This window comes from Hippichthys cyanospilos, unplaced genomic scaffold, assembly GCF_059441005.1.
Source record: "Hippichthys cyanospilos isolate Australia breed blue-spotted pipefish unplaced genomic scaffold, RoL_Hcya_1.0 HiC_scaffold_23, whole genome shotgun sequence".
Taxonomy (NCBI): Eukaryota; Metazoa; Chordata; class Actinopteri; order Syngnathiformes; family Syngnathidae; genus Hippichthys; species Hippichthys cyanospilos.
In genome coordinates this window covers 146,364-218,452 of record NW_028283379.1, presented here as the reverse complement: position 1 = coordinate 218,452, position 72,089 = coordinate 146,364, and positions in this window count along the sequence as shown.

The following is a 72,089-nucleotide window of genomic DNA, read 5'->3' as shown; positions in this document are numbered from 1 at the left end:
CACTTTTCAGCTGAAATAATGAATGTAGTCCTCTTAATTCTTGCTTCTAAAGCATACGCAAGCAGAAATTTCAATGTACAATGATGTTTTTAAAAAAACAGTCAAAATGTGCTCCACTCGGGCTGAAAACGCTTGTTTGGGACATTACATTAATGTTGACTATAAATCATAAACTAAGCATTTTTCAGCTGAAATAATGAATGTAGTCGTCTTAATTCTTGCTTCTAAAGCATACGCAAACAGAAATTTCAATGTACAATGATGTTTTTAAAAAAACGGTCAAAATGTGCTCCACTCGGGCTGAAAACGCTTGTTTGGAACATTTCATTAATGTTGACTATAATTCATAAACTAAGCATTTTTCAGCTGAAATAATGAATGTAGTCCTCTTAATTCTTGCTTCTAAAGCATACGCAAGCAGAAATTTCAATGTACAATGATGTTTTTAAAAAAACGGTCAAAATGTGCTCCACTCGGGCTGAAAATGCTGTTGGGGACATTTCATTAATGTTGACTATAAATCATAAACTAAGCATTTTTCAGCTGAAATAATGAATGTAGTCCTCTTAATTCTTGCTTCTAAAGCATACGCAAGCAGAAATTTCAATGTACAATGATGTTTTTAAAAAAACAGTCAAAATGTGCTCCACTCGGGCTGAAAACGCTGTTGGGGACATTTCATTAATGTTGACTATAAATCATAAACTAAGCATTTTACAGCTGAAATAATGAATGTAGTCCTCTTAATTCTTGCTTCTAAAGCATACGCAGGCAGAAATTTCAATGTACAATGATGTTTTTAAAAAAACAGTCAAAATGTGCTCCACTCGGGCTGAAAACGCTGTTGGGGACATTTCATTAATGTTGACTATAAATCATAAACTAAGCATTTTTCAGCTGAAATAATGAATGTAGTCCTCTTAATTCTTGCTTCTAAAGCATACGCAAGCAGAAATTTCAATGTACAATGATGTTTTTAAAAAACAGTCAAAATGTGCTCCACTCGGGCTGAAAACGCTTGTTTGGGACATTACATTAATGTTGACTATAAATCATAAACTAAGCATTTTTCAGCTGAAATAATGAATGTAGTCCTCTTAATTCTTGCTTCTAAAGCATACGCAAGCAGAAATTTCAATGTACAATGATGTTTTTAAAAAAACAGTCAAAATGTGCTCCACTCGGGCTGAAAACGCTGTTGGGGACATTTCATTAATGTTGACTATAAATCATAAACTAAGCACTTTTCAGCTGAAATAATGAATGTAGTCCTCTTAATTCTTGCTTCTAAAGCATACGCAAGCAGAAATTTCAATGTACAATGATGTTTTTAAAAAAACGGTCAAAATGTGCTCCACTCGGGCTGAAAACGCTTGTTTGGGACATTACATTAATGTTGACTATAAATCATAAACTAAGCATTTTTCAGCTGAAATAATGAATGTAGTCGTCTTAATTCTTGCTTCTAAAGCATACGCAAACAGAAATTTCAATGTACAATGATGTTTTTAAAAAAACGGTCAAAATGTGCTCCACTCGGGCTGAAAACGCTTGTTTGGAACATTTCATTAATGTTGACTATAATTCATAAACTAAGCATTTTTCAGCTGAAATAATGAATGTAGTCCTCTTAATTCTTGCTTCTAAAGCATACGCAAGCAGAAATTTCAATGTACAATGATGTTTTTAAAAAAACGGTCAAAATGTGCTCCACTCGGGCTGAAAATGCTGTTGGGGACATTTCATTAATGTTGACTATAAATCATAAACTAAGCATTTTTCAGCTGAAATAATGAATGTAGTCCTCTTAATTCTTGCTTCTAAAGCATACGCAAGCAGAAATTTCAATGTACAATGATGTTTTTAAAAAAACAGTCAAAATGTGCTCCACTCGGGCTGAAAACGCTGTTGGGGACATTTCATTAATGTTGACTATAAATCATAAACTAAGCATTTTACAGCTGAAATAATGAATGTAGTCCTCTTAATTCTTGCTTCTAAAGCATACGCAGGCAGAAATTTCAATGTACAATGATGTTTTTAAAAAAACAGTCAAAATGTGCTCCACTCGGGCTGAAAACGCTGTTGGGGACATTTCATTAATGTTGACTATAAATCATAAACTAAGCATTTTTCAGCTGAAATAATGAATGTAGTCCTCTTAATTCTTGCTTCTAAAGCATACGCAAGCAGAAATTTCAATGTACAATGATGTTTTTAAAAAAAACAGTCAAAATGTGCCCCACTCGGGCTGAAAACGCTTGTTTGGAACATTTCATTAATGTTGACTATAAATCATAAACTAAGCATTTTTCAGCTGAAATAATGAATGTAGTCCTCTTAATTCTTGCTTCTAAAGCATATGCAAGCAGAAATTTCAATGTACAATGATGTTTAAAAAAAAAACAGTCAAAATGTGCTCCACTCGGGCTGAAAACGCTGTTGGGGACATTTCATTAATGTTGACTATAAATCATAAACTAAGCATTTTTCAGCTGAAATAATGAATGTAGTCCTCTTAATTCTTGCTTCTAAAGCATACGCAAGCAGAAATTTCAATGTACAATGATGTTTTTAAAAAAACAGTCAAAATGTGCTCCACTCGGGCTGAAAACGCTGTTGGGGACATTTCATTAATGTTGACTATAAATCATAAACTAAGCATTTTACAGCTGAAATAATGAATGTAGTCCTCTTAATTCTTGCTTCTAAAGCATACGCAGGCAGAAATTTCAATGTACAATGATGTTTTTAAAAAAACAGTCAAAATGTGCTCCACTCGGGCTGAAAACGCTGTTGGGGACATTTCATTAATGTTGACTATAAATCATAAACTAAGCATTTTTCAGCTGAAATAATGAATGTAGTCCTCTTAATTCTTGCTTCTAAAGCATACGCAAGCAGAAATTTCAATGTACAATGATGTTTTTAAAAAAAACAGTCAAAATGTGCCCCACTCGGGCTGAAAACGCTTGTTTGGAACATTTCATTAATGTTGACTATAAATCATAAACTAAGCATTTTTCAGCTGAAATAATGAATGTAGTCCTCTTAATTCTTGCTTCTAAAGCATACACAAACAGAAATTTCAATGTACAATGATGTTTTTAAAAAAACGGTCAAAATGTGCTCCACTCGGGCTGAAAACGCTTGTTTGGAACATTTCATTAATGTTGACTATAAATCATAAACTAAGCATTTTTCAGCTGAAATAATGAATGTAGTCCTCTTAATTCTTGCTTCTAAAGCATATGTAAGCAGAAATTTCAATGTACAATGATGTTTAAAAAAAAAAGTCAAAATGTGCTCCACTCGGGCTGAAAACGCTGTTGGGGACATTTCATTAATGTTGACTATAAATCATAAACTAAGCATTTTTCAGCTGAAATAATGAATGTTGTCCTCTTAATATTTGCTTCTAAAGCATACGCAAGCAGAAATTTCAATGTACAATGATGTTTTTAAAAAAACGGTCAAAATGTGCTCCACTCGGGCTGAAAACGCTTGTTTGGAACATTTCATTAATGTTGACTATAAATCATAAACTAAGCATTTTTCAGCTGAAATAATGAATGTAGTCCTCTTAATTCTTGCTTCTAAAGCATACGCAAACAGAAATTTCAATGTACAATGATGTTTTTAAAAAAACGGTCAAAATGTGCTCCACTCGGGCTGAAAACGCTTGTTTGGAACATTTCATTAATGTTGACTATAAATCATAAACTAAGCATTTTACAGCTGAAATAATGAATGTAGTCCTCTTAATTCTTGCTTCTAAAGCATACGCAGGCAGAAATTTCAATGTACAATGATGTTTTTAAAAAAACAGTCAAAATGTGCTCCACTCGGGCTGAAAACGCTGTTGGGGACATTTCATTAATGTTGACTATAAATCATAAACTAAGCATTTTTCAGCTGAAATAATGAATGTAGTCCTCTTAATTCTTGCTTCTAAAGCATACGCAAGCAGAAATTTCAATGTACAATGATGTTTTTAAAAAACAGTCAAAATGTGCTCCACTCGGGCTGAAAACGCTTGTTTGGGACATTACATTAATGTTGACTATAAATCATAAACTAAGCATTTTTCAGCTGAAATAATGAATGTAGTCCTCTTAATTCTTGCTTCTAAAGCATACGCAAGCAGAAATTTCAATGTACAATGATGTTTTTAAAAAAACAGTCAAAATGTGCTCCACTCGGGCTGAAAACGCTGTTGGGGACATTTCATTAATGTTGACTATAAATCATAAACTAAGCACTTTTCAGCTGAAATAATGAATGTAGTCCTCTTAATTCTTGCTTCTAAAGCATACGCAAGCAGAAATTTCAATGTACAATGATGTTTTTAAAAAAACGGTCAAAATGTGCTCCACTCGGGCTGAAAACGCTTGTTTGGGACATTACATTAATGTTGACTATAAATCATAAACTAAGCATTTTTCAGCTGAAATAATGAATGTAGTCGTCTTAATTCTTGCTTCTAAAGCATACGCAAACAGAAATTTCAATGTACAATGATGTTTTTAAAAAAACGGTCAAAATGTGCTCCACTCGGGCTGAAAACGCTTGTTTGGAACATTTCATTAATGTTGACTATAATTCATAAACTAAGCATTTTTCAGCTGAAATAATGAATGTAGTCCTCTTAATTCTTGCTTCTAAAGCATACGCAAGCAGAAATTTCAATGTACAATGATGTTTTTAAAAAAACGGTCAAAATGTGCTCCACTCGGGCTGAAAATGCTGTTGGGGACATTTCATTAATGTTGACTATAAATCATAAACTAAGCATTTTTCAGCTGAAATAATGAATGTAGTCCTCTTAATTCTTGCTTCTAAAGCATACGCAAGCAGAAATTTCAATGTACAATGATGTTTTTAAAAAAACAGTCAAAATGTGCTCCACTCGGGCTGAAAACGCTGTTGGGGACATTTCATTAATGTTGACTATAAATCATAAACTAAGCATTTTACAGCTGAAATAATGAATGTAGTCCTCTTAATTCTTGCTTCTAAAGCATACGCAGGCAGAAATTTCAATGTACAATGATGTTTTTAAAAAAACAGTCAAAATGTGCTCCACTCGGGCTGAAAACGCTGTTGGGGACATTTCATTAATGTTGACTATAAATCATAAACTAAGCATTTTTCAGCTGAAATAATGAATGTAGTCCTCTTAATTCTTGCTTCTAAAGCATACGCAAGCAGAAATTTCAATGTACAATGATGTTTTTAAAAAAAACAGTCAAAATGTGCCCCACTCGGGCTGGAAACGCTTGTTTGGAACATTTCATTAATGTTGACTATAAATCATAAACTAAGCATTTTTCAGCTGAAATAATGAATGTAGTCCTCTTAATTCTTGCTTCTAAAGCATATGCAAGCAGAAATTTCAATGTACAATGATGTTTAAAAAAAAAACAGTCAAAATGTGCTCCACTCGGGCTGAAAACGCTGTTGGGGACATTTCATTAATGTTGACTATAAATCATAAACTAAGCATTTTTCAGCTGAAATAATGAATGTAGTCCTCTTAATTCTTGCTTCTAAAGCATACGCAAGCAGAAATTTCAATGTACAATGATGTTTTTAAAAAAACAGTCAAAATGTGCTCCACTCGGGCTGAAAACGCTGTTGGGGACATTTCATTAATGTTGACTATAAATCATAAACTAAGCATTTTACAGCTGAAATAATGAATGTAGTCCTCTTAATTCTTGCTTCTAAAGCATACGCAGGCAGAAATTTCAATGTACCATGATGTTTTTAAAAAAACAGTCAAAATGTGCTCCACTCGGGCTGAAAACGCTGTTGGGGACATTTCATTAATGTTGACTATAAATCATAAACTAAGCATTTTTCAGCTGAAATAATGAATGTAGTCCTCTTAATTCTTGCTTCTAAAGCATACGCAAGCAGAAATTTCAATGTACAATGATGTTTTTAAAAAAAACAGTCAAAATGTGCCCCACTCGGGCTGAAAACGCTTGTTTGGAACATTTCATTAATGTTGACTATAAATCATAAACTAAGCATTTTTCAGCTGAAATAATGAATGTAGTCCTCTTAATTCTTGCTTCTAAAGCATACACAAACAGAAATTTCAATGTACAATGATGTTTTTAAAAAAACGGTCAAAATGTGCTCCACTCGGGCTGAAAACGCTTGTTTGGAACATTTCATTAATGTTGACTATAAATCATAAACTAAGCATTTTTCAGCTGAAATAATGAATGTAGTCCTCTTAATTCTTGCTTCTAAAGCATATGTAAGCAGAAATTTCAATGTACAATGATGTTTAAAAAAAAAAGTCAAAATGTGCTCCACTCGGGCTGAAAACGCTGTTGGGGACATTTCATTAATGTTGACTATAAATCATAAACTAAGCATTTTTCAGCTGAAATAATGAATGTTGTCCTCTTAATATTTGCTTCTAAAGCATACGCAAGCAGAAATTTCAATGTACAATGATGTTTTTAAAAAAACGGTCAAAATGTGCTCCACTCGGGCTGAAAACGCTTGTTTGGAACATTTCATTAATGTTGACTATAAATCATAAACTAAGCATTTTTCAGCTGAAATAATGAATGTAGTCCTCTTAATTCTTGCTTCTAAAGCATACGCAAACAGAAATTTCAATGTACAATGATGTTTTTAAAAAAACGGTCAAAATGTGCTCCACTCGGGCTGAAAACGCTTGTTTGGAACATTTCATTAATGTTGACTATAATTCATAAACTAAGCATTTTTCAGCTGAAATAATGAATGTAGTCCTCTTAATTCTTGCTTCTAAAGCATACGCAAGCAGAAATTTCAATGTACAATGATGTTTTTAAAAAAACGGTCAAAATGTGCTCCACTCGGGCTGAAAATGCTGTTGGGGACATTTCATTAATGTTGACTATAAATCATAAACTAAGCATTTTTCAGCTGAAATAATGAATGTAGTCCTCTTAATTCTTGCTTCTAAAGCATACGCAAGCAGAAATTTCAATGTACAATGATGTTTTTAAAAAAACAGTCAAAATGTGCTCCACTCGGGCTGAAAACGCTGTTGGGGACATTTCATTAATGTTGACTATAAATCATAAACTAAGCATTTTACAGCTGAAATAATGAATGTAGTCCTCTTAATTCTTGCTTCTAAAGCATACGCAGGCAGAAATTTCAATGTACAATGATGTTTTTAAAAAAACAGTCAAAATGTGCTCCACTCGGGCTGAAAACGCTGTTGGGGACATTTCATTAATGTTGACTATAAATCATAAACTAAGCATTTTTCAGCTGAAATAATGAATGTAGTCCTCTTAATTCTTGCTTCTAAAGCATACGCAAGCAGAAATTTCAATGTACAATGATGTTTTTAAAAAAAACAGTCAAAATGTGCCCCACTCGGGCTGAAAACGCTTGTTTGGAACATTTCATTAATGTTGACTATAAATCATAAACTAAGCATTTTTCAGCTGAAATAATGAATGTAGTCCTCTTAATTCTTGCTTCTAAAGCATATGCAAGCAGAAATTTCAATGTACAATGATGTTTAAAAAAAAAACAGTCAAAATGTGCTCCACTCGGGCTGAAAACGCTGTTGGGGACATTTCATTAATGTTGACTATAAATCATAAACTAAGCATTTTTCAGCTGAAATAATGAATGTAGTCCTCTTAATTCTTGCTTCTAAAGCATACGCAAGCAGAAATTTCAATGTACAATGATGTTTTTAAAAAAACAGTCAAAATGTGCTCCACTCGGGCTGAAAACGCTGTTGGGGACATTTCATTAATGTTGACTATAAATCATAAACTAAGCATTTTACAGCTGAAATAATGAATGTAGTCCTCTTAATTCTTGCTTCTAAAGCATACGCAGGCAGAAATTTCAATGTACAATGATGTTTTTAAAAAAACAGTCAAAATGTGCTCCACTCGGGCTGAAAACGCTGTTGGGGACATTTCATTAATGTTGACTATAAATCATAAACTAAGCATTTTTCAGCTGAAATAATGAATGTAGTCCTCTTAATTCTTGCTTCTAAAGCATACGCAAGCAGAAATTTCAATGTACAATGATGTTTTTAAAAAAACAGTCAAAATGTGCTCCACTCGGGCTGAAAACGCTGTTGGGGACATTTCATTAATGTTGACTATAAATCATAAACTAAGCATTTTTCAGCTGAAATAATGAATGTAGTCCTCTTAATTCTTGCTTCTAAAGCATACGCAAGCAGAAATTTCAATGTACAATGATGTTTTTAAAAAAACAGTCAAAATGTGCTCCACTCGGGCTGAAAACGCTGTTGGGGACATTTCATTAATGTTGACTATAAATCATAAACTAAGCATTTTTCAGCTGAAATAATGAATGTAGTCCTCTTAATTCTTGCTTCTAAAGCATACGCAAACGAAAATTTCAATGTACAATGATGTTTTTAAAAAAACGGTCAAAATGTGCTCCACTCGGGCTGAAAACGCTTGTTTGGAACATTTCATTAATGTTGACTATAATTCATAAACTAAGCATTTTTCAGCTGAAATAATGAATGTAGTCCTCTTAATTCTTGCTTCTAAAGCATATGCAAGCAGAAATTTCAATGTACAATGATGTTTTTAAAAAAACAGTCAAAATGTGCTCCACTCGGGCTGAAAACGCTGTTGGGGACATTTCATTAATGTTGACTATAAATCATAAACTAAGCATTTTTCAGCTGAAATAATGAATGTAGTCCTCTTAATTCTTGCTTCTAAAGCATACGCAAGCAGAAATTTCAATGTACAATGATGTTTTTAAAAAACAGTCAAAATGTGCTCCACTCGGGCTGAAAACGCTTGTTTGGGACATTACATTAATGTTGACTATAAATCATAAACTAAGCATTTTTCAGCTGAAATAATGAATGTAGTCCTCTTAATTCTTGCTTCTAAAGCATACGCAAGCAGAAATTTCAATGTACAATGATGTTTTTAAAAAAACAGTCAAAATGTGCTCCACTCGGGCTGAAAACGCTGTTGGGGACATTTCATTAATGTTGACTATAAATCATAAACTAAGCATTTTTCAGCTGAAATAATGAATGTAGTCCTCTTAATTCTTGCTTCTAAAGCATACGCAAGCAGAAATTTCAATGTACAATGATGTTTTTAAAAAAACGGTCAAAATGTGCTCCACTCGGGCTGAAAACGCTTGTTTGGGACATTACATTAATGTTGACTATAAATCATAAACTAAGCATTTTTCAGCTGAAATAATGAATGTAGTCGTCTTAATTCTTGCTTCTAAAGCATACGCAAACAGAAATTTCAATGTACAATGATGTTTTTAAAAAAACGGTCAAAATGTGCTCCACTCGGGCTGAAAACGCTTGTTTGGAACATTTCATTAATGTTGACTATAATTCATAAACTAAGCATTTTTCAGCTGAAATAATGAATGTAGTCCTCTTAATTCTTGCTTCTAAAGCATACGCAAGCAGAAATTTCAATGTACAATGATGTTTTTAAAAAAACGGTCAAAATGTGCTCCACTCGGGCTGAAAATGCTGTTGGGGACATTTCATTAATGTTGACTATAAATCATAAACTAAGCATTTTTCAGCTGAAATAATGAATGTAGTCCTCTTAATTCTTGCTTCTAAAGCATACGCAAGCAGAAATTTCAATGTACAATGATGTTTTTAAAAAAACAGTCAAAATGTGCTCCACTCGGGCTGAAAACGCTGTTGGGGACATTTCATTAATGTTGACTATAAATCAAAAACTAAGCATTTTACAGCTGAAATAATGAATATAGTCCTCTTAATTCTTGCTTCTAAAGCATACGCAGGCAGAAATTTCAATGTACAATGATGTTTTTAAAAAAACAGTCAAAATGTGCTCCACTCGGGCTGAAAACGCTGTTGGGGACATTTCATTAATGTTGACTATAAATCATAAACTAAGCATTTTTCAGCTGAAATAATGAATGTAGTCCTCTTAATTCTTGCTTCTAAAGCATACGCAAGCAGAAATTTCAATGTACAATGATGTTTTTAAAAAAAACAGTCAAAATGTGCCCCACTCGGGCTGAAAACGCTGTTGGGGACATTTCATTAATGTTGACTATAAATCATAAACTAAGCATTTTTCAGCTGAAATAATGAATGTAGTCCTCTTAATTCTTGCTTCTAAAGCATACGCAAGCAGAAATTTCAATGTACAATGATGTTTTTAAAAAAACAGTCAAAATGTGCTCCACTCGGGCTGAAAACGCTGTTGGGGACATTTCATTAATGTTGACTATAAATCATAAACTAAGCATTTTACAGCTGAAATAATGAATGTAGTCCTCTTAATTCTTGCTTCTAAAGCATACGCAGGCAGAAATTTCAATGTACAATGATGTTTTTAAAAAAACAGTCAAAATGTGCTCCACTCGGGCTGAAAACGCTGTTGGGGACATTTCATTAATGTTGACTATAAATCATAAACTAAGCATTTTTCAGCTGAAATAATGAATGTAGTCCTCTTAATTCTTGCTTCTAAAGCATACGCAAGCAGAAATTTCAATGTACAATGATGTTTTTAAAAAAAACAGTCAAAATGTGCTCCACTCGGGCTGAAAACGCTTGTTTGGAACATTTCATTAATGTTGACTATAATTCATAAACTAAGCATTTTTCAGCTGAAATAATGAATGTAGTCCTCTTAATTCTTGCTTCTAAAGCATACGCAAACAGAAATTTCAATGTACAATGATGTTTTTAAAAAAACAGTCAAAATGTGCTCCACTCGGGCTGAAAACGCTGTTGGGGACATTTCATTAATGTTGACTATAAATCAAAAACTAAGCATATTTCAGCTGAAATAATGAATGTAGTCCTCTTAATTCTTGCTTCTAAAGCATACGCAAACAGAAATTTCAATGTACAATGATGTTTTTAAAAAAAACAGTCAAAATGTGCTCCACTCGGGCTGAAAACGCTGTTGGGGACATTTCATTAATATTGACTATAAATCATAAACTAAGCATTTTTCAGCTGAAATAATGAATGTAGTCCTCTTAATTCTTGCTTCTAAAGCATACGCAAGCAGAAATTTCAATGTACAATGATGTTTTTAAAAAAACAGTCAAAATGTGCTCCACTCGGGCTGAAAACGCTGTTGGGGACATTTCATTAATGTTGACTATAAATCATAAACTAAGCATTTTTCAGCTGAAATAATGAATGTAGTCCTCTTAATTCTTGCTTCTAAAGCATACGCAAACGAAAATTTCAATGTACAATGATGTTTTTAAAAAAACGGTCAAAATGTGCTCCACTCGGGCTGAAAACGCTTGTTTGGAACATTTCATTAATGTTGACTATAATTCATAAACTAAGCATTTTTCAGCTGAAATAATGAATGTAGTCCTCTTAATTCTTGCTTCTAAAGCATATGCAAGCAGAAATTTCAATGTACAATGATGTTTTTAAAAAAACAGTCAAAATGTGCTCCACTCGGGCTGAAAACGCTGTTGGGGACATTTCATTAATGTTGACTATAAATCATAAACTAAGCATTTTTCAGCTGAAATAATGAATGTAGTCCTCTTAATTCTTGCTTCTAAAGCATACGCAAGCAGAAATTTCAATGTACAATGATGTTTTTAAAAAACAGTCAAAATGTGCTCCACTCGGGCTGAAAACGCTTGTTTGGGACATTACATTAATGTTGACTATAAATCATAAACTAAGCATTTTTCAGCTGAAATAATGAATGTAGTCCTCTTAATTCTTGCTTCTAAAGCATACGCAAGCAGAAATTTCAATGTACAATGATGTTTTTAAAAAAACAGTCAAAATGTGCTCCACTCGGGCTGAAAACGCTGTTGGGGACATTTCATTAATGTTGACTATAAATCATAAACTAAGCATTTTTCAGCTGAAATAATGAATGTAGTCCTCTTAATTCTTGCTTCTAAAGCATACGCAAGCAGAAATTTCAATGTACAATGATGTTTTTAAAAAAACGGTCAAAATGTGCTCCACTCGGGCTGAAAACGCTTGTTTGGGACATTACATTAATATTGACTATAAATCATAAACTAAGCATTTTTCAGCTGAAATAATGAATGTAGTCCTCTTAATTCTTGCTTCTAAAGCATACGCAAGCAGAAATTTCAATGTACAATGATGTTTTTAAAAAAACAGTCAAAATGTGCTCCACTCGGGCTGAAAACGCTGTTGGGGACATTTCATTAATGTTGACTATAAATCATAAACTAAGCATTTTTCAGCTGAAATAATGAATGTAGTCCTCTTAATTCTTGCTTCTAAAGCATACGCAAACGAAAATTTCAATGTACAATGATGTTTTTAAAAAAACGGTCAAAATGTGCTCCACTCGGGCTGAAAACGCTTGTTTGGAACATTTCATTAATGTTGACTATAATTCATAAACTAAGCATTTTTCAGCTGAAATAATGAATGTAGTCCTCTTAATTCTTGCTTCTAAAGCATATGCAAGCAGAAATTTCAATGTACAATGATGTTTTTAAAAAAACAGTCAAAATGTGCTCCACTCGGGCTGAAAACGCTGTTGGGGACATTTCATTAATGTTGACTATAAATCATAAACTAAGCATTTTTCAGCTGAAATAATGAATGTAGTCCTCTTAATTCTTGCTTCTAAAGCATACGCAAGCAGAAATTTCAATGTACAATGATGTTTTTAAAAAACAGTCAAAATGTGCTCCACTCGGGCTGAAAACGCTTGTTTGGGACATTACATTAATGTTGACTATAAATCATAAACTAAGCATTTTTCAGCTGAAATAATGAATGTAGTCCTCTTAATTCTTGCTTCTAAAGCATACGCAAGCAGAAATTTCAATGTACAATGATGTTTTTAAAAAAACAGTCAAAATGTGCTCCACTCGGGCTGAAAACGCTGTTGGGGACATTTCATTAATGTTGACTATAAATCATAAACTAAGCATTTTTCAGCTGAAATAATGAATGTAGTCCTCTTAATTCTTGCTTCTAAAGCATACGCAAGCAGAAATTTCAATGTACAATGATGTTTTTAAAAAAACGGTCAAAATGTGCTCCACTCGGGCTGAAAACGCTTGTTTGGGACATTACATTAATGTTGACTATAAATCATAAACTAAGCATTTTTCAGCTGAAATAATGAATGTAGTCGTCTTAATTCTTGCTTCTAAAGCATACGCAAACAGAAATTTCAATGTACAATGATGTTTTTAAAAAAACGGTCAAAATGTGCTCCACTCGGGCTGAAAACGCTTGTTTGGAACATTTCATTAATGTTGACTATAATTCATAAACTAAGCATTTTTCAGCTGAAATAATGAATGTAGTCCTCTTAATTCTTGCTTCTAAAGCATACGCAAGCAGAAATTTCAATGTACAATGATGTTTTTAAAAAAACGGTCAAAATGTGCTCCACTCGGGCTGAAAATGCTGTTGGGGACATTTCATTAATGTTGACTATAAATCATAAACTAAGCATTTTTCAGCTGAAATAATGAATGTAGTCCTCTTAATTCTTGCTTCTAAAGCATACGCAAGCAGAAATTTCAATGTACAATGATGTTTTTAAAAAAACAGTCAAAATGTGCTCCACTCGGGCTGAAAACGCTGTTGGGGACATTTCATTAATGTTGACTATAAATCATAAACTAAGCATTTTACAGCTGAAATAATGAATGTAGTCCTCTTAATTCTTGCTTCTAAAGCATACGCAGGCAGAAATTTCAATGTACAATGATGTTTTTAAAAAAACAGTCAAAATGTGCTCCACTCGGGCTGAAAACGCTGTTGGGGACATTTCATTAATGTTGACTATAAATCATAAACTAAGCATTTTTCAGCTGAAATAATGAATGTAGTCCTCTTAATTCTTGCTTCTAAAGCATACGCAAGCAGAAATTTCAATGTACAATGATGTTTTTAAAAAAAACAGTCAAAATGTGCCCCACTCGGGCTGAAAACGCTTGTTTGGAACATTTCATTAATGTTGACTATAAATCATAAACTAAGCATTTTTCAGCTGAAATAATGAATGTAGTCCTCTTAATTCTTGCTTCTAAAGCATATGCAAGCAGAAATTTCAATGTACAATGATGTTTAAAAAAAAAACAGTCAAAATGTGCTCCACTCGGGCTGAAAACGCTGTTGGGGACATTTCATTAATGTTGACTATAAATCATAAACTAAGCATTTTTCAGCTGAAATAATGAATGTAGTCCTCTTAATTCTTGCTTCTAAAGCATACGCAAGCAGAAATTTCAATGTACAATGATGTTTTTAAAAAAACAGTCAAAATGTGCTCCACTCGGGCTGAAAACGCTGTTGGGGACATTTCATTAATGTTGACTATAAATCATAAACTAAGCATTTTACAGCTGAAATAATGAATGTAGTCCTCTTAATTCTTGCTTCTAAAGCATACGCAGGCAGAAATTTCAATGTACAATGATGTTTTTAAAAAAACAGTCAAAATGTGCTCCACTCGGGCTGAAAACGCTGTTGGGGACATTTCATTAATGTTGACTATAAATCATAAACTAAGCATTTTTCAGCTGAAATAATGAATGTAGTCCTCTTAATTCTTGCTTCTAAAGCATACGCAAGCAGAAATTTCAATGTACAATGATGTTTTTAAAAAAAACAGTCAAAATGTGCTCCACTCGGGCTGAAAACGCTTGTTTGGAACATTTCATTAATGTTGACTATAATTCATAAACTAAGCATTTTTCAGCTGAAATAATGAATGTAGTCCTCTTAATTCTTGCTTCTAAAGCATACGCAAACAGAAATTTCAATGTACAATGATGTTTTTAAAAAAACAGTCAAAATGTGCTCCACTCGGGCTGAAAACGCTGTTGGGGACATTTCATTAATGTTGACTATAAATAAAAAACTAAGCATATTTCAGCTGAAATAATGAATGTAGTCCTCTTAATTCTTGCTTCTAAAGCATACGCAAACAGAAATTTCAATGTACAATGATGTTTTTAAAAAAAACAGTCAAAATGTGCTCCACTCGGGCTGAAAACGCTGTTGGGGACATTTCATTAATATTGACTATAAATCATAAACTAAGCATTTTTCAGCTGAAATAATGAATGTAGTCCTCTTAATTCTTGCTTCTAAAGCATACGCAAGCAGAAATTTCAATGTACAATGATGTTTTTAAAAAAACAGTCAAAATGTGCTCCACTCGGGCTGAAAACGCTGTTGGGGACATTTCATTAATGTTGACTATAAATCATAAACTAAGCATTTTTCAGCTGAAATAATGAATGTAGTCCTCTTAATTCTTGCTTCTAAAGCATACGCAAACGAAAATTTCAATGTACAATGATGTTTTTAAAAAAACGGTCAAAATGTGCTCCACTCGGGCTGAAAACGCTTGTTTGGAACATTTCATTAATGTTGACTATAATTCATAAACTAAGCATTTTTCAGCTGAAATAATGAATGTAGTCCTCTTAATTCTTGCTTCTAAAGCATATGCAAGCAGAAATTTCAATGTACAATGATGTTTTTAAAAAAACAGTCAAAATGTGCTCCACTCGGGCTGAAAACGCTGTTGGGGACATTTCATTAATGTTGACTATAAATCATAAACTAAGCATTTTTCAGCTGAAATAATGAATGTAGTCCTCTTAATTCTTGCTTCTAAAGCATACGCAAGCAGAAATTTCAATGTACAATGATGTTTTTAAAAAACAGTCAAAATGTGCTCCACTCGGGCTGAAAACGCTTGTTTGGGACATTACATTAATGTTGACTATAAATCATAAACTAAGCATTTTTCAGCTGAAATAATGAATGTAGTCCTCTTAATTCTTGCTTCTAAAGCATACGCAAGCAGAAATTTCAATGTACAATGATGTTTTTAAAAAAACAGTCAAAATGTGCTCCACTCGGGCTGAAAACGCTGTTGGGGACATTTCATTAATGTTGACTATAAATCATAAACTAAGCATTTTTCAGCTGAAATAATGAATGTAGTCCTCTTAATTCTTGCTTCTAAAGCATACGCAAGCAGAAATTTCAATGTACAATGATGTTTTTAAAAAAACGGTCAAAATGTGCTCCACTCGGGCTGAAAACGCTTGTTTGGGACATTACATTAATGTTGACTATAAATCATAAACTAAGCATTTTTCAGCTGAAATAATGAATGTAGTCGTCTTAATTCTTGCTTCTAAAGCATACGCAAACAGAAATTTCAATGTACAATGATGTTTTTAAAAAAACGGTCAAAATGTGCTCCACTCGGGCTGAAAACGCTTGTTTGGAACATTTCATTAATGTTGACTATAATTCATAAACTAAGCATTTTTCAGCTGAAATAATGAATGTAGTCCTCTTAATTCTTGCTTCTAAAGCATACGCAAGCAGAAATTTCAATGTACAATGATGTTTTTAAAAAAACGGTCAAAATGTGCTCCACTCGGGCTGAAAATGCTGTTGGGGACATTTCATTAATGTTGACTATAAATCATAAACTAAGCATTTTTCAGCTGAAATAATGAATGTAGTCCTCTTAATTCTTGCTTCTAAAGCATACGCAAGCAGAAATTTCAATGTACAATGATGTTTTTAAAAAAACAGTCAAAATGTGCTCCACTCGGGCTGAAAACGCTGTTGGGGACATTTCATTAATGTTGACTATAAATCATAAACTAAGCATTTTACAGCTGAAATAATGAATGTAGTCCTCTTAATTCTTGCTTCTAAAGCATACGCAGGCAGAAATTTCAATGTACAATGATGTTTTTAAAAAAACAGTCAAAATGTGCTCCACTCGGGCTGAAAACGCTGTTGGGGACATTTCATTAATGTTGACTATAAATCATAAACTAAGCATTTTACAGCTGAAATAATGAATGTAGTCCTCTTAATTCTTGCTTCTAAAGCATACGCAGGCAGAAATTTCAATGTACAATGATGTTTTTAAAAAAACAGTCAAAATGTGCTCCACTCGGGCTGAAAACGCTGTTGGGGACATTTCATTAATGTTGACTATAAATCATAAACTAAGCATTTTTCAGCTGAAATAATGAATGTAGTCCTCTTAATTCTTGCTTCTAAAGCATACGCAAGCAGAAATTTCAATGTACAATGATGTTTTTAAAAAAAACAGTCAAAATGTGCCCCACTCGGGCTGAAAACGCTTGTTTGGAACATTTCATTAATGTTGACTATAAATCATAAACTAAGCATTTTTCAGCTGAAATAATGAATGTAGTCCTCTTAATTCTTGCTTCTAAAGCATATGCAAGCAGAAATTTCAATGTACAATGATGTTTAAAAAAAAAACAGTCAAAATGTGCTCCACTCGGGCTGAAAACGCTGTTGGGGACATTTCATTAATGTTGACTATAAATCATAAACTAAGCATTTTTCAGCTGAAATAATGAATGTAGTCCTCTTAATTCTTGCTTCTAAAGCATACGCAAGCAGAAATTTCAATGTACAATGATGTTTTTAAAAAAACAGTCAAAATGTGCTCCACTCGGGCTGAAAACGCTGTTGGGGACATTTCATTAATGTTGACTATAAATCATAAACTAAGCATTTTACAGCTGAAATAATGAATGTAGTCCTCTTAATTCTTGCTTCTAAAGCATACGCAGGCAGAAATTTCAATGTACAATGATGTTTTTAAAAAAACAGTCAAAATGTGCTCCACTCGGGCTGAAAACGCTGTTGGGGACATTTCATTAATGTTGACTATAAATCATAAACTAAGCATTTTTCAGCTGAAATAATGAATGTAGTCCTCTTAATTCTTGCTTCTAAAGCATACGCAAGCAGAAATTTCAATGTACAATGATGTTTTTAAAAAAAACAGTCAAAATGTGCCCCACTCGGGCTGAAAACGCTTGTTTGGAACATTTCATTAATGTTGACTATAAATCATAAACTAAGCATTTTTCAGCTGAAATAATGAATGTAGTCCTCTTAATTCTTGCTTCTAAAGCATACGCAAACAGAAATTTCAATGTACAATGATGTTTTTAAAAAAACGGTCAAAATGTGCTCCACTCGGGCTGAAAACGCTTGTTTGGAACATTTCATTAATGTTGACTATAATTCATAAACTAAGCATTTTTCAGCTGAAATAATGAATGTAGTCCTCTTAATTCTTGCTTCTAAAGCATACGCAAGCAGAAATTTCAATGTACAATGATGTTTTTAAAAAAAACAGTCAAAATGTGCTCCTTTAGGGCTGAAAACGCTGTTGGGGACATTTCATTAATGTTGACTATAAATCAAAAACTAAGCATTTTTCAGCTGAAATAATGAATGTAGTCCTCTTAATTCTTGCTTCTAAAGCATACGCAAGCAGAAATTTCAATGTACAATGATGTTTTTAAAAAAACAGTCAAAATGTGCTCCACTCGGGCTGAAAACGCTGTTGGGGACATTTCATTAATGTTGACTATAAATCATAAACTAAGCATTTTTCAGCTGAAATAATGAATGTAGTCCTCTTAATTCTTGCTTCTAAAGCATACGCAAACAGAAATTTCAATGTACAATGATGTTTTTAAAAAAACGGTCAAAATGTGCTCCACTCGGGCTGAAAACGCTTGTTTGGGACATTTCATTAATGTTGACTATAAATCATAAACTAAGCATTTTTCAGCTGAAATAATGAATGTAGTCCTCTTAATTCTTGCTTCTAAACCATACGCAAACAGAAATTTCAATGTACAATGATGTTTTTAAAAAAACGGTCAAAATGTGCTCCACTCGGGCTGAAAACGCTTGTTTGGAACATTTCATTAATGTTGACTATAAATCATAAACTAAGCATTTTTCAGCTGAAATAATGAATGTAGTCCTCTTAATTCTTGCTTCTAAAGCATATGCAAGCAGAAATTTCAATGTACAATGATGTTTAAAAAAAAAACAGTCAAAATGTGCTCCACTCGGGCTGAAAACGCTGTTGGGGACATTTCATTAATGTTGACTATAAATCATAAAGTAAGCATTTTTCAGCTGAAATAATGAATGTAGTCCTCTTAATTCTTGCTTCTAAAGCATACGCAAGCAGAAATTTCAATGTACAATGATGTTTTTAAAAAAACGGTCAAAATGTGCTCCACTCGGGCTGAAAACGCTTGTTTGGAACTTTTCATTAATGTTGACTATAAATCATAAACTAAGCATTTTTCAGCTGAAATAATGAATGTAGTCCTCTTAATTCTTGCTTCTAAAGCATACGCAAACAGAAATTTCAATGTACAATGATGTTTTTAAAAAAACGGTCAAAATGTGCTCCACTCGGGCTGAAAACGCTTGTTTGGAACATTTCATTAATGTTGACTATAATTCATAAAACTAAGCATTTTTCAGCTGAAATAATGAATGTAGTCCTCTTAATTCTTGCTTCTAAAGCATACGCAAGCAGAAATTTCAATGTACAATGATGTTTTTAAAACAAACAGTCAAAATGTGCTCCACTCGGGCTGAAAACGCTGTTGGGGACATTTCATTAATGTTGACTATAAATCAAAAACTAAGCGTTTTTCAGCTGAAATAATGAATGTAGTCCTCTTAATTCTTGCTTCTAAAGCATACGCAAGCAGAAATTTCAATGTACAATGATGTTTTTTAAAAAACAGTCAAAATGTGCTCCACTCGGGCTGAAAACGCTGTTGGGGACATTTCATTAATGTTGACTATAAATCATAAACTAAGCATTTTTCAGCTGAAAAAATGAATGTAGTCCTCTTAATTCTTGCTTCTAAAGCATATGCAAGCAGAAATTTCAATGTACAATGATGTTTTTAAAAAAACAGTCAAAATGTGCTCCACTCGGGCTGAAAACGCTGTTGGGGACATTTCATTAATGTTGACTATAAATCATAAACTAAGCATTTTTCAGCTGAAATAATGAATGTAGTCCTCTTAATTCTTGCTTCTAAAGCATACGCAAGCAGAAATTTCAATGTACAATGATGTTTTTAAAAAACAGTCAAAATGTGCTCCACTCGGGCTGAAAACGCTTATTTGGGACATTACATTAATGTTGACTATAAATCATAAACTAAGCATTTTTCAGCTGAAATAATGAATGTAGTCCTCTTAATTCTTGCTTCTAAAGCATACGCAAGCAGAAATTTCAATGTACAATGATGTTTTTAAAAAAACAGTCAAAATGTGCTCCACTCGGGCTGAAAACGCTGTTGGGGACATTTCATTAATGTTGACTATAAATCATAAACTAAGCATTTTTCAGCTGAAATAATGAATGTAGTCCTCTTAATTCTTGCTTCTAAAGCATACGCAAGCAGAAATTTCAATGTACAATGATGTTTTTAAAAAAACGGTCAAAATGTGCTCCACTCGGGCTGAAAACGCTTGTTTGGGACATTACATTAATGTTGACTATAAATCATAAACTAAGCATTTTTCAGCTGAAATAATGAATGTAGTCGTCTTAATTCTTGCTTCTAAAGCATACGCAAACAGAAATTTCAATGTACAATGATGTTTTTAAAAAAACGGTCAAAATGTGCTCCACTCGGGCTGAAAACGCTTGTTTGGAACATTTCATTAAAGTTGACTATAATTCATAAACTAAGCATTTTTCAGCTGAAATAATGAATGTAGTCCTCTTAATTCTTGCTTCTAAAGCATACGCAAGCAGAAATTTCAATGTACAATGATGTTTTTAAAAAAACGGTCAAAATGTGCTCCACTCGGGCTGAAAATGCTGTTGGGGACATTTCATTAATGTTGACTATAAATCATAAACTAAGCATTTTTCAGCTGAAATAATGAATGTAGTCCTCTTAATTCTTGCTTCTAAAGCATACGCAAGCAGAAATTTCAATGTACAATGATGTTTTTAAAAAAACAGTCAAAATGTGCTCCACTCGGGCTGAAAACGCTGTTGTTGACATTTCATTAATGTTGACTATAAATCATAAACTAAGCATTTTACAGCTGAAATAATGAATGTAGTCCTCTTAATTCTTGCTTCTAAAGCATACGCAGGCAGAAATTTCAATGTACAATGATGTTTTTAAAAAAACAGTCAAAATGTGCTCCACTCGGGCTGAAAACGCTGTTGGGGACATTTCATTAATGTTGACTATAAATCATAAACTAAGCATTTTTCAGCTGAAATAATGAATGTAGTCCTCTTAATTCTTGCTTCTAAAGCATACGCAAGCAGAAATTTCAATGTACAATGATGTTTTTAAAAAAAACAGTCAAAATGTGCCCCACTCGGGCTGAAAACGCTTGTTTGGAACATTTCATTAATGTTGACTATAAATCATAAACTAAGCATTTTTCAGCTGAAATAATGAATGTAGTCCTCTTAATTCTTGCTTCTAAAGCATATGCAAGCAGAAATTTCAATGTACAATGATGTTTAAAAAAAAAACAGTCAAAATGTGCTCCACTCGGGCTGAAAACGCTGTTGGGGACATTTCATTAATGTTGACTATAAATCATAAACTAAGCATTTTTCAGCTGAAATAATGAATGTAGTCCTCTTAATTCTTGCTTCTAAAGCATACGCAAGCAGAAATTTCAATGTACAATGATGTTTTTAAAAAAACAGTCAAAATGTGCTCCACTCGGGCTGAAAACGCTGTTGGGGACATTTCATTAATGTTGACTATAAATCATAAACTAAGCATTTTACAGCTGAAATAATGAATGTAGTCCTCTTAATTCTTGCTTCTAAAGCATACGCAGGCAGAAATTTCAATGTACAATGATGTTTTTAAAAAAACAGTCAAAATGTGCTCCACTCGGGCTGAAAACGCTGTTGGGGACATTTCATTAATGTTGACTATAAATCATAAACTAAGCATTTTTCAGCTGAAATAATGAATGTAGTCCTCTTAATTCTTGCTTCTAAAGCATACGCAAGCAGAAATTTCAATGTACAATGATGTTTTTAAAAAAAACAGTCAAAATGTGCCCCACTCGGGCTGAAAACGCTTGTTTGGAACATTTCATTAATGTTGACTATAAATCATAAACTAAGCATTTTTCAGCTGAAATAATGAATGTAGTCCTCTTAATTCTTGCTTCTAAAGCATACGCAAACAGAAATTTCAATGTACAATGATGTTTTTAAAAAAACGGTCAAAATGTGCTCCACTCGGGCTGAAAACGCTTGTTTGGAACATTTCATTAATGTTGACTATAATTCATAAACTAAGCATTTTTCAGCTGAAATAATGAATGTAGTCCTCTTAATTCTTGCTTCTAAAGCATACGCAAGCAGAAATTTCAATGTACAATGATGTTTTTAAAAAAAACAGTCAAAATGTGCTCCTTTAGGGCTGAAAACGCTGTTGGGGACATTTCATTAATGTTGACTATAAATCAAAAACTAAGCATTTTTCAGCTGAAATAATGAATGTAGTCCTCTTAATTCTTGCTTCTAAAGCATACGCAAGCAGAAATTTCAATGTACAATGATGTTTTTAAAAAAACAGTCAAAATGTGCTCCACTCGGGCTGAAAACGCTGTTGGGGACATTTCATTAATGTTGACTATAAATCATAAACTAAGCATTTTTCAGCTGAAATAATGAATGTAGTCCTCTTAATTCTTGCTTCTAAAGCATACGCAAACAGAAATTTCAATGTACAATGATGTTTTTAAAAAAACGGTCAAAATGTGCTCCACTCGGGCTGAAAACGCTTGTTTGGGACATTTCATTAATGTTGACTATAAATCATAAACTAAGCATTTTTCAGCTGAAATAATGAATGTAGTCCTCTTAATTCTTGCTTCTAAACCATACGCAAACAGAAATTTCAATGTACAATGATGTTTTTAAAAAAACGGTCAAAATGTGCTCCACTCGGGCTGAAAACGCTTGTTTGGAACATTTCATTAATGTTGACTATAAATCATAAACTAAGCATTTTTCAGCTGAAATAATGAATGTAGTCCTCTTAATTCTTGCTTCTAAAGCATATGCAAGCAGAAATTTCAATGTACAATGATGTTTAAAAAAAAAACAGTCAAAATGTGCTCCACTCGGGCTGAAAACGCTGTTGGGGACATTTCATTAATGTTGACTATAAATCATAAAGTAAGCATTTTTCAGCTGAAATAATGAATGTAGTCCTCTTAATTCTTGCTTCTAAAGCATACGCAAGCAGAAATTTCAATGTACAATGATGTTTTTAAAAAAACGGTCAAAATGTGCTCCACTCGGGCTGAAAACGCTTGTTTGGAACTTTTCATTAATGTTGACTATAAATCATAAACTAAGCATTTTTCAGCTGAAATAATGAATGTAGTCCTCTTAATTCTTGCTTCTAAAGCATACGCAAACAGAAATTTCAATGTACAATGATGTTTTTAAAAAAACGGTCAAAATGTGCTCCACTCGGGCTGAAAACGCTTGTTTGGAACATTTCATTAATGTTGACTATAATTCATAAAACTAAGCATTTTTCAGCTGAAATAATGAATGTAGTCCTCTTAATTCTTGCTTCTAAAGCATACGCAAGCAGAAATTTCAATGTACAATGATGTTTTTAAAACAAACAGTCAAAATGTGCTCCACTCGGGCTGAAAACGCTGTTGGGGACATTTCATTAATGTTGACTATAAATCAAAAACTAAGCGTTTTTCAGCTGAAATAATGAATGTAGTCCTCTTAATTCTTGCTTCTAAAGCATACGCAAGCAGAAATTTCAATGTACAATGATGTTTTTTAAAAAACAGTCAAAATGTGCTCCACTCGGGCTGAAAACGCTGTTGGGGACATTTCATTAATGTTGACTATAAATCATAAACTAAGCATTTTTCAGCTGAAAAAATGAATGTAGTCCTCTTAATTCTTGCTTCTAAAGCATATGCAAGCAGAAATTTCAATGTACAATGATGTTTTTAAAAAAACAGTCAAAATGTGCTCCACTCGGGCTGAAAACGCTGTTGGGGACATTTCATTAATGTTGACTATAAATCATAAACTAAGCATTTTTCAGCTGAAATAATGAATGTAGTCCTCTTAATTCTTGCTTCTAAAGCATACGCAAGCAGAAATTTCAATGTACAATGATGTTTTTAAAAAACAGTCAAAATGTGCTCCACTCGGGCTGAAAACGCTTATTTGGGACATTACATTAATGTTGACTATAAATCATAAACTAAGCATTTTTCAGCTGAAATAATGAATGTAGTCCTCTTAATTCTTGCTTCTAAAGCATACGCAAGCAGAAATTTCAATGTACAATGATGTTTTTAAAAAAACAGTCAAAATGTGCTCCACTCGGGCTGAAAACGCTGTTGGGGACATTTCATTAATGTTGACTATAAATCATAAACTAAGCATTTTTCAGCTGAAATAATGAATGTAGTCCTCTTAATTCTTGCTTCTAAAGCATACGCAAGCAGAAATTTCAATGTACAATGATGTTTTTAAAAAAACGGTCAAAATGTGCTCCACTCGGGCTGAAAACGCTTGTTTGGGACATTACATTAATGTTGACTATAAATCATAAACTAAGCATTTTTCAGCTGAAATAATGAATGTAGTCGTCTTAATTCTTGCTTCTAAAGCATACGCAAACAGAAATTTCAATGTACAATGATGTTTTTAAAAAAACGGTCAAAATGTGCTCCACTCGGGCTGAAAACGCTTGTTTGGAACATTTCATTAAAGTTGACTATAATTCATAAACTAAGCATTTTTCAGCTGAAATAATGAATGTAGTCCTCTTAATTCTTGCTTCTAAAGCATACGCAAGCAGAAATTTCAATGTACAATGATGTTTTTAAAAAAACGGTCAAAATGTGCTCCACTCGGGCTGAAAATGCTGTTGGGGACATTTCATTAATGTTGACTATAAATCATAAACTAAGCATTTTTCAGCTGAAATAATGAATGTAGTCCTCTTAATTCTTGCTTCTAAAGCATACGCAAGCAGAAATTTCAATGTACAATGATGTTTTTAAAAAAACAGTCAAAATGTGCTCCACTCGGGCTGAAAACGCTGTTGTTGACATTTCATTAATGTTGACTATAAATCATAAACTAAGCATTTTTCAGCTGAAATAATGAATGTAGTCCTCTTAATTCTTGCTTCTAAAGCATACGCAGGCAGAAATTTCAATGTACAATGATGTTTTTAAAAAAACAGTCAAAATGTGCTCCACTCGGGCTGAAAACGCTGTTGGGGACATTTCATTAATGTTGACTATAAATCATAAACTAAGCATTTTTCAGCTGAAATAATGAATGTAGTCCTCTTAATTCTTGCTTCTAAAGCATACGCAAGCAGAAATTTCAATGTACAATGATGTTTTTAAAAAAAACAGTCAAAATGTGCCCCACTCGGGCTGAAAACGCTTGTTTGGAACATTTCATTAATGTTGACTATAAATCATAAACTAAGCATTTTTCAGCTGAAATAATGAATGTAGTCCTCTTAATTCTTGCTTCTAAAGCATATGCAAGCAGAAATTTCAATGTACAATGATGTTTAAAAAAAAAACAGTCAAAATGTGCTCCACTCGGGCTGAAAACGCTGTTGGGGACATTTCATTAATGTTGACTATAAATCATAAACTAAGCATTTTTCAGCTGAAATAATGAATGTAGTCCTCTTAATTCTTGCTTCTAAAGCATACGCAAGCAGAAATTTCAATGTACAATGATGTTTTTAAAAAAACAGTCAAAATGTGCTCCACTCGGGCTGAAAACGCTGTTGGGGACATTTCATTAATGTTGACTATAAATCATAAACTAAGCATTTTACAGCTGAAATAATGAATGTAGTCCTCTTAATTCTTGCTTCTAAAGCATACGCAGGCAGAAATTTCAATGTACAATGATGTTTTTAAAAAAACAGTCAAAATGTGCTCCACTCGGGCTGAAAACGCTGTTGGGGACATTTCATTAATGTTGACTATAAATCATAAACTAAGCATTTTTCAGCTGAAATAATGAATGTAGTCGTCTTAATTCTTGCTTCTAAAGCATACGCAAACAGAAATTTCAATGTACAATGATGTTTTTAAAAAAACGGTCAAAATGTGCTCCACTCGGGCTGAAAACGCTTGTTTGGAACATTTCATTAAAGTTGACTATAATTCATAAACTAAGCATTTTTCAGCTGAAATAATGAATGTAGTCCTCTTAATTCTTGCTTCTAAAGCATACGCAAGCAGAAATTTCAATGTACAATGATGTTTTTAAAAAAACGGTCAAAATGTGCTCCACTCGGGCTGAAAATGCTGTTTGGAACATTTCATTAATGTTGACTATAAATCATAAACTAAGCATTTTTCAGCTGAAATAATGAATGTAGTCCTCTTAATTCTTGCTTCTAAAGCATACGCAAGCAGAAATTTCAATGTACAATGATGTTTTTAAAAAAAACAGTCAAAATGTGCTCCACTCGGGCTGAAAACGCTGTTGGGGACATTTCATTAATGTTGACTATAAATCATAAACTAAGCATTTTTCGGCTGAAATAATGAATGTAGTCCTCTTAATTCTTGCTTCTAAAGCATACGCAAGCAGAAATTTCAATGTACAATGATGTTTTTAAAAAAACAGTCAAAATGTGCTCCACTCGGGCTGAAAACGCTTGTTTGGGACATTACATTAATGTTGACTATAAATCATAAACTAAGCATTTTTCAGCTGAAATAATGAATGTAGTCGTCTTAATTCTTGCTTCTAAAGCATACGCAAACAGAAATTTCAATGTACAATGATGTTTTTAAAAAAACGGTCAAAATGTGCTCCACTCGGGCTGAAAACGCTTGTTTGGAACATTTCATTAATGTTGACTATAATTCATAAACTAAGCATTTTTCAGCTGAAATAATGAATGTAGTCCTCTTAATTCTTGCTTCTAAAGCATACGCAAGCAGAAATTTCAATGTACAATGATGTTTTTAAAAAAACGGTCAAAATGTGCTCCACTCGGGCTGAAAATGCTGTTGGGGACATTTCATTAATGTTGACTATAAATCATAAACTAAGCATTTTTCAGCTGAAATAATGAATGTAGTCCTCTTAATTCTTGCTTCTAAAGCATACGCAAGCAGAAATTTCAATGTACAATGATGTTTTTAAAAAAACAGTCAAAATGTGCTCCACTCGGGCTGAAAACGCTGTTGGGGACATTTCATTAATGTTGACTATAAATCATAAACTAAGCATTTTACAGCTGAAATAATGAATGTAGTCCTCTTAATTCTTGCTTCTAAAGCATACGCAGGCAGAAATTTCAATGTACAATGATGTTTTTAAAAAAACAGTCAAAATGTGCTCCACTCGGGCTGAAAACGCTGTTGGGGACATTTCATTAATGTTGACTATAAATCATAAACTAAGCATTTTACAGCTGAAATAATGAATGTAGTCCTCTTAATTCTTGCTTCTAAAGCATACGCAGGCAGAAATTTCAATGTACAATGATGTTTTTAAAAAAACAGTCAAAATGTGCTCCACTCGGGCTGAAAACGCTGTTGGGGACATTTCATTAATGTTGACTATAAATCATAAACTAAGCATTTTTCAGCTGAAATAATGAATGTAGTCCTCTTAATTCTTGCTTCTAAAGCATACGCAAGCAGAAATTTCAATGTACAATGATGTTTTTAAAAAAAACAGTCAAAATGTGCCCCACTCGGGCTGAAAACGCTTGTTTGGAACATTTCATTAATGTTGACTATAAATCATAAACTAAGCATTTTTCAGCTGAAATAATGAATGTAGTCCTCTTAATTCTTGCTTCTAAAGCATATGCAAGCAGAAATTTCAATGTACAATGATGTTTAAAAAAAAAACAGTCAAAATGTGCTCCACTCGGGCTGAAAACGCTGTTGGGGACATTTCATTAATGTTGACTATAAATCATAAACTAAGCATTTTTCAGCTGAAATAATGAATGTAGTCCTCTTAATTCTTGCTTCTAAAGCATACGCAAGCAGAAATTTCAATGTACAATGATGTTTTTAAAAAAACAGTCAAAATGTGCTCCACTCGGGCTGAAAACGCTGTTGGGGACATTTCATTAATGTTGACTATAAATCATAAACTAAGCATTTTACAGCTGAAATAATGAATGTAGTCCTCTTAATTCTTGCTTCTAAAGCATACGCAGGCAGAAATTTCAATGTACAATGATGTTTTTAAAAAAACAGTCAAAATGTGCTCCACTCGGGCTGAAAACGCTGTTGGGGACATTTCATTAATGTTGACTATAAATCATAAACTAAGCATTTTTCAGCTGAAATAATGAATGTAGTCCTCTTAATTCTTGCTTCTAAAGCATACGCAAGCAGAAATTTCAATGTACAATGATGTTTTTAAAAAAAACAGTCAAAATGTGCCCCACTCGGGCTGAAAACGCTTGTTTGGAACATTTCATTAATGTTGACTATAAATCATAAACTAAGCATTTTTCAGCTGAAATAATGAATGTAGTCCTCTTAATTCTTGCTTCTAAAGCATACGCAAACAGAAATTTCAATGTACAATGATGTTTTTAAAAAAACGGTCAAAATGTGCTCCACTCGGGCTGAAAACGCTTGTTTGGAACATTTCATTAATGTTGACTATAATTCATAAACTAAGCATTTTTCAGCTGAAATAATGAATGTAGTCCTCTTAATTCTTGCTTCTAAAGCATACGCAAGCAGAAATTTCAATGTACAATGATGTTTTTAAAAAAAACAGTCAAAATGTGCTCCTTTAGGGCTGAAAACGCTGTTGGGGACATTTCATTAATGTTGACTATAAATCAAAAACTAAGCATTTTTCAGCTGAAATAATGAATGTAGTCCTCTTAATTCTTGCTTCTAAAGCATACGCAAGCAGAAATTTCAATGTACAATGATGTTTTTAAAAAAACAGTCAAAATGTGCTCCACTCGGGCTGAAAACGCTGTTGGGGACATTTCATTAATGTTGACTATAAATCATAAACTAAGCATTTTTCAGCTGAAATAATGAATGTAGTCCTCTTAATTCTTGCTTCTAAAGCATACGCAAACAGAAATTTCAATGTACAATGATGTTTTTAAAAAAACGGTCAAAATGTGCTCCACTCGGGCTGAAAACGCTTGTTTGGGACATTTCATTAATGTTGACTATAAATCATAAACTAAGCATTTTTCAGCTGAAATAATGAATGTAGTCCTCTTAATTCTTGCTTCTAAACCATACGCAAACAGAAATTTCAATGTACAATGATGTTTTTAAAAAAACGGTCAAAATGTGCTCCACTCGGGCTGAAAACGCTTGTTTGGAACATTTCATTAATGTTGACTATAAATCATAAACTAAGCATTTTTCAGCTGAAATAATGAATGTAGTCCTCTTAATTCTTGCTTCTAAAGCATATGCAAGCAGAAATTTCAATGTACAATGATGTTTAAAAAAAAAACAGTCAAAATGTGCTCCACTCGGGCTGAAAACGCTGTTGGGGACATTTCATTAATGTTGACTATAAATCATAAAGTAAGCATTTTTCAGCTGAAATAATGAATGTAGTCCTCTTAATTCTTGCTTCTAAAGCATACGCAAGCAGAAATTTCAATGTACAATGATGTTTTTAAAAAAACGGTCAAAATGTGCTCCACTCGGGCTGAAAACGCTTGTTTGGAACTTTTCATTAATGTTGACTATAAATCATAAACTAAGCATTTTTCAGCTGAAATAATGAATGTAGTCCTCTTAATTCTTGCTTCTAAAGCATACGCAAACAGAAATTTCAATGTACAATGATGTTTTTAAAAAAACGGTCAAAATGTGCTCCACTCGGGCTGAAAACGCTTGTTTGGAACATTTCATTAATGTTGACTATAATTCATAAAACTAAGCATTTTTCAGCTGAAATAATGAATGTAGTCCTCTTAATTCTTGCTTCTAAAGCATACGCAAGCAGAAATTTCAATGTACAATGATGTTTTTAAAACAAACAGTCAAAATGTGCTCCACTCGGGCTGAAAACGCTGTTGGGGACATTTCATTAATGTTGACTATAAATCAAAAACTAAGCGTTTTTCAGCTGAAATAATGAATGTAGTCCTCTTAATTCTTGCTTCTAAAGCATACGCAAGCAGAAATTTCAATGTACAATGATGTTTTTTAAAAAACAGTCAAAATGTGCTCCACTCGGGCTGAAAACGCTGTTGGGGACATTTCATTAATGTTGACTATAAATCATAAACTAAGCATTTTTCAGCTGAAAAAATGAATGTAGTCCTCTTAATTCTTGCTTCTAAAGCATATGCAAGCAGAAATTTCAATGTACAATGATGTTTTTAAAAAAACAGTCAAAATGTGCTCCACTCGGGCTGAAAACGCTGTTGGGGACATTTCATTAATGTTGACTATAAATCATAAACTAAGCATTTTTCAGCTGAAATAATGAATGTAGTCCTCTTAATTCTTGCTTCTAAAGCATACGCAAGCAGAAATTTCAATGTACAATGATGTTTTTAAAAAACAGTCAAAATGTGCTCCACTCGGGCTGAAAACGCTTATTTGGGACATTACATTAATGTTGACTATAAATCATAAACTAAGCATTTTTCAGCTGAAATAATGAATGTAGTCCTCTTAATTCTTGCTTCTAAAGCATACGCAAGCAGAAATTTCAATGTACAATGATGTTTTTAAAAAAACAGTCAAAATGTGCTCCACTCGGGCTGAAAACGCTGTTGGGGACATTTCATTAATGTTGACTATAAATCATAAACTAAGCATTTTTCAGCTGAAATAATGAATGTAGTCCTCTTAATTCTTGCTTCTAAAGCATACGCAAGCAGAAATTTCAATGTACAATGATGTTTTTAAAAAAACGGTCAAAATGTGCTCCACTCGGGCTGAAAACGCTTGTTTGGGACATTACATTAATGTTGACTATAAATCATAAACTAAGCATTTTTCAGCTGAAATAATGAATGTAGTCGTCTTAATTCTTGCTTCTAAAGCATACGCAAACAGAAATTTCAATGTACAATGATGTTTTTAAAAAAACGGTCAAAATGTGCTCCACTCGGGCTGAAAACGCTTGTTTGGAACATTTCATTAAAGTTGACTATAATTCATAAACTAAGCATTTTTCAGCTGAAATAATGAATGTAGTCCTCTTAATTCTTGCTTCTAAAGCATACGCAAGCAGAAATTTCAATGTACAATGATGTTTTTAAAAAAACGGTCAAAATGTGCTCCACTCGGGCTGAAAATGCTGTTGGGGACATTTCATTAATGTTGACTATAAATCATAAACTAAGCATTTTTCAGCTGAAATAATGAATGTAGTCCTCTTAATTCTTGCTTCTAAAGCATACGCAAGCAGAAATTTCAATGTACAATGATGTTTTTAAAAAAACAGTCAAAATGTGCTCCACTCGGGCTGAAAACGCTGTTGTTGACATTTCATTAATGTTGACTATAAATCATAAACTAAGCATTTTACAGCTGAAATAATGAATGTAGTCCTCTTAATTCCTGCTTCTAAAGCATACGCAGGCAGAAATTTCAATGTACAATGATGTTTTTAAAAAAACAGTCAAAATGTGCTCCACTCGGGCTGAAAACGCTGTTGGGGACATTTCATTAATGTTGACTATAAATCATAAACTAAGCATTTTTCAGCTGAAATAATGAATGTAGTCCTCTTAATTCTTGCTTCTAAAGCATACGCAAGCAGAAATTTCAATGTACAATGATGTTTTTAAAAAAAACAGTCAAAATGTGCCCCACTCGGGCTGAAAACGCTTGTTTGGAACATTTCATTAATGTTGACTATAAATCATAAACTAAGCATTTTTCAGCTGAAATAATGAATGTAGTCCTCTTAATTCTTGCTTCTAAAGCATATGCAAGCAGAAATTTCAATGTACAATGATGTTTAAAAAAAAAACAGTCAAAATGTGCTCCACTCGGGCTGAAAACGCTGTTGGGGACATTTCATTAATGTTGACTATAAATCATAAACTAAGCATTTTTCAGCTGAAATAATGAATGTAGTCCTCTTAATTCTTGCTTCTAAAGCATACGCAAGCAGAAATTTCAATGTACAATGATGTTTTTAAAAAAACAGTCAAAATGTGCTCCACTCGGGCTGAAAACGCTGTTGGGGACATTTCATTAATGTTGACTATAAATCATAAACTAAGCATTTTACAGCTGAAATAATGAATGTAGTCCTCTTAATTCTTGCTTCTAAAGCATACGCAGGCAGAAATTTCAATGTACAATGATGTTTTTAAAAAAACAGTCAAAATGTGCTCCACTCGGGCTGAAAACGCTGTTGGGGACATTTCATTAATGTTGACTATAAATCATAAACTAAGCATTTTTCAGCTGAAATAATGAATGTAGTCCTCTTAATTCTTGCTTCTAAAGCATACGCAAGCAGAAATTTCAATGTACAATGATGTTTTTAAAAAAAACAGTCAAAATGTGCCCCACTCGGGCTGAAAACGCTTGTTTGGAACATTTCATTAATGTTGACTATAAATCATAAACTAAGCATTTTTCAGCTGAAATAATGAATGTAGTCCTCTTAATTCTTGCTTCTAAAGCATACGCAAACAGAAATTTCAATGTACAATGATGTTTTTAAAAAAACGGTCAAAATGTGCTCCACTCGGGCTGAAAACGCTTGTTTGGAACATTTCATTAATGTTGACTATAATTCATAAACTAAGCATTTTTCAGCTGAAATAATGAATGTAGTCCTCTTAATTCTTGCTTCTAAAGCATACGCAAGCAGAAATTTCAATGTACAATGATGTTTTTAAAAAAAACAGTCAAAATGTGCTCCTTTAGGGCTGAAAACGCTGTTGGGGACATTTCATTAATGTTGACTATAAATCAAAAACTAAGCATTTTTCAGCTGAAATAATGAATGTAGTCCTCTTAATTCTTGCTTCTAAAGCATACGCAAGCAGAAATTTCAATGTACAATGATGTTTTTAAAAAAACAGTCAAAATGTGCTCCACTCGGGCTGAAAACGCTGTTGGGGACATTTCATTAATGTTGACTACAAATCAAAAACTAAGCATTTTTCAGCTGAAATAATGAATGTAGTCCTCTTAATTCTTGCTTCTAAAGCATACGCAAGCAGAAATTTCAATGTACAATGATGTTTTTAAAAAAACAGTCAAAATGTGCTCCACTCGGGCTGAAAACGCTTGTTTGGGACATGACATTAATGTTGACTATAAATCATAAACTAAGCATTTTTCAGCTGAAATAATGAATGTAGTCCTCTTAATTCTTGCTTCTAAAGCATACGCAAGCAGAAATTTCAATGTACAATGATGTTTTTAAAAAAACAGTCAAAATGTGCTCCACTCGGGCTGAAAACGCTTGTTTGGGACATTACATTAATGTTGACTATAAATCATAAACTAAGCATTTTTCAGCTGAAATAATGAATGTAGTCGTCTTAATTCTTGCTTCTAAAGCATACGCAAACAGAAATTTCAATGTACAATGATGTTTTTAAAAAAACGGTCAAAATGTGCTCCACTCGGGCTGAAAACGCTTGTTTGGAACATTTCATTAAAGTTGACTATAATTCATAAACTAAGCATTTTTCAGCTGAAATAATGAATGTAGTCCTCTTAATTCTTGCTTCTAAAGCATACGCAAGCAGAAATTTCAATGTACAATGATGTTTTTAAAAAAACGGTCAAAATGTGCTCCACTCGGGCTGAAAATGCTGTTGGGGACATTTCATTAATGTTGACTATAAATCATAAACTAAGCATTTTTCAGCTGAAATAATGAATGTAGTCCTCTTAATTCTTGCTTCTAAAGCATACGCAAGCAGAAATTTCAATGTACAATGATGTTTTTAAAAAAACAGTCAAAATGTGCTCCACTCGGGCTGAAAACGCTGTTGTTGACATTTCATTAATGTTGACTATAAATCATAAACTAAGCATTTTTCAGCTGAAATAATGAATGTAGTCCTCTTAATTCTTGCTTCTAAAGCATACGCAGGCAGAAATTTCAATGTACAATGATGTTTTTAAAAAAACAGTCAAAATGTGCTCCACTCGGGCTGAAAACGCTGTTGGGGACATTTCATTAATGTTGACTATAAATCATAAACTAAGCATTTTTCAGCTGAAATAATGAATGTAGTCCTCTTAATTCTTGCTTCTAAAGCATACGCAAGCAGAAATTTCAATGTACAATGATGTTTTTAAAAAAAACAGTCAAAATGTGCCCCACTCGGGCTGAAAACGCTTGTTTGGAACATTTCATTAATGTTGACTATAAATCATAAACTAAGCATTTTTCAGCTGAAATAATGAATGTAGTCCTCTTAATTCTTGCTTCTAAAGCATATGCAAGCAGAAATTTCAATGTACAATGATGTTTAAAAAAAAAACAGTCAAAATGTGCTCCACTCGGGCTGAAAACGCTGTTGGGGACATTTCATTAATGTTGACTATAAATCATAAACTAAGCATTTTTCAGCTGAAATAATGAATGTAGTCCTCTTAATTCTTGCTTCTAAAGCATACGCAAGCAGAAATTTCAATGTACAATGATGTTTTTAAAAAAACAGTCAAAATGTGCTCCACTCGGGCTGAAAACGCTGTTGGGGACATTTCATTAATGTTGACTATAAATCATAAACTAAGCATTTTACAGCTGAAATAATGAATGTAGTCCTCTTAATTCTTGCTTCTAAAGCATACGCAGGCAGAAATTTCAATGTACAATGATGTTTTTAAAAAAACAGTCAAAATGTGCTCCACTCGGGCTGAAAACGCTGTTGGGGACATTTCATTAATGTTGACTATAAATCATAAACTAAGCATTTTTCAGCTGAAATAATGAATGTAGTCCTCTTAATTCTTGCTTCTAAAGCATACGCAAGCAGAAATTTCAATGTACAATGATGTTTTTAAAAAAAACAGTCAAAATGTGCCCCACTCGGGCTGAAAACGCTTGTTTGGAACATTTCATTAATGTTGACTATAAATCATAAACTAAGCATTTTTCAGCTGAAATAATGAATGTAGTCCTCTTAATTCTTGCTTCTAAAGCATACACAAACAGAAATTTCAATGTACAATGATGTTTTTAAAAAAACGGTCAAAATGTGCTCCACTCGGGCTGAAAACGCTTGTTTGGAACATTTCATTAATGTTGACTATAAATCATAAACTAAGCATTTTTCAGCTGAAATAATGAATGTAGTCCTCTTAATTCTTGCTTCTAAAGCATATGTAAGCAGAAATTTCAATGTACAATGATGTTTAAAAAAAAAAGTCAAAATGTGCTCCACTCGGGCTGAAAACGCTGTTGGGGACATTTCATTAATGTTGACTATAAATCATAAACTAAGCATTTTTCAGCTGAAATAATGAATGTAGTCCTCTTAATTCTTGCTTCTAAAGCATACGCAAGCAGAAATTTCAATGTACAATGATGTTTTTAAAAAAACGGTCAAAATGTGCTCCACTCGGGCTGAAAACGCTTGTTTGGAACATTTCATTAATGTTGACTATAAATCATAAACTAAGCATTTTTCAGCTGAAATAATGAATGTAGTCCTCTTAATTCTTGCTTCTAAAGCATACGCAAACAGAAATTTCAATGTACAATGATGTTTTTAAAAAAACGGTCAAAATGTGCTCCACTCGGGCTGAAAACGCTTGTTTGGAACATTTCATTAATGTTGACTATAATTCATAAACTAAGCATTTTTCAGCTGAAATAATGAATGTAGTCCTCTTAATTCTTGCTTCTAAAGCATACGCAAGCAGAAATTTCAATGTACAATGATGTTTTTAAAAAAACAGTCAAAATGTGCTCCACTCGGGCTGAAAACGCTTGTTTGGGACATTACATTAATGTTGACTATAAATCATAAACTAAGCATTTTTCAGCTGAAATAATGAATGTAGTCCTCTTAATTCTTGCTTCTAAAGCATACGCAAACAGAAATTTCAATGTACAATGATGTTTTTAAAAAAACGGTCAAAATGTGCTCCACTCGGGCTGAAAATGCTTGTTTGGAACATTTCATTAATGTTGACTATAAATCATAAACTAAGCATTTTTCAGCTGAAATAATGAATGTAGTCCTCTTAATTCTTGCTTCTAAAGCATACGCAAGCAGAAATTTCAATGTACAATGATGTTTTTAAAAAAAACAGTCAAAATGTGCTCCACTCGGGCTGAAAACGCTGTTGGGGACATTTCATTAATGTTGACTATAAATCATAAACTAAGCATTTTTCGGCTGAAATAATGAATGTAGTCCTCTTAATTCTTGCTTCTAAAGCATACGCAAGCAGAAATTTCAATGTACAATGATGTTTTTAAAAAAACAGTCAAAATGTGCTCCACTCGGGCTGAAAACGCTTGTTTGGGACATTACATTAATGTTGACTATAAATCATAAACTAAGCATTTTTCAGCTGAAATAATGAATGTAGTCGTCTTAATTCTTGCTTCTAAAGCATACGCAAACAGAAATTTCAATGTACAATGATGTTTTTAAAAAAACGGTCAAAATGTGCTCCACTCGGGCTGAAAACGCTTGTTTGGAACATTTCATTAATGTTGACTATAATTCATAAACTAAGCATTTTTCAGCTGAAATAATGAATGTAGTCCTCTTAATTCTTGCTTCTAAAGCATACGCAAGCAGAAATTTCAATGTACAATGATGTTTTTAAAAAAACGGTCAAAATGTGCTCCACTCGGGCTGAAAATGCTGTTGGGGACATTTCATTAATGTTGACTATAAATCATAAACTAAGCATTTTTCAGCTGAAATAATGAATGTAGTCCTCTTAATTCTTGCTTCTAAAGCATACGCAAGCAGAAATTTCAATGTACAATGATGTTTTTAAAAAAACAGTCAAAATGTGCTCCACTCGGGCTGAAAACGCTGTTGGGGACATTTCATTAATGTTGACTATAAATCATAAACTAAGCATTTTACAGCTGAAATAATGAATGTAGTCCTCTTAATTCTTGCTTCTAAAGCATACGCAGGCAGAAATTTCAATGTACAATGATGTTTTTAAAAAAACAGTCAAAATGTGCTCCACTCGGGCTGAAAACGCTGTTGGGGACATTTCATTAATGTTGACTATAAATCATAAACTAAGCATTTTACAGCTGAAATAATGAATGTAGTCCTCTTAATTCTTGCTTCTAAAGCATACGCAGGCAGAAATTTCAATGTACAATGATGTTTTTAAAAAAACAGTCAAAATGTGCTCCACTCGGGCTGAAAACGCTGTTGGGGACATTTCATTAATGTTGACTATAAATCATAAACTAAGCATTTTTCAGCTGAAATAATGAATGTAGTCCTCTTAATTCTTGCTTCTAAAGCATACGCAAGCAGAAATTTCAATGTACAATGATGTTTTTAAAAAAAACAGTCAAAATGTGCCCCACTCGGGCTGAAAACGCTTGTTTGGAACATTTCATTAATGTTGACTATAAATCATAAACTAAGCATTTTTCAGCTGAAATAATGAATGTAGTCCTCTTAATTCTTGCTTCTAAAGCATATGCAAGCAGAAATTTCAATGTACAATGATGTTTAAAAAAAAAACAGTCAAAATGTGCTCCACTCGGGCTGAAAACGCTGTTGGGGACATTTCATTAATGTTGACTATAAATCATAAACTAAGCATTTTTCAGCTGAAATAATGAATGTAGTCCTCTTAATTCTTGCTTCTAAAGCATACGCAAGCAGAAATTTCAATGTACAATGATGTTTTTAAAAAAACAGTCAAAATGTGCTCCACTCGGGCTGAAAACGCTGTTGGGGACATTTCATTAATGTTGACTATAAATCATAAACTAAGCATTTTACAGCTGAAATAATGAATGTAGTCCTCTTAATTCTTGCTTCTAAAGCATACGCAGGCAGAAATTTCAATGTACAATGATGTTTTTAAAAAAACAGTCAAAATGTGCTCCACTCGGGCTGAAAACGCTGTTGGGGACATTTCATTAATGTTGACTATAAATCATAAACTAAGCATTTTTCAGCTGAAATAATGAATGTAGTCGTCTTAATTCTTGCTTCTAAAGCATACGCAAGCAGAAATTTCAATGTACAATGATGTTTTTAAAAAAACAGTCAAAATGTGCTCCACTCGGGCTGAAAACGCTGTTGGGGACATTTCATTAATGTTGACTATAAATCATAAACTAAGCATTTTTCAGCTGAAATAATGAATGTAGTCCTCTTAATTCTTGCTTCTAAAGCATACGCAAGCAGAAATTTCAATGTACAATGATGTTTTTAAAAAAAACAGTCAAAATGTGCCCCACTCGGGCTGAAAACGCTTGTTTGGAACATTTCATTAATGTTGACTATAAATCATAAACTAAGCATTTTTCAGCTGAAATAATGAATGTAGTCCTCTTAATTCTTGCTTCTAAAGCATACGCAAACAGAAATTTCAATGTACAATGATGTTTTTAAAAAAACGGTCAAAATGTGCTCCACTCGGGCTGAAAACGCTTGTTTGGAACATTTCATTAATGTTGACTATAATTCATAAACTAAGCATTTTTCAGCTGAAATAATGAATGTAGTCCTCTTAATTCTTGCTTCTAAAGCATACGCAAGCAGAAATTTCAATGTACAATGATGTTTTTAAAAAAAACAGTCAAAATGTGCTCCTTTAGGGCTGAAAACGCTGTTGGGGACATTTCATTAATGTTGACTATAAATCAAAAACTAAGCATTTTTCAGCTGAAATAATGAATGTAGTCCTCTTAATTCTTGCTTCTAAAGCATACGCAAGCAGAAATTTCAATGTACAATGATGTTTTTAAAAAAACAGTCAAAATGTGCTCCACTCGGGCTGAAAACGCTGTTGGGGACATTTCATTAATGTTGACTATAAATCATAAACTAAGCATTTTTCAGCTGAAATAATGAATGTAGTCCTCTTAATTCTTGCTTCTAAAGCATACGCAAACAGAAATTTCAATGTACAATGATGTTTTTAAAAAAACGGTCAAAATGTGCTCCACTCGGGCTGAAAACGCTTGTTTGGGACATTTCATTAATGTTGACTATAAATCATAAACTAAGCATTTTTCAGCTGAAATAATGAATGTAGTCCTCTTAATTCTTGCTTCTAAAGCATACGCAAACAGAAATTTCAATGTACAATGATGTTTTTAAAGAAACGGTCAAAATGTGCTCCACTCGGGCTGAAAACGCTTGTTTGGAACATTTCATTAATGTTGACTATAAATCATAAACTAAGCATTTTTCAGCTGAAATAATGAATGTAGTCCTCTTAATTCTTGCTTCTAAAGCATATGCAAGCAGAAATTTCAATGTACAATGATGTTTAAAAAAAAAACAGTCAAAATGTGCTCCACTCGGGCTGAAAACGCTGTTGGGGACATTTCATTAATGTTGACTATAAATCATAAAGTAAGCATTTTTCAGCTGAAATAATGAATGTAGTCCTCTTAATTCTTGCTTCTAAAGCATACGCAAGCAGAAATTTCAATGTACAATGATGTTTTTAAAAAAACGGTCAAAATGTGCTCCACTCGGGCTGAAAACGCTTGTTTGGAACTTTTCATTAATGTTGACTATAAATCATAAACTAAGCATTTTTCAGCTGAAATAATGAATGTAGTCCTCTTAATTCTTGCTTCTAAAGCATACGCAAACAGAAATTTCAATGTACAATGATGTTTTTAAAAAAACGGTCAAAATGTGCTCCACTCGGGCTGAAAACGCTTGTTTGGAACATTTCATTAATGTTGACTATAATTCATAAAACTAAGCATTTTTCAGCTGAAATAATGAATGTAGTCCTCTTAATTCTTGCTTCTAAAGCATACGCAAGCAGAAATTTCAATGTACAATGATGTTTTTAAAACAAACAGTCAAAATGTGCTCCACTCGGGCTGAAAACGCTGTTGGGGACATTTCATTAATGTTGACTATAAATCATAAACTAAGCATTTTTCAGCTGAAAAAATGAATGTAGTCCTCTTAATTCTTGCTTCTAAAGCATATGCAAGCAGAAATTTCAATGTACAATGATGTTTTTAAAAAAACAGTCAAAATGTGCTCCACTCGGGCTGAAAACGCTGTTGGGGACATTTCATTAATGTTGACTATAAATCATAAACTAAGCATTTTACAGCTGAAATAATGAATGTAGTCCTCTTAATTCTTGCTTCTAAAGCATACGCAGGCAGAAATTTCAATGTACAATGATGTTTTTAAAAAAACAGTCAAAATGTGCTCCACTCGGGCTGAAAACGCTGTTGGGGACATTTCATTAATGTTGACTATAAATCATAAACTAAGCATTTTTCAGCTGAAATAATGAATGTAGTCCTCTTAATTCTTGCTTCTAAAGCATACGCAAGCAGAAATTTCAATGTACAATGATGTTTTTAAAAAAAACAGGCAAAATGTGCCCCACTCGGGCTGAAAACGCTTGTTTGGAACATTTCATTAATGTTGACTATAAATCATAAACTAAGCATTTTTCAGCTGAAATAATGAATGTAGTCCTCTTAATTCTTGCTTCTAAAGCATACACAAACAGAAATTTCAATGTACAATGATGTTTTTAAAAAAACGGTCAAAATGTGCTCCACTCGGGCTGAAAACGCTTGTTTGGAACATTTCATTAATGTTGACTATAAATCATAAACTAAGCATTTTTCAGCTGAAATAATGAATGTAGTCCTCTTAATTCTTGCTTCTAAAGCATATGTAAGCAGAAATTTCAATGTACAATGATGTTTAAAAAAAAAAGTCAAAATGTGCTCCACTCGGGCTGAAAACGCTGTTGGGGACATTTCATTAATGTTGACTATAAATCATAAACTAAGCATTTTACAGCTGAAATAATGAATGTAGTCCTCTTAATTCTTGCTTCTAAAGCATACGCAAGCAGAAATTTCAATGTACAATGATGTTTTTAAAAAAACGGTCAAAATGTGCTCCACTCGGGCTGAAAACGCTTGTTTGGAACATTTCATTAATGTTGACTATAAATCATAAACTAAGCATTTTTCAGCTGAAATAATGAATGTAGTCCTCTTAATTCTTGCTTCTAAAGCATACGCAAACAGAAATTTCAATGTACAATGATGTTTTTAAAAAAACGGTCAAAATGTGCTCCACTCGGGCTGAAAACGCTTGTTTGGAACATTTCATTAATGTTGACTATAATTCATAAACTAAGCATTTTTCAGCTGAAATAATGAATGTAGTCCTCTTAATTCTTGCTTCTAAAGCATACGCAAGCAGAAATTTCAATGTACAATGATGTTTTTAAAAAAACAGTCAAAATGTGCTCCACTCGGGCTGAAAACGCTTGTTTGGGACATTACATTAATGTTGACTATAAATCATAAACTAAGCATTTTTCAGCTGAAATAATGAATGTAGTCCTCTTAATTCTTGCTTCTAAAGCATACGCAAACGAAAATTTCAATGTACAATGATGTTTTTAAAAAAACGGTCAAAATGTGCTCCACTCGGGCTGAAAACGCTTGTTTGGAACATTTCATTAATGTTGACTATAATTCATAAACTAAGCATTTTTCAGCTGAAATAATGAATGTAGTCCTCTTAATTCTTGCTTCTAAAGCATACGCAAACAGAAATTTCAATGTACAATGATGTTTTTAAAAAAAACAGTCAAAATGTGCTCCACTCGGGCTGAAAACGCTGTTGGGGACATTTCATTAATGTTGACTATAAATCATAAACTAAGCATTTTTCAGCTGAAATAATGAATGTAGTCCTCTTAATTCTTGCTTCTAAAGCATACGCAAGCAGAAATTTCAATGTACAATGATGTTTTTAAAAAAACAGTCAAAATGTGCTCCACTCGGGCTGAAAACGCTGTTGGGGACATTTCATTAATGTTGACTATAAATCATAAACTAAGCATTTTTCAGCTGAAATAATGAATGTAGTCCTCTTAATTCTTGCTTCTAAAGCATACGCAAACGAAAATTTCAATGTACAATGATGTTTTTAAAAAAACGGTCAAAATGTGCTCCACTCGGGCTGAAAACGCTTGTTTGGAACATTTCATTAATGTTGACTATAATTCATAAACTAAGCATTTTTCAGCTGAAATAATGAATGTAGTCCTCTTAATTCTTGCTTCTAAAGCATATGCAAGCAGAAATTTCAATGTACAATGATGTTTTTAAAAAAACAGTCAAAATGTGCTCCACTCGGGCTGAAAACGCTGTTGGGGACATTTCATTAATGTTGACTATAAATCATAAACTAAGCATTTTTCAGCTGAAATAATGAATGTAGTCCTCTTAATTCTTGCTTCTAAAGCATACGCAAGCAGAAATTTCAATGTACAATGATGTTTTTAAAAAAAACAGTCAAAATGTGCTCCACTCGGGCTGAAAACGCTGTTGGGGACATTTCATTAATGTTGACTATAAATCATAAACTAAGCATTTTTCAGCTGAAATAATGAATGTAGTCCTCTTAATTCTTGCTTCTAAAGCATACGCAAACGAAAATTTCAATTTACAATGATGTTTTTAAAAAAACGGTCAAAATGTGCTCCACTCGGGCTGAAAACGCTTGTTTGGAACATTTCATTAATGTTGACTATAATTCATAAACTAAGCATTTTTCAGCTGAAATAATGAATGTAGTCCTCTTAATTCTTGCTTCTAAAGCATATGCAAGCAGAAATTTCAATGTACAATGATGTTTTTAAAAAAACAGTCAAAATGTGCTCCACTCGGGCTGAAAACGCTGTTGGGGACATTTCATTAATGTTGACTATAAATCATAAACTAAGCATTTTTCAGCTGAAATAATGAATGTAGTCCTCTTAATTCTTGCTTCTAAAGCATACGCAAGCAGAAATTTCAATGTACAATGATGTTTTTAAAAAACAGTCAAAATGTGCTCCACTCGGGCTGAAAACGCTTGTTTGGGACATTACATTAATGTTGACTATAAATCATAAACTAAGCATTTTTCAGCTGAAATAATGAATGTAGTCCTCTTAATTCTTGCTTCTAAAGCATACGCAAGCAGAAATTTCAATGTACAATGATGTTTTTAAAAAAACAGTCAAAATGTGCTCCACTCGGGCTGAAAACGCTGTTGGGGACATTTCATTAATGTTGACTATAAATCATAAACTAAGCATTTTTCAGCTGAAATAATGAATGTAGTCCTCTTAATTCTTGCTTCTAAAGCATACGCAAGCAGAAATTTCAATGTACAATGATGTTTTTAAAAAAACGGTCAAAATGTGCTCCACTCGGGCTGAAAACGCTTGTTTGGGACATTACATTAATGTTGACTATAAATCATAAACTAAGCATTTTTCAGCTGAAATAATGAATGTAGTCGTCTTAATTCTTGCTTCTAAAGCATACGCAAACAGAAATTTCAATGTACAATGATGTTTTTAAAAAAACGGTCAAAATGTGCTCCACTCGGGCTGAAAACGCTTGTTTGGAACATTTCATTAATGTTGACTATAATTCATAAACTAAGCATTTTTCAGCTGAAATAATGAATGTAGTCCTCTTAATTCTTGCTTCTAAAGCATACGCAAGCAGAAATTTCAATGTACAATGATGTTTTTAAAAAAACGGTCAAAATGTGCTCCACTCGGGCTGAAAACGCTTGTTTGGGACATTTCATTAATGTTGACTATAAATCATAAACTAAGCATTTTTCAGCTGAAATAATGAATGTAGTCGTCTTAATTCTTGCTTCTAAAGCATACGCAAACAGAAATTTCAATGTACAATGATGTTTTTAAAAAAACGGTCAAAATGTGCTCCACTCGGGCTGAAAACGCTTGTTTGGAACATTTCATTAATGTTGACTATAAATCATAAACTAAGCGTTTTTCAGCTGAAATAATGAATGTAGTCCTCTTAATTCTTGCTTCTAAAGCATATGCAAGCAGAAATTTCAATGTACAATGATGTTTAAAAAAAAAACAGTCAAAATGTGCTCCACTCGGGCTGAAAACGCTGTTGGGGACATTTCATTAATGTTGACTATAAATCATAAAGTAAGCATTTTTCAGCTGAAATAATGAATGTAGTCCTCTTAATTCTTGCTTCTAAAGCATACGCAAGCAGAAATTTCAATGTACAATGATGTTTTTAAAAAAACGGTCAAAATGTGCTCCACTCGGGCTGAAAACGCTTGTTTGGAACTTTTCATTAATGTTGACTATAAATCATAAACTAAGCATTTTTCAGCTGAAATAATGAATGTAGTCCTCTTAATTCTTGCTTCTAAAGCATACGCAAACAGAAATTTCAATGTACAATGATGTTTTTAAAAAAACGGTCAAAATGTGCTCCACTCGGGCTGAAAACGCTTGTTTGGAACATTTCATTAATGTTGACTATAATTCATAAAATTAAGCATTTTTCAGCTGAAATAATGAATGTAGTCCTCTTAATTCTTGCTTCTAAAGCATACGCAAGCAGAAATTTCAATGTACAATGATGTTTTTAAAACAAACAGTCAAAATGTGCTCCACTCGGGCTGAAAACGCTGTTGGGGACATTTCATTAATGTTGACTATAAATCAAAAACTAAGCGTTTTTCAGCTGAAATAATGAATGTAGTCCTCTTAATTCTTGCTTCTAAAGCATACGCAAGCAGAAATTTCAATGTACAATGATGTTTTTTAAAAAACAGTCAAAATGTGCTCCACTCGGGCTGAAAACGCTGTTGGGGACATTTCATTAATGTTGACTATAAATCATCAACTAAGCATTTTTCAGCTGAAAAAATGAATGTAGTCCTCTTAATTCTTGCTTCTAAAGCATATGCAAGCAGAAATTTCAATGTACAATGATGTTTTTAAAAAAACAGTCAAAATGTGCTCCACTCGGGCTGAAAACGCTGTTGGGGACATTTCATTAATGTTGACTATAAATCATAAACTAAGCATTTTTCAGCTGAAATAATGAATGTAGTCCTCTTAATTCTTGCTTCTAAAGCATACGCAAGCAGAAATTTCAATGTACAATGATGTTTTTAAAAAACAGTCAAAATGTGCTCCACTCGGGCTGAAAACGCTTGTTTGGGACATTACATTAATGTTGACTATAAATCATAAACTAAGCATTTTTCAGCTGAAATAATGAATGTAGTCCTCTTAATTCTTGCTTCTAAAGCATACGCAAGCAGAAATTTCAATGTACAATGATGTTTTTAAAAAAACAGTCAAAATGTGCTCCACTCGGGCTGAAAACGCTGTTGGGGACATTTCATTAATGTTGACTATAAATCATAAACTAAGCATTTTTCAGCTGAAATAATGAATGTAGTCCTCTTAATTCTTGCTTCTAAAGCATACGCAAGCAGAAATTTCAATGTACAATGATGTTTTTAAAAAAACGGTCAAAATGTGCTCCACTCGGGCTGAAAACGCTTGTTTGGGACATTACATTAATGTTGACTATAAATCATAAACTAAGCATTTTTCAGCTGAAATAATGAATGTAGTCGTCTTAATTCTTGCTTCTAAAGCATACGCAAACAGAAATTTCAATGTACAATGATGTTTTTAAAAAAACGGTCAAAATGTGCTCCACTCGGGCTGAAAACGCTTGTTTGGAACATTTCATTAATGTTGACTATAATTCATAAACTAAGCATTTTTCAGCTGAAATAATGAATGTAGTCCTCTTAATTCTTGCTTCTAAAGCATACGCAAGCAGAAATTTCAATGTACAATGATGTTTTTAAAAAAACAGTCAAAATGTGCTCCTTTAGGGCTGAAAACGCTGTTGGGGACATTTCATTAATGTTGACTATAAATCAAAAACTAAGCATTTTTCAGCTGAAATAATGAATGTAGTCCTCTTAATTCTTGCTTCTAAAGCATACGCAAGCAGAAATTTCAATGTACAATGATGTTTTTAAAAAAACAGTCAAAATGTGCTCCACTCGGGCTGAAAACGCTGTTGGGGACATTTCATTAATGTTGACTATAAATCATAAACTAAGCATTTTACAGCTGAAATAATGAATGTAGTCGTCTTAATTCTTGCTTCTAAAGCATACGCAAACAGAAATTTCAATGTACAATGATGTTTTTAAAAAAACGGTCAAAATGTGCTCCACTCGGGCTGAAAACGCTTGTTTGGAACATTTCATTAATGTTGACTATAATTCATAAACTAAGCATTTTTCAGCTGAAATAATGAATGTAGTCCTCTTAATTCTTGCTTCTAAAGCATACGCAAGCAGAAATTTCAATGTACAATGATGTTTTTAAAAAAACAGTCAAAATGTGCTCCACTCGGGCTGAAAACGCTTGTTTGGGACATGACATTAATGTTGACTATAAATCATAAACTAAGCATTTTTCAGCTGAAATAATGAATGTAGTCCTCTTAATTCTTGCTTCTAAAGCATACGCAAGCAGAAATTTCAATGTACAATGATGTTTTTAAAAAAACAGTCAAAATGTGCTCCACTCGGGCTGAAAACGCTGTTGGGGACATTTCATTAATGTTGACTATAAATCATAAACTAAGCATTTTACAGCTGAAATAATGAATGTAGTCCTCTTAATTCTTGCTTCTAAAGCATACGCAGGCAGAAATTTCAATGTACAATGATGTTTTTAAAAAAACAGTCAAAATGTGCTCCACTCGGGCTGAAAACGCTGTTGGGGACATTTCATTAATGTTGACTATAAATCATAAACTAAGCATTTTTCAGCTGAAATAATGAATGTAGTCCTCTTAATTCTTGCTTCTAAAGCATACGCAAGCAGAAATTTCAATGTACAATGATGTTTTTAAAAAAAACAGGCAAAATGTGCCCCACTCGGGCTGAAAACGCTTGTTTGGAACATTTCATTAATGTTGACTATAAATCATAAACTAAGCATTTTTCAGCTGAAATAATGAATGTAGTCCTCTTAATTCTTGCTTCTAAAGCATACACAAACAGAAATTTCAATGTACAATGATGTTTTTAAAAAAACGGTCAAAATGTGCTCCACTCGGGCTGAAAACGCTTGTTTGGAACATTTCATTAATGTTGACTATAAATCATAAACTAAGCATTTTTCAGCTGAAATAATGAATGTAGTCCTCTTAATTCTTGCTTCTAAAGCATATGTAAGCAGAAATTTCAATGTACAATGATGTTTAAAAAAAAAAGTCAAAATGTGCTCCACTCGGGCTGAAAACGCTGTTGGGGACATTTCATTAATGTTGACTATAAATCATAAACTAAGCATTTTTCAGCTGAAATAATGAATGTAGTCCTCTTAATTCTTGCTTCTAAAGCATACGCAAGCAGAAATTTCAATGTACAATGATGTTTTTAAAAAAACGGTCAAAATGTGCTCCACTCGGGCTGAAAACGCTTGTTTGGAACATTTCATTAATGTTGACTATAAATCATAAACTAAGCATTTTTCAGCTGAAATAATGAATGTAGTCCTCTTAATTCTTGCTTCTAAAGCATACGCAAACAGAAATTTCAATGTACAATGATGTTTTTAAAAAAACGGTCAAAATGTGCTCCACTCGGGCTGAAAACGCTTGTTTGGAACATTTCATTAATGTTGACTATAATTCATAAACTAAGCATTTTTCAGCTGAAATAATGAATGTAGTCCTCTTAATTCTTGCTTCTAAAGCATACGCAAGCAGAAATTTCAATGTACAATGATGTTTTTAAAAAAACAGTCAAAATGTGCTCCACTCGGGCTGAAAACGCTTGTTTGGGACATTACATTAATGTTGACTATAAATCATAAACTAAGCATTTTTCAGCTGAAATAATGAATGTAGTCCTCTTAATTCTTGCTTCTAAAGCATACGCAAACAGAAATTTCAATGTACAATGATGTTTTTAAAAAAACGGTCAAAATGTGCTCCACTCGGGCTGAAAATGCTTGTTTGGAACATTTCATTAATGTTGACTATAAATCATAAACTAAGCATTTTTCAGCTGAAATAATGAATGTAGTCCTCTTAATTCTTGCTTCTAAAGCATACGCAAGCAGAAATTTCAATGTACAATGATGTTTTTAAAAAAAACAGTCAAAATGTGCTCCACTCGGGCTGAAAACGCTGTTGGGGACATTTCATTAATGTTGACTATAAATCATAAACTAAGCATTTTTTGGCTGAAATAATGAATGTAGTCCTCTTAATTCTTGCTTCTAAAGCATACGCAAGCAGAAATTTCAATGTACAATGATGTTTTTAAAAAAACAGTCAAAATGTGCTCCACTCGGGCTGAAAACGCTTGTTTGGGACATTACATTAATGTTGACTATAAATCATAAACTAAGCATTTTTCAGCTGAAATAATGAATGTAGTCCTCTTAATTCTTGCTTCTAAAGCATACGCAAACGAAAATTTCAATGTACAATGATGTTTTTAAAAAAACGGTCAAAATGTGCTCCACTCGGGCTGAAAACGCTTGTTTGGAACATTTCATTAATGTTGACTATAATTCATAAACTAAGCATTTTTCAGCTGAAATAATGAATGTAGTCCTCTTAATTCTTGCTTCTAAAGCATACGCAAACAGAAATTTCAATGTACAATGATGTTTTTAAAAAAAACAGTCAAAATGTGCTCCACTCGGGCTGAAAACGCTGTTGGGGACATTTCATTAATGTTGACTATAAATCATAAACTAAGCATTTTTCAGCTGAAATAATGAATGTAGTCCTCTTAATTCTTGCTTCTAAAGCATACGCAAGCAGAAATTTCAATGTACAATGATGTTTTTAAAAAAACAGTCAAAATGTGCTCCACTCGGGCTGAAAACGCTGTTGGGGACATTTCATTAATGTTGACTATAAATCATAAACTAAGCATTTTACAGCTGAAATAATGAATGTAGTCCTCTTAATTCTTGCTTCTAAAGCATACGCAGGCAGAAATTTCAATGTACAATGATGTTTTTAAAAAAACAGTCAAAATGTGCTCCACTCGGGCTGAAAACGCTGTTGGGGACATTTCATTAATGTTGACTATAAATCATAAACTAAGCATTTTTCAGCTGAAATAATGAATGTAGTCCTCTTAATTCTTGCTTCTAAAGCATACGCAAGCAGAAATTTCAATGTACAATGATGTTTTTAAAAAAAACAGGCAAAATGTGCCCCACTCGGGCTGAAAACGCTTGTTTGGAACATTTCATTAATGTTGACTATAAATCATAAACTAAGCATTTTTCAGCTGAAATAATGAATGTAGTCCTCTTAATTCTTGCTTCTAAAGCATACACAAACAGAAATTTCAATGTACAATGATGTTTTTAAAAAAACGGTCAAAATGTGCTCCACTCGGGCTGAAAACGCTTGTTTGGAACATTTCATTAATGTTGACTATAAATCATAAACTAAGCATTTTTCAGCTGAAATAATGAATGTAGTCCTCTTAATTCTTGCTTCTAAAGCATATGTAAGCAGAAATTTCAATGTACAATGATGTTTAAAAAAAAAAGTCAAAATGTGCTCCACTCGGGCTGAAAACGCTGTTGGGGACATTTCATTAATGTTGACTATAAATCATAAACTAAGCATTTTTCAGCTGAAATAATGAATGTAGTCCTCTTAATTCTTGCTTCTAAAGCATACGCAAGCAGAAATTTCAATGTACAATGATGTTTTTAAAAAAACAGTCAAAATGTGCTCCACTCGGGCTGAAAACGCTGTTGGGGACATTTCATTAATGTTGACTATAAATCATAAACTAAGCATTTTTCAGCTGAAATAATGAATGTAGTCCTCTTAATTCTTGCTTCTAAAGCATACGCAAACGAAAATTTCAATGTACAATGATGTTTTTAAAAAAACGGTCAAAATGTGCTCCACTCGGGCTGAAAACGCTTGTTTGGAACATTTCATTAATGTTGACTATAATTCATAAACTAAGCATTTTTCAGCTGAAATAATGAATGTAGTCCTCTTAATTCTTGCTTCTAAAGCATATGCAAGCAGAAATTTCAATGTACAATGATGTTTTTAAAAAAACAGTCAAAATGTGCTCCACTCGGGCTGAAAACGCTGTTGGGGACATTTCATTAATGTTGACTATAAATCATAAACTAAGCATTTTTCAGCTGAAATAATGAATGTAGTCCTCTTAATTCTTGCTTCTAAAGCATACGCAAGCAGAAATTTCAATGTACAATGATGTTTTTAAAAAAAACAGTCAAAATGTGCTCCACTCGGGCTGAAAACGCTGTTGGGGACATTTCATTAATGTTGACTATAAATCATAAACTAAGCATTTTTCAGCTGAAATAATGAATGTAGTCCTCTTAATTCTTGCTTCTAAAGCATACGCAAACGAAAATTTCAATTTACAATGATGTTTTTAAAAAAACGGTCAAAATGTGCTCCACTCGGGCTGAAAACGCTTGTTTGGAACATTTCATTAATGTTGACTATAATTCATAAACTAAGCATTTTTCAGCTGAAATAATGAATGTAGTCCTCTTAATTCTTGCTTCTAAAGCATATGCAAGCAGAAATTTCAATGTACAATGATGTTTTTAAAAAAACAGTCAAAATGTGCTCCACTCGGGCTGAAAACGCTGTTGGGGACATTTCATTAATGTTGACTATAAATCATAAACTAAGCATTTTTCAGCTGAAATAATGAATGTAGTCCTCTTAATTCTTGCTTCTAAAGCATACGCAAGCAGAAATTTCAATGTACAATGATGTTTTTAAAAAACAGTCAAAATGTGCTCCACTCGGGCTGAAAACGCTTGTTTGGGACATTACATTAATGTTGACTATAAATCATAAACTAAGCATTTTTCAGCTGAAATAATGAATGTAGTCCTCTTAATTCTTGCTTCTAAAGCATACGCAAGCAGAAATTTCAATGTACAATGATGTTTTTAAAAAAACAGTCAAAATGTGCTCCACTCGGGCTGAAAACGCTGTTGGGGACATTTCATTAATGTTGACTATAAATCATAAACTAAGCATTTTTCAGCTGAAATAATGAATGTAGTCCTCTTAATTCTTGCTTCTAAAGCATACGCAAGCAGAAATTTCAATGTACAATGATGTTTTTAAAAAAACGGTCAAAATGTGCTCCACTCGGGCTGAAAACGCTTGTTTGGGACATTACATTAATGTTGACTATAAATCATAAACTAAGCATTTTTCAGCTGAAATAATGAATGTAGTCGTCTTAATTCTTGCTTCTAAAGCATACGCAAACAGAAATTTCAATGTACAATGATGTTTTTAAAAAAACGGTCAAAATGTGCTCCACTCGGGCTGAAAACGCTTGTTTGGAACATTTCATTAATGTTGACTATAATTCATAAACTAAGCATTTTTCAGCTGAAATAATGAATGTAGTCCTCTTAATTCTTGCTTCTAAAGCATACGCAAGCAGAAATTTCAATGTACAATGATGTTTTTAAAAAAACGGTCAAAATGTGCTCCACTCGGACTGAAAACGCTTGTTTGGGACATTTCATTAATGTTGACTATAAATCATAAACTAAGCATTTTTCAGCTGAAATAATGAATGTAGTCGTCTTAATTCTTGCTTCTAAAGCATACGCAAACAGAAATTTCAATGTACAATGATGTTTTTAAAAAAACGGTCAAAATGTGCTCCACTCGGGCTGAAAACGCTTGTTTGGAACATTTCATTAATGTTGACTATAAATCATAAACTAAGCATTTTTCAGCTGAAATAATGAATGTAGTCCTCTTAATTCTTGCTTCTAAAGCATATGCAAGCAGAAATTTCAATGTACAATGATGTTTAAAAAAAAAACAGTCAAAATGTGCTCCACTCGGGCTGAAAACGCTGTTGGGGACATTTCATTAATGTTGACTATAAATCATAAAGTAAGCATTTTTCAGCTGAAATAATGAATGTAGTCCTCTTAATTCTTGCTTCTAAAGCATACGCAAGCAGAAATTTCAATGTACAATGATGTTTTTAAAAAAACGGTCAAAATGTGCTCCACTCGGGCTGAAAACGCTTGTTTGGAACTTTTCATTAATGTTGACTATAAATCATAAACTAAGCATTTTTCAGCTGAAATAATGAATGTAGTCCTCTTAATTCTTGCTTCTAAAGCATACGCAAACAGAAATTTCAATGTACAATGATGTTTTTAAAAAAACGGTCAAAATGTGCTCCACTCGGGCTGAAAACGCTTGTTTGGAACATTTCATTAATGTTGACTATAATTCATAAAATTAAGCATTTTTCAGCTGAAATAATGAATGTAGTCCTCTTAATTCTTGCTTCTAAAGCATACGCAAGCAGAAATTTCAATGTACAATGATGTTTTTAAAACAAACAGTCAAAATGTGCTCCACTCGGGCTGAAAACGCTGTTGGGGACATTTCATTAATGTTGACTATAAATAAAAAACTAAGCGTTTTTCAGCTGAAATAATGAATGTAGTCCTCTTAATTCTTGCTTCTAAAGCATACGCAAGCAGAAATTTCAATGTACAATGATGTTTTTTAAAAAACAGTCAAAATGTGCTCCACTCGGGCTGAAAACGCTGTTGGGGACATTTCATTAATGTTGACTATAAATCATCAACTAAGCATTTTTCAGCTGAAAAAATGAATGTAGTCCTCTTAATTCTTGCTTCTAAAGCATATGCAAGCAGAAATTTCAATGTACAATGATGTTTTTAAAAAAACAGTCAAAATGTGCTCCACTCGGGCTGAAAACGCTGTTGGGGACATTTCATTAATGTTGACTATAAATCATAAACTAAGCATTTTTCAGCTGAAATAATGAATGTAGTCCTCTTAATTCTTGCTTCTAAAGCATACGCAAGCAGAAATTTCAATGTACAATGATGTTTTTAAAAAACAGTCAAAATGTGCTCCACTCGGGCTGAAAACGCTTGTTTGGGACATTACATTAATGTTGACTATAAATCATAAACTAAGCATTTTTCAGCTGAAATAATGAATGTAGTCCTCTTAATTCTTGCTTCTAAAGCATACGCAAGCAGAAATTTCAATGTACAATGATGTTTTTAAAAAAACAGTCAAAATGTGCTCCACTCGGGCTGAAAACGCTGTTGGGGACATTTCATTAATGTTGACTATAAATCATAAACTAAGCATTTTTCAGCTGAAATAATGAATGTAGTCCTCTTAATTCTTGCTTCTAAAGCATACGCAAGCAGAAATTTCAATGTACAATGATGTTTTTAAAAAAACGGTCAAAATGTGCTCCACTCGGGCTGAAAACGCTTGTTTGGGACATTACATTAATGTTGACTATAAATCATAAACTAAGCATTTTTCAGCTGAAATAATGAATGTAGTCGTCTTAATTCTTGCTTCTAAAGCATACGCAAACAGAAATTTCAATGTACAATGATGTTTTTAAAAAAACGGTCAAAATGTGCTCCACTCGGGCTGAAAACGCTTGTTTGGAACATTTCATTAATGTTGACTATAATTCATAAACTAAGCATTTTTCAGCTGAAATAATGAATGTAGTCCTCTTAATTCTTGCTTCTAAAGCATACGCAAGCAGAAATTTCAATGTACAATGATGTTTTTAAAAAAACGGTCAAAATGTGCTCCACTCGGGCTGAAAATGCTGTTGGGGACATTTCATTAATGTTGACTATAAATCATAAACTAAGCATTTTTCAGCTGAAATAATGAATGTAGTCCTCTTAATTCTTGCTTCTAAAGCATACGCAAGCAGAAATTTCAATGTACAATGATGTTTTTAAAAAAACAGTCAAAATGTGCTCCACTCGGGCTGAAAACGCTGTTGGGGACATTTCATTAATGTTGACTATAAATCATAAACTAAGCATTTTACAGCTGAAATAATGAATGTAGTCCTCTTAATTCTTGCTTCTAAAGCATACGCAAGAAGAAATTTCAATGTACAATGATGTTTTTAAAAAAACAGTCAAAATGTGCTCAACTCGGGCTGAAAACGCTGTTGGGGACATTTCATTAATGTTGACTATAAATCATAAACTAAGCATTTTTCAGCTGAAATAATGAATGTAGTCCTCTTAATTCTTGCTTCTAAAGCATACGCAAGCAGAAATTTCAATGTACAATGATGTTTTTAAAAAAACGGTCAAAATGTGCTCCACTCGGGCTGAAAACGCTTGTTTGGGACATTACATTAATGTTGACTATAAATCATAAACTAAGCATTTTTCAGCTGAAATAATGAATGTAGTCCTCTTAATTCTTGCTTCTAAAGCATACGCAAACAGAAATTTCAATGTACAATGATGTTTTTAAAAAAACGGTCAAAATGTGCTCCACTCGGGCTGAAAACGCTTGTTTGGAACATTTCATTAATGTTGACTATAATTCATAAACTAAGCATTTTTCAGCTGAAATAATGAATGTAGTCCTCTTAATTCTTGCTTCTAAAGCATACGCAAGCAGAAATTTCAATGTACAATGATGTTTTTAAAAAAACGGTCAAAATGTGCTCCACTCGGGCTGAAAATGCTGTTGGGGACATTTCATTAATGTTGACTATAAATCATAAACTAAGCATTTTTCAGCTGAAATAATGAATGTAGTCCTCTTAATTCTTGCTTCTAAAGCATACGCAAGCAGAAATTTCAATGTACAATGATGTTTTTAAAAAAACAGTCAAAATGTGCTCCACTCGGGCTGAAAACGCTGTTGGGGACATTTCATTAATGTTGACTATAAATCATAAACTAAGCATTTTACAGCTGAAATAATGAATGTAGTCCTCTTAATTCTTGCTTCTAAAGCATACGCAGGCAGAAATTTCAATGTACAATGATGTTTTTAAAAAAACAGTCAAAATGTGCTCCACTCGGGCTGAAAACGCTGTTGGGGACATTTCATTAATGTTGACTATAAATCATAAACTAAGCATTTTTCAGCTGAAATAATGAATGTAGTCCTCTTAATTCTTGCTTCTAAAGCATACGCAAGCAGAAATTTCAATGTACAATGATGTTTTTAAAAAAAACAGTCAAAATGTGCCCCACTCGGGCTGAAAACGCTTGTTTGGAACATTTCATTAATGTTGACTATAAATCATAAACTAAGCATTTTTCAGCTGAAATAATGAATGTAGTCCTCTTAATTCTTGCTTCTAAAGCATATGCAAGCAGAAATTTCAATGTACAATGATGTTTAAAAAAAAAACAGTCAAAATGTGCTCCACTCGGGCTGAAAACGCTGTTGGGGACATTTCATTAATGTTGACTATAAATCATAAACTAAGCATTTTTCAGCTGAAATAATGAATGTAGTCCTCTTAATTCTTGCTTCTAAAGCATACGCAAGCAGAAATTTCAATGTACAATGATGTTTTTAAAAAAACAGTCAAAATGTGCTCCACTCGGGCTGAAAACGCTGTTGGGGACATTTCATTAATGTTGACTATAAATCATAAACTAAGCATTTTTCAGCTGAAATAATGAATGTAGTCCTCTTAATTCTTGCTTCTAAAGCATACGCAGGCAGAAATTTCAATGTACAATGATGTTTTTAAAAAAACAGTCAAAATGTGCTCCACTCGGGCTGAAAACGCTGTTGGGGACATTTCATTAATGTTGACTATAAATCATAAACTAAGCATTTTTCAGCTGAAATAATGAATGTAGTCCTCTTAATTCTTGCTTCTAAAGCATACGCAAGCAGAAATTTCAATGTACAATGATGTTTTTAAAAAAAACAGTCAAAATGTGCCCCACTCGGGCTGAAAACGCTTGTTTGGAACATTTCATTAATGTTGACTATAAATCATAAACTAAGCATTTTTCAGCTGAAATAATGAATGTAGTCCTCTTAATTCTTGCTTCTAAAGCATACACAAACAGAAATTTCAATGTACAATGATGTTTTTAAAAAAACGGTCAAAATGTGCTCCACTCGGGCTGAAAACGCTTGTTTGGAACATTTCATTAATGTTGACTATAAATCATAAACTAAGCATTTTTCAGCTGAAATAATGAATGTAGTCCTCTTAATTCTTGCTTCTAAAGCATATGTAAGCAGAAATTTCAATGTACAATGATGTTTAAAAAAAAAAGTCAAAATGTGCTCCACTCGGGCTGAAAACGCTGTTGGGGACATTTCATTAATATTGACTATAAATCATAAACTAAGCATTTTTCAGCTGAAATAATGAATGTAGTCCTCTTAATTCTTGCTTCTAAAGCATACGCAAGCAGAAATTTCAATGTACAATGATGTTTTTAAAAAAACGGTCAAAATGTGCTCCACTCGGGCTGAAAACGCTTGTTTGGAACATTTCATTAATGTTGACTATAAATCATAAACTAAGCATTTTTCAGCTGAAATAATGAATGTAGTCCTCTTAATTCTTGCTTCTAAAGCATACGCAAACAGAAATTTCAATGTACAATGATGTTTTTAAAAAAACGGTCAAAATGTGCTCCACTCGGGCTGAAAACGCTTGTTTGGAACATTTCATTAATGTTGACTATAATTCATAAACTAAGCATTTTTCAGCTGAAATAATGAATGTAGTCCTCTTAATTCTTGCTTCTAAAGCATACGCAAGCAGAAATTTCAATGTACAATGATGTTTTTAAAAAAACAGTCAAAATGTGCTCCACTCGGGCTGAAAACGCTTGTTTGGGACATTACATTAATGTTGACTATAAATCATAAACTAAGCATTTTTCAGCTGAAATAATGAATGTAGTCCTCTTAATTCTTGCTTCTAAAGCATACGCAAACGAAAATTTCAATGTACAATGATGTTTTTAAAAAAACGGTCAAAATGTGCTCCACTCGGGCTGAAAACGCTTGTTTGGAACATTTCATTAATGTTGACTATAATTCATAAACTAAGCATTTTTCAGCTGAAATAATGAATGTAGTCCTCTTAATTCTTGCTTCTAAAGCATACGCAAACAGAAATTTCAATGTACAATGATGTTTTTAAAAAAACAGTCAAAATGTGCTCCACTCGGGCTGAAAACGCTGTTGGGGACATTTCATTAATGTTGACTATAAATCAAAAACTAAGCATATTTCAGCTGAAATAATGAATGTAGTCCTCTTAATTCTTGCTTCTAAAGCATACGCAAACAGAAATTTCAATGTACAATGATGTTTTTAAAAAAAACAGTCAAAATGTGCTCCACTCGGGCTGAAAACGCTGTTGGGGACATTTCATTAATGTTGACTATAAATCATAAACTAAGCATTTTTCAGCTGAAATAATGAATGTAGTCCTCTTAATTCTTGCTTCTAAAGCATACGCAAGCAGAAATTTCAATGTACAATGATGTTTTTAAAAAAACAGTCAAAATGTGCTCCACTCGGGCTGAAAACGCTGTTGGGGACATTTCATTAATGTTGACTATAAATCATAAACTAAGCATTTTTCAGCTGAAATAATGAATGTAGTCCTCTTAATTCTTGCTTCTAAAGCATACGCAAACGAAAATTTCAATGTACAATGATGTTTTTAAAAAAACGGTCAAAATGTGCTCCACTCGGGCTGAAAACGCTTGTTTGGAACATTTCATTAATGTTGACTATAATTCATAAACTAAGCATTTTTCAGCTGAAATAATGAATGTAGTCCTCTTAATTCTTGCTTCTAAAGCATATGCAAGCAGAAATTTCAATGTACAATGATGTTTTTAAAAAAACAGTCAAAATGTGCTCCACTCGGGCTGAAAACGCTGTTGGGGACATTTCATTAATGTTGACTACAAATCAAAAACTAAGCATTTTTCAGCTGAAATAATGAATGTAGTCCTCTTAATTCTTGCTTCTAAAGCATACGCAAGCAGAAATTTCAATGTACAATGATGTTTTTAAAAAAAGGGTCAAAATGTGCTCCACTCGGGCTGAAAACGCTTGTTTGGAACATTTCATTAATGTTGACTATAAATCATAAACTAAGCATTTTTCAGCTGAAATAATGAATGTAGTCCTCTTAATTCTTGCTTCTAAAGCATACGCAAGCAGAAATTTCAATGTACAATGATGTTTTTAAAAAAACAGTCAAAATGTGCTCCACTCGGGCTGAAAACGCTTGTTTGGGACATTTCATTAATGTTGACTATAAATCATAAACTAAGCATTTTTCAGCTGAAATAATGAATGTAGTCCTCTTAATTCTTGCTTCTAAAGCATACGCAAACAGAAATTTCAATGTACAATGATGTTTTTAAAAAAACGGTCAAAATGTGCTCCACTCGGGCTGAAAACGCTTGTTTGGAACATTTCATTAATGTTGACTATAAATCATAAACTAAGCGTTTTTCAGCTGAAATAATGAATGTAGTCCTCTTAATTCTTGCTTCTAAAGCATATGCAAGCAGAAATTTCAATGTACAATGATGTTTAAAAAAAAAACAGTCAAAATGTGCTCCACTCGGGCTGAAAACGCTGTTGGGGACATTTCATTAATGTTGACTATAAATCATAAACTAAGCATTTTTCAGCTGAAATAATGAATGTAGTCGTCTTAATTCTTGCTTCTAAAGCATACGCAAACAGAAATTTCAATGTACAATGATGTTTTTAAAAAAACGGTCAAAATGTGCTCCACTCGGGCTGAAAACGCTTGTTTGGAACATTTCATTAATGTTGACTATAAATCATAAACTAAGCGTTTTTCAGCTGAAATAATGAATGTAGTCCTCTTAATTCTTGCTTCTAAAGCATATGCAAGCAGAAATTTCAATGTACAATGATGTTTAAAAAAAAAACAGTCAAAATGTGCTCCACTCGGGCTGAAAACGCTGTTGGGGACATTTCATTAATGTTGACTATAAATCATAAAGTAAGCATTTTTCAGCTGAAATAATGAATGTAGTCCTCTTAATTCTTGCTTCTAAAGCATACGCAAGCAGAAATTTCAATGTACAATGATGTTTTTAAAAAAACGGTCAAAATGTGCTCCACTCGGGCTGAAAACGCTTGTTTGGAACTTTTCATTAATGTTGACTATAAATCATAAACTAAGCATTTTTCAGCTGAAATAATGAATGTAGTCCTCTTAATTCTTGCTTCTAAAGCATACGCAAACAGAAATTTCAATGTACAATGATGTTTTTAAAAAAACGGTCAAAATGTGCTCCACTCGGGCTGAAAACGCTTGTTTGGAACATTTCATTAATGTTGACTATAATTCATAAAATTAAGCATTTTTCAGCTGAAATAATGAATGTAGTCCTCTTAATTCTTGCTTCTAAAGCATACGCAAGCAGAAATTTCAATGTACAATGATGTTTTTAAAAAAACGGTCAAAATGTGCTCCACTCGGGCTGAAAACGCTTGTTTGGGACATTACATTAATGTTGACTATAAATCATAAACTAAGCATTTTTCAGCTGAAATAATGAATGTAGTCGTCTTAATTCTTGCTTCTAAAGCATACGCAAACAGAAATTTCAATGTACAATGATGTTTTTAAAAAAACGGTCAAAATGTGCTCCACTCGGGCTGAAAACGCTTGTTTGGAACATTTCATTAATGTTGACTATAATTCATAAACTAAGCATTTTTCAGCTGAAATAATGAATGTAGTCCTCTTAATTCTTGCTTCTAAAGCATACGCAAGCAGAAATTTCAATGTACAATGATGTTTTTAAAAAAACGGTCAAAATGTGCTCCACTCGGGCTGAAAACGCTTGTTTGGAACATTTCATTAATGTTGACTATAAATCATAAACTAAGCATTTTTCAGCTGAAATAATGAATGTAGTCCTCTTAATTCTTGCTTCTAAAGCATACGCAAGCAGAAATTTCAATGTACAATGATGTTTTTAAAAAAACAGTCAAAATGTGCTCCACTCGGGCTGAAAACGCTTGTTTGGGACATTTCATTAATGTTGACTATAAATCATAAACTAAGCATTTTTCAGCTGAAATAATGAATGTAGTCCTCTTAATTCTTGCTTCTAAAGCATACGCAAACAGAAATTTCAATGTACAATGATGTTTTTAAAAAAACGGTCAAAATGTGCTCCACTCGGGCTGAAAACGCTTGTTTGGAACATTTCATTAATGTTGACTATAAATCATAAACTAAGCGTTTTTCAGCTGAAATAATGAATGTAGTCCTCTTAATTCTTGCTTCTAAAGCATATGCAAGCAGAAATTTCAATGTACAATGATGTTTAAAAAAAAAACAGTCAAAATGTGCTCCACTCGGGCTGAAAACGCTGTTGGGGACATTTCATTAATGTTGACTATAAATCATAAACTAAGCATTTTTCAGCTGAAATAATGAATGTAGTCGTCTTAATTCTTGCTTCTAAAGCATACGCAAACAGAAATTTCAATGTACAATGATGTTTTTAAAAAAACGGTCAAAATGTGCTCCACTCGGGCTGAAAACGCTTGTTTGGAACATTTCATTAATGTTGACTATAAATCATAAACTAAGCGTTTTTCAGCTGAAATAATGAATGTAGTCCTCTTAATTCTTGCTTCTAAAGCATATGCAAGCAGAAATTTCAATGTACAATGATGTTTAAAAAAAAAACAGTCAAAATGTGCTCCACTCGGGCTGAAAACGCTGTTGGGGACATTTCATTAATGTTGACTATAAATCATAAAGTAAGCATTTTTCAGCTGAAATAATGAATGTAGTCCTCTTAATTCTTGCTTCTAAAGCATACGCAAGCAGAAATTTCAATGTACAATGATGTTTTTAAAAAAACGGTCAAAATGTGCTCCACTCGGGCTGAAAACGCTTGTTTGGAACTTTTCATTAATGTTGACTATAAATCATAAACTAAGCATTTTTCAGCTGAAATAATGAATGTAGTCCTCTTAATTCTTGCTTCTAAAGCATACGCAAACAGAAATTTCAATGTACAATGATGTTTTTAAAAAAACGGTCAAAATGTGCTCCACTCGGGCTGAAAACGCTTGTTTGGAACATTTCATTAATGTTGACTATAATTCATAAAATTAAGCATTTTTCAGCTGAAATAATGAATGTAGTCCTCTTAATTCTTGCTTCTAAAGCATACGCAAGCAGAAATTTCAATGTACAATGATGTTTTTAAAAAAACGGTCAAAATGTGCTCCACTCGGGCTGAAAACGCTTGTTTGGGACATTACATTAATGTTGACTATAAATCATAAACTAAGCATTTTTCAGCTGAAATAATGAATGTAGTCGTCTTAATTCTTGCTTCTAAAGCATACGCAAACAGAAATTTCAATGTACAATGATGTTTTTAAAAAAACGGTCAAAATGTGCTCCACTCGGGCTGAAAACGCTTGTTTGGAACATTTCATTAATGTTGACTATAATTCATAAACTAAGCATTTTTCAGCTGAAATAATGAATGTAGTCCTCTTAATTCTTGCTTCTAAAGCATACGCAAGCAGAAATTTCAATGTACAATGATGTTTTTAAAAAAACGGTCAAAATGTGCTCCACTCGGGCTGAAAATGCTGTTGGGGACATTTCATTAATGTTGACTATAAATCATAAACTAAGCATTTTTCAGCTGAAATAATGAATGTAGTCCTCTTAATTCTTGCTTCTAAAGCATACGCAAGCAGAAATTTCAATGTACAATGATGTTTTTAAAAAAACAGTCAAAATGTGCTCCACTCGGGCTGAAAACGCTGTTGGGGACATTTCATTAATGTTGACTATAAATCATAAACTAAGCATTTTACAGCTGAAATAATGAATGTAGTCCTCTTAATTCTTGCTTCTAAAGCATACGCAAGCAGAAATTTCAATGTACAATGATGTTTTTAAAAAAACAGTCAAAATGTGCTCCACTCGGGCTGAAAACGCTGTTGGGGACATTTCATTAATGTTGACTATAAATCATAAACTAAGCATTTTTCAGCTGAAATAATGAATGTAGTCCTCTTAATTCTTGCTTCTAAAGCATACGCAAGCAGAAATTTCAATGTACAATGATGTTTTTAAAAAAACGGTCAAAATGTGCTCCACTCGGGCTGAAAACGCTTGTTTGGGACATTACATTAATGTTGACTATAAATCATAAACTAAGCATTTTTCAGCTGAAATAATGAATGTAGTCCTCTTAATTCTTGCTTCTAAAGCATACGCAAACAGAAATTTCAATGTACAATGATGTTTTTAAAAAAACGGTCAAAATGTGCTCCACTCGGGCTGAAAACGCTTGTTTGGAACATTTCATTAATGTTGACTATAATTCATAAACTAAGCATTTTTCAGCTGAAATAATGAATGTAGTCCTCTTAATTCTTGCTTCTAAAGCATACGCAAGCAGAAATTTCAATGTACAATGATGTTTTTAAAAAAACGGTCAAAATGTGCTCCACTCGGGCTGAAAATGCTGTTGGGGACATTTCATTAATGTTGACTATAAATCATAAACTAAGCATTTTTCAGCTGAAATAATGAATGTAGTCCTCTTAATTCTTGCTTCTAAAGCATACGCAAGCAGAAATTTCAATGTACAATGATGTTTTTAAAAAAACAGTCAAAATGTGCTCCACTCGGGCTGAAAACGCTGTTGGGGACATTTCATTAATGTTGACTATAAATCATAAACTAAGCATTTTACAGCTGAAATAATGAATGTAGTCCTCTTAATTCTTGCTTCTAAAGCATACGCAGGCAGAAATTTCAATGTACAATGATGTTTTTAAAAAAACAGTCAAAATGTGCTCCACTCGGGCTGAAAACGCTGTTGGGGACATTTCATTAATGTTGACTATAAATCATAAACTAAGCATTTTTCAGCTGAAATAATGAATGTAGTCCTCTTAATTCTTGCTTCTAAAGCATACGCAAGCAGAAATTTCAATGTACAATGATGTTTTTAAAAAAAACAGTCAAAATGTGCCCCACTCGGGCTGAAAACGCTTGTTTGGAACATTTCATTAATGTTGACTATAAATCATAAACTAAGCATTTTTCAGCTGAAATAATGAATGTAGTCCTCTTAATTCTTGCTTCTAAAGCATATGCAAGCAGAAATTTCAATGTACAATGATGTTTAAAAAAAAAACAGTCAAAATGTGCTCCACTCGGGCTGAAAACGCTGTTGGGGACATTTCATTAATGTTGACTATAAATCATAAACTAAGCATTTTTCAGCTGAAATAATGAATGTAGTCCTCTTAATTCTTGCTTCTAAAGCATACGCAAGCAGAAATTTCAATGTACAATGATGTTTTTAAAAAAACAGTCAAAATGTGCTCCACTCGGGCTGAAAACGCTGTTGGGGACATTTCATTAATGTTGACTATAAATCATAAACTAAGCATTTTTCAGCTGAAATAATGAATGTAGTCCTCTTAATTCTTGCTTCTAAAGCATACGCAGGCAGAAATTTCAATGTACAATGATGTTTTTAAAAAAACAGTCAAAATGTGCTCCACTCGGGCTGAAAACGCTGTTGGGGACATTTCATTAATGTTGACTATAAATCATAAACTAAGCATTTTTCAGCTGAAATAATGAATGTAGTCCTCTTAATTCTTGCTTCTAAAGCATACGCAAGCAGAAATTTCAATGTACAATGATGTTTTTAAAAAAAACAGTCAAAATGTGCCCCACTCGGGCTGAAAACGCTTGTTTGGAACATTTCATTAATGTTGACTATAAATCATAAACTAAGCATTTTTCAGCTGAAATAATGAATGTAGTCCTCTTAATTCTTGCTTCTAAAGCATACACAAACAGAAATTTCAATGTACAATGATGTTTTTAAAAAAACGGTCAAAATGTGCTCCACTCGGGCTGAAAACGCTTGTTTGGAACATTTCATTAATGTTGACTATAAATCATAAACTAAGCATTTTTCAGCTGAAATAATGAATGTAGTCCTCTTAATTCTTGCTTCTAAAGCATATGTAAGCAGAAATTTCAATGTACAATGATGTTTAAAAAAAAAAGTCAAAATGTGCTCCACTCGGGCTGAAAACGCTGTTGGGGACATTTCATTAATATTGACTATAAATCATAAACTAAGCATTTTTCAGCTGAAATAATGAATGTAGTCCTCTTAATTCTTGCTTCTAAAGCATACGCAAGCAGAAATTTCAATGTACAATGATGTTTTTAAAAAAACGGTCAAAATGTGCTCCACTCGGGCTGAAAACGCTTGTTTGGAACATTTCATTAATGTTGACTATAAATCATAAACTAAGCATTTTTCAGCTGAAATAATGAATGTAGTCCTCTTAATTCTTGCTTCTAAAGCATACGCAAACAGAAATTTCAATGTACAATGATGTTTTTAAAAAAACGGTCAAAATGTGCTCCACTCGGGCTGAAAACGCTTGTTTGGAACTTTTCATTAATGTTGACTATAAATCATAAACTAAGCATTTTTCAGCTGAAATAATGAATGTAGTCCTCTTAATTCTTGCTTCTAAAGCATACGCAAGCAGAAATTTCAATGTACAATGATGTTTTTAAAAAAACAGTCAAAATGTGCTCCACTCGGGCTGAAAACGCTGTTGGGGACATTTCATTAATGTTGACTATAAATCATAAACTAAGCATTTTTCAGCTGAAATAATGAATGTAGTCCTCTTAATTCTTGCTTCTAAAGCATACGCAAGCAGAAATTTCAATGTACAATGATGTTTTTAAAAAAACGGTCAAAATGTGCTCCACTCGGGCTGAAAACGCTTGTTTGGGACATTACATTAATGTTGACTATAAATCATAAACTAAGCATTTTTCAGCTGAAATAATGAATGTAGTCGTCTTAATTCTTGCTTCTAAAGCATACGCAAACAGAAATTTCAATGTACAATGATGTTTTTAAAAAAACGGTCAAAATGTGCTCCACTCGGGCTGAAAACGCTTGTTTGGAACATTTCATTAATGTTGACTATAATTCATAAACTAAGCATTTTTCAGCTGAAATAATGAATGTAGTCCTCTTAATTCTTGCTTCTAAAGCATACGCAAGCAGAAATTTCAATGTACAATGATGTTTTTAAAAAAACGGTCAAAATGTGCTCCACTCGGGCTGAAAATGCTGTTGGGGACATGTCATTAATGTTGACTATAAATCATAAACTAAGCATTTTTCAGCTGAAATAATGAATGTAGTCCTCTTAATTCTTGCTTCTAAAGCATACGCAAGCAGAAATTTCAATGTACAATGATGTTTTTAAAAAAACAGTCAAAATGTGCTCCACTCGGGCTGAAAACGCTGTTGGGGACATTTCATTAATGTTGACTATAAATCAAAAACTAAGCATTTTACAGCTGAAATAATGAATGTAGTCCTCTTAATTATTGCTTCTAAAGCATACGCAGGCAGAAATTTCAATGTACAATGATGTTTTTAAAAAAACAGTCAAAATGTGCTCCACTCGGGCTGAAAACGCTGTTGGGGACATTTCATTAATGTTGACTATAAATCATAAACTAAGCATTTTTCAGCTGAAATAATGAATGTAGTCCTCTTAATTCTTGCTTCTAAAGCATACGCAAGCAGAAATTTCAATGTACAATGATGTTTTTAAAAAAAACAGTCAAAATGTGCCCCACTCGGGCTGAAAACGCTTGTTTGGAACATTTCATTAATGTTGACTATAAATCATAAACTAAGCATTTTTCAGCTGAAATAATGAATGTAGTCCTCTTAATTCTTGCTTCTAAAGCATATGCAAGCAGAAATTTCAATGTACAATGATGTTTAAAAAAAAAACAGTCAAAATGTGCTCCACTCGGGCTGAAAACGCTGTTGGGGACATTTCATTAATGTTGACTATAAATCATAAACTAAGCATTTTTCAGCTGAAATAATGAATGTAGTCCTCTTAATTCTTGCTTCTAAAGCATACGCAAGCAGAAATTTCAATGTACAATGATGTTTTTAAAAAAACAGTCAAAATGTGCTCCACTCGGGCTGAAAACGCTGTTGGGGACATTTCATTAATGTTGACTATAAATCATAAACTAAGCATTTTACAGCTGAAATAATGAATGTAGTCCTCTTAATTCTTGCTTCTAAAGCATACGCAGGCAGAAATTTCAATGTACAATGATGTTTTTAAAAAAACAGTCAAAATGTGCTCCACTCGGGCTGAAAACGCTGTTGGGGACATTTCATTAATGTTGACTATAAATCATAAACTAAGCATTTTTCAGCTGAAATAATGAATGTAGTCCTCTTAATTCTTGCTTCTAAAGCATACGCAAGCAGAAATTTCAATGTACAATGATGTTTTTAAAAAAAACAGTCAAAATGTGCTCCACTCGGGCTGAAAACGCTTGTTTGGAACATTTCATTAATGTTGACTATAATTCACAAACTAAGCATTTTTCAGCTGAAATAATGAATGTAGTCCTCTTAATTCTTGCTTCTAAAGCATACGCAAACAGAAATTTCAATGTACAATGATGTTTTTAAAAAAACAGTCAAAATGTGCTCCACTCGGGCTGAAAACGCTGTTGGGGACATTTCATTAATGTTGACTATAAATCAAAAACTAAGCATATTTCAGCTGAAATAATGAATGTAGTCCTCTTAATTCTTGCTTCTAAAGCATACGCAAACAGAAATTTCAATGTACAATGATGTTTTTAAAAAAAACAGTCAAAATGTGCTCCACTTGGGCTGAAAACGCTGTTGGGGACATTTCATTAATATTGACTATAAATCATAAACTAAGCATTTTTCAGCTGAAATAATGAATGTAGTCCTCTTAATTCTTGCTTCTAAAGCATACGCAAGCAGAAATTTCAATGTACAATGATGTTTTTAAAAAAACAGTCAAAATGTGCTCCACTCGGGCTGAAAACGCTGTTGGGGACATTTCATTAATGTTGACTATAAATCATAAACTAAGCATTTTTCAGCTGAAATAATGAATGTAGTCCTCTTAATTCTTGCTTCTAAAGCATACGCAAACGAAAATTTCAATGTACAATGATGTTTTTAAAAAAACGGTCAAAATGTGCTCCACTCGGGCTGAAAACGCTTGTTTGGAACATTTCATTAATGTTGACTATAATTCATAAACTAAGCATTTTTCAGCTGAAATAATGAATGTAGTCCTCTTAATTCTTGCTTCTAAAGCATATGCAAGCAGAAATTTCAATGTACAATGATGTTTTTAAAAAAACAGTCAAAATGTGCTCCACTCGGGCTGAAAACGCTGTTGGGGACATTTCATTAATGTTGACTATAAATCATAAACTAAGCATTTTTCAGCTGAAATAATGAATGTAGTCCTCTTAATTCTTGCTTCTAAAGCATACGCAAGCAGAAATTTCAATGTACAATGATGTTTTTAAAAAACAGTCAAAATGTGCTCCACTCGGGCTGAAAACGCTTGTTTGGGACATTACATTAATGTTGACTATAAATCATAAACTAAGCATTTTTCAGCTGAAATAATGAATGTAGTCCTCTTAATTCTTGCTTCTAAAGCATACGCAAACAGAAATTTCAATGTACAATGATGTTTTTAAAAAAACAGTCAAAATGTGCTCCACTCGGGCTGAAAACGCTGTTGGGGACATTTCATTAATGTTGACTATAAATCAAAAACTAAGCATATTTCAGCTGAAATAATGAATGTAGTCCTCTTAATTCTTGCTTCTAAAGCATACGCAAACAGAAATTTCAATGTACAATGATGTTTTTAAAAAAAACAGTCAAAATGTGCTCCACTCGGGCTGAAAACGCTGTTGGGGACATTTCATTAATATTGACTATAAATCATAAACTAAGCATTTTTCAGCTGAAATAATGAATGTAGTCCTCTTAATTCTTGCTTCTAAAGCATACGCAAGCAGAAATTTCAATGTACAATGATGTTTTTAAAAAAACAGTCAAAATGTGCTCCACTCGGGCTGAAAACGCTGTTGGGGACATTTCATTAATGTTGACTATAAATCATAAACTAAGCATTTTTCAGCTGAAATAATGAATGTAGTCCTCTTAATTCTTGCTTCTAAAGCATACGCAAACGAAAATTTCAATGTACAATGATGTTTTTAAAAAAACGGTCAAAATGTGCTCCACTCGGGCTGAAAACGCTTGTTTGGAACATTTCATTAATGTTGACTATAATTCATAAACTAAGCATTTTTCAGCTGAAATAATGAATGTAGTCCTCTTAATTCTTGCTTCTAAAGCATATGCAAGCAGAAATTTCAATGTACAATGATGTTTTTAAAAAAACAGTCAAAATGTGCTCCACTCGGGCTGAAAACGCTGTTGGGGACATTTCATTAATGTTGACTATAAATCATAAACTAAGCATTTTTCAGCTGAAATAATGAATGTAGTCCTCTTAATTCTTGCTTCTAAAGCATACGCAAGCAGAAATTTCAATGTACAATGATGTTTTTAAAAAACAGTCAAAATGTGCTCCACTCGGGCTGAAAACGCTTGTTTGGGACATTACATTAATGTTGACTATAAATCATAAACTAAGCATTTTTCAGCTGAAATAATGAATGTAGTCCTCTTAATTCTTGCTTCTAAAGCATACGCAAACAGAAATTTCAATGTACAATGATGTTTTTAAAAAAACAGTCAAAATGTGCTCCACTCGGGCTGAAAACGCTGTTGGGGACATTTCATTAATGTTGACTATAAATAAAAAACTAAGCATATTTCAGCTGAAATAATGAATGTAGTCCTCTTAATTCTTGCTTCTAAAGCATACGCAAACAGAAATTTCAATGTACAATGATGTTTTTAAAAAAAACAGTCAAAATGTGCTCCACTCGGGCTGAAAACGCTGTTGGGGACATTTCATTAATATTGACTATAAATCATAAACTAAGCATTTTTCAGCTGAAATAATGAATGTAGTCCTCTTAATTCTTGCTTCTAAAGCATACGCAAGCAGAAATTTCAATGTACAATGATGTTTTTAAAAAAACAGTCAAAATGTGCTCCACTCGGGCTGAAAACGCTGTTGGGGACATTTCATTAATGTTGACTATAAATCATAAACTAAGCATTTTTCAGCTGAAATAATGAATGTAGTCCTCTTAATTCTTGCTTCTAAAGCATACGCAAACGAAAATTTCAATGTACAATGATGTTTTTAAAAAAACGGTCAAAATGTGCTCCACTCGGGCTGAAAACGCTTGTTTGGAACATTTCATTAATGTTGACTATAATTCATAAACTAAGCATTTTTCAGCTGAAATAATGAATGTAGTCCTCTTAATTCTTGCTTCTAAAGCATATGCAAGCAGAAATTTCAATGTACAATGATGTTTTTAAAAAAACAGTCAAAATGTGCTCCACTCGGGCTGAAAACGCTGTTGGGGACATTTCATTAATGTTGACTATAAATCATAAACTAAGCATTTTTCAGCTGAAATAATGAATGTAGTCCTCTTAATTCTTGCTTCTAAAGCATACGCAAGCAGAAATTTCAATGTACAATGATGTTTTTAAAAAACAGTCAAAATGTGCTCCACTCGGGCTGAAAACGCTTGTTTGGGACATTACATTAATGTTGACTATAAATCATAAACTAAGCATTTTTCAGCTGAAATAATGAATGTAGTCCTCTTAATTCTTGCTTCTAAAGCATACGCAAGCAGAAATTTCAATGTACAATGATGTTTTTAAAAAAACAGTCAAAATGTGCTCCACTCGGGCTGAAAACGCTGTTGGGGACATTTCATTAATGTTGACTATAAATCATAAACTAAGCATTTTTCAGCTGAAATAATGAATGTAGTCCTCTTAATTCTTGCTTCTAAAGCATACGCAAACAGAAATTTCAATGTACAATGATGTTTTTAAAAAAACAGTCAAAATGTGCTCCACTCGGGCTGAAAACGCTGTTGGGGACATTTCATTAATGTTGACTATAAATCATAAACTAAGCATTTTTCAGCTGAAATAATGAATGTAGTCCTCTTAATTCTTGCTTCTAAAGCATACGCAAACGAAAATTTCAATGTACAATGATGTTTTTAAAAAAACGGTCAAAATGTGCTCCACTCGGGCTGAAAACGCTTGTTTGGGACATTACATTAATGTTGACTATAAATCATAAACTAAGCATTTTTCAGCTGAAATAATGAATGTAGTCGTCTTAATTCTTGCTTCTAAAGCATACGCAAACAGAAATTTCAATGTACAATGATGTTTTTAAAAAAACGGTCAAAATGTGCTCCACTCGGGCTGAAAACGCTTGTTTGGAACATTTCATTAATGTTGACTATAATTCATAAACTAAGCATTTTTCAGCTGAAATAATGAATGTAGTCCTCTTAATTCTTGCTTCTAAAGCATACGCAAGCAGAAATTTCAATGTACAATGATGTTTTTAAAAAAACGGTCAAAATGTGCTCCACTCGGGCTGAAAATGCTGTTGGGGACATTTCATTAATGTTGACTATAAATCATAAACTAAGCATTTTTCAGCTGAAATAATGAATGTAGTCCTCTTAATTCTTGCTTCTAAAGCATACGCAAGCAGAAATTTCAATGTACAATGATGTTTTTAAAAAAACAGTCAAAATGTGCTCCACTCGGGCTGAAAACGCTGTTGGGGACATTTCATTAATGTTGACTATAAATCATAAACTAAGCATTTTACAGCTGAAATAATGAATGTAGTCCTCTTAATTCTTGCTTCTAAAGCATACGCAGGCAGAAATTTCAATGTACAATGATGTTTTTAAAAAAACAGTCAAAATGTGCTCCACTCGGGCTGAAAACGCTGTTGGGGACATTTCATTAATGTTGACTATAAATCATAAACTAAGCATTTTTCAGCTGAAATAATGAATGTAGTCCTCTTAATTCTTGCTTCTAAAGCATACGCAAGCAGAAATTTCAATGTACAATGATGTTTTTAAAAAAAACAGTCAAAATGTGCCCCACTCGGGCTGAAAACGCTTGTTTGGAACATTTCATTAATGTTGACTATAAATCATAAACTAAGCATTTTTCAGCTGAAATAATGAATGTAGTCCTCTTAATTCTTGCTTCTAAAGCATATGCAAGCAGAAATTTCAATGTACAATGATGTTTAAAAAAAAAACAGTCAAAATGTGCTCCACTCGGGCTGAAAACGCTGTTGGGGACATTTCATTAATGTTGACTATAAATCATAAACTAAGCATTTTTCAGCTGAAATAATGAATGTAGTCCTCTTAATTCTTGCTTCTAAAGCATACGCAAGCAGAAATTTCAATGTACAATGATGTTTTTAAAAAAACGGTCAAAATGTGCTCCACTCGGGCTGAAAACGCTTGTTTGGGACATTACATTAATGTTGACTATAAATCATAAACTAAGCATTTTTCAGCTGAAATAATGAATGTAGTCCTCTTAATTCTTGCTTCTAAAGCATACGCAAACAGAAATTTCAATGTACAATGATGTTTTTAAAAAAACGGTCAAAATGTGCTCCACTCGGGCTGAAAACGCTTGTTTGGAACATTTCATTAATGTTGACTATAATTCATAAACTAAGCATTTTTCAGCTGAAATAATGAATGTAGTCCTCTTAATTCTTGCTTCTAAAGCATACGCAAGCAGAAATTTCAATGTACAATGATGTTTTTAAAAAAACGGTCAAAATGTGCTCCACTCGGGCTGAAAATGCTGTTGGGGACATTTCATTAATGTTGACTATAAATCATAAACTAAGCATTTTTCAGCTGAAATAATGAATGTAGTCCTCTTAATTCTTGCTTCTAAAGCATACGCAAGCAGAAATTTCAATGTACAATGATGTTTTTAAAAAAACAGTCAAAATGTGCTCCACTCGGGCTGAAAACGCTGTTGGGGACATTTCATTAATGTTGACTATAAATCATAAACTAAGCATTTTACAGCTGAAATAATGAATGTAGTCCTCTTAATTCTTGCTTCTAAAGCATACGCAGGCAGAAATTTCAATGTACAATGATGTTTTTAAAAAAACAGTCAAAATGTGCTCCACTCGGGCTGAAAACGCTGTTGGGGACATTTCATTAATGTTGACTATAAATCATAAACTAAGCATTTTTCAGCTGAAATAATGAATGTAGTCCTCTTAATTCTTGCTTCTAAAGCATACGCAAGCAGAAATTTCAATGTACAATGATGTTTTTAAAAAAAACAGTCAAAATGTGCCCCACTCGGGCTGAAAACGCTTGTTTGGAACATTTCATTAATG